At 45.8% G+C, this 72089-nt stretch overlaps 3 protein-coding genes across 7 annotated transcripts in view; 1 reads left to right on the top strand and 2 right to left on the bottom strand.

The window, feature by feature from the left end:
- Positions 1–952, bottom strand: part of osa (trithorax group protein osa) — a 199449-nt gene extending 198497 nt beyond the window's left edge. For 3 of the 4 annotated variants that reach the window (XM_084587837.1, XM_084587829.1, XM_084587843.1), the window contains exon 1: positions 1–951. This exon is cut by the window's left edge and continues 746 nt beyond it. In XM_084587837.1, the coding sequence (XP_084443963.1) occupies positions 1–136 (136 nt within the window). In that variant the 5' untranslated portion in view covers positions 137–951. The other variant, XM_084587821.1, reaches the window with a different exon arrangement.
- Positions 953–21790: 20838 nt separating this feature from the next.
- On the bottom strand, positions 21791–53174 carry hd (humpty dumpty). Its single transcript, XM_084587789.1, has 11 exons — positions 53023–53174; positions 52768–52854; positions 52148–52337; positions 45577–45667; positions 42864–42956; positions 40400–40573; positions 38286–38658; positions 32545–32644; positions 31758–31862; positions 27652–27841; positions 21791–23943 (listed from the first exon to the last, which is right to left on the bottom strand). Exons 2-11 carry the CDS (start codon positions 52775–52777, stop codon positions 23596–23598), a joined length of 1674 nt encoding a protein of 557 aa, XP_084443915.1. The 5' UTR covers positions 52778–52854; positions 53023–53174; the 3' UTR covers positions 21791–23595.
- Positions 53175–53288: 114 nt separating this feature from the next.
- LOC146207486 (serine/threonine-protein kinase 40-like) lies at positions 53289–69001 on the top strand. 2 transcript variants are annotated; one of them, XM_084587800.1, is made up of 8 exons: positions 53289–53675; positions 55279–55364; positions 55479–55613; positions 56937–57164; positions 59989–60157; positions 62324–62468; positions 63115–63234; positions 66013–69001. In XM_084587800.1, exons 1-8 carry the CDS (start codon positions 53564–53566, stop codon positions 66398–66400), a joined length of 1383 nt encoding a protein of 460 aa, XP_084443926.1. In that variant the 5' UTR covers positions 53289–53563; the 3' UTR covers positions 66401–69001. The 2 variants fall into 2 exon arrangements, with proteins under 2 accessions (XP_084443926.1, XP_084443934.1); XM_084587808.1 differs by lacking the exon at positions 55479–55613.
- Positions 69002–72089: the final 3088 nt, after the last annotated feature.

The raw sequence follows: 72089 nt of genomic DNA, 5'->3' as shown, positions 1-72089 counted from the left end.
CCGGAATTTCGTCCGCACTGAGCTCTTCGCCCGAAGCACCATTCTTGAGTCCTCCGCCGGATCCGGGAGGAGGCAGCTCCGCGCTGTCTGCCGTTTTTTGTTCACAATTCAGCAGGCTCTGCGCTGGCGCTGCCATACTGCCACTAAGCCCACACCCTGAACGGACGCATCCTCACGCGGCGCACGTAATCCGGCTTCCCGGAGGTCCGCCGCGCATCTCGGACCTCGATGATGTTCACAGTCACCACGTGTGTTGGCCAGCAAAGCCGCGAAACGATGCTACACGGGCATGGCCTTATCAACCGCACGCACACTATTATTCTGGCCACTTCGAAAGCGGGAACATCTGTGAGAAGGAAAGTAAGGATAACGGAATCCCTCCGCACACTCGTCTTGCCCTCACGGAGTCGCCGATCACCGTCGTTGTCCACTTGATCCAATAATCCACTTCAAATAGTTGGTCCGAGTGCCACACTTCACCGCGCCGAACCGCAACCGACATAAATTTTCGACGCGAGGGACTACTTTTTTGCAATTAACCGCGGCCGCGGAAGGAACACCTCGCGGGAGGCGCTGCGGTCTGGTATTTTCACTCGCTAGCGCGATATAAAATGCATTTCAGGCCGGAAAAAAAGCCGTAAATGTTCTAAAAATGCCTCCTGAGCTGTAGATTAGGTCTTCGGATGCCTCAGTGCTCTCCGTGCCGTTTAACGCACCAACACACTCGCGACAACATCGCGCAGTGACTCATGTAAGAATACTGCCGACGGTGGCTCTTTTTGTGAACTTTTTTCTCCATTCTGCCGTTTCTGGACAAATTTTCGCTTGCTGTCAGTGGTCAAACATGTCAAATCCAAACATTTTGCGTCACGATCACAGGCGGGACAACTCTGCCTTTTGGCACTGGTTGGCCCCGAAGTGGTGTAATGCCAGGAAACGCGTCACTCAGGAGGCGACGGTGTGACCTGCCGCCGCTGCGGGCCAAACACAGGCGGCGCCACCGTCCACGCAACGATCGGGCGCTCTCGGTCAATACGTCGGAAAGCCTTGTGCCGGCGAAATCCACGCACACATGAATCGCACTGGCCGATCTGCATCTCAAGTTGTTTTTCCCGCTAAATCGTTTATCGCCAGGGGAGGCGTGGTATTCGCCGACGGCTGCGCCGGTGCCCTCGTGATTGCGCGTCTGCTTTCCTTCTAGCCCCTGAAGGCACTATGCTGTCACGCGCTTCAATTGTGCTTTTTTTTTTTTTTTTTTCATTCCTTCTCTTTTTCGTTGTTTTGTGAGCGAGGAGAATTGAGCGCTACCTTCTTTTTTCTCTCCGCTACGGCGCTCTTAACTGTCATCGCGAAGAAGCAAAATATAAATGGACGCAATCCGCTCTGATTCTTGTTTCGATTGGCGCGCGCGGTAGGGTTCAAACCTTTCGAAACGCAAGGATCTGTGGGCGCACTGCTTCTCGCTTCCTTATTCGAGTCTCATCCTTTTATATAATCCTGGTTTTACGTGGCTGGTCTCGCTGAATAACAAGAACACGGCGTGCGTTTCGTGTAGTTAGTACCGCGAGGTTGCCAAGTCGGTGTTTTTGCTGAGCTTTTACAGAATGGGAGACAAGTTGCGTTTTTTCATGATGGCAGTCCACGGTCTGACTCTGCTGTATGTGAAAATGAATGAAAATTACGACAACGTGCACGTCAACAACTTTCGCGATGTCGCAGGCAAGCTTTGAGACTGAGAAAAAGTTTACACAATGAATTGCATATAATTACAAGATTTTGCATATTATTATAAAGCAGCCGCATATAAATAAAACACCTTTACATTAACCTGCATTACGCTAAACTTTAACACCTGTAAAGGATTTTTAAAAAATTGAGTGAAATTCGATTTTAACCAAAAATGTTGCGTTAAGAAACTGTATATCTAGGCGATACAGAAAGCTCAGTGGCTCACATAAAAAATATAAGCATCATTATTAAACTTCTTTACGTAGAGAGCAGAGCTTTGCAGTCATTTGTTGATTACAAATCTGCTTTTACACATGTCATTCATGTGTAAAAGCACTATATGTGGTACCAGTGTCATCATTCAATACAATGTTAAAAAACTTCAGCCTCAGGAATTTCCTTCTTTGGCAAAGTGGTTGCCATTAACTAAGTTTTAATCCCAGGCAGTACTGAAACATTAAGGCAATGTTACATTTTTGTACCAGTTGAATGTTATTTTGATGTTTTTAATATTCTAGCAGTGTTACATATAAAGGTTAGTATAGTATTTTAATAAACATTTAAACAACATATATTTCACATCAAACATTTAAACAACATATATTTCACATCTATGCAACATAAATGCATTCTTGAAGATGACAGAGCAACCTTGCACGAGCGTGTAGGCCCGCCGCTACAGTACAACTCCTACACTCGCCTCTGAATAAGCAGTGTATAGTCAACCTTTTATATCCATCGCCAAGTGGTGTCCCATGAGTGATATAGTGGCAAACGAATATATATATAATCACCAAACCTTCCTAACAAAAAAATAGTACTATGCATGCGCTCTTTAGCAGGCATCATCTCAAAGATTTAGTTGCAAACAACATTTTAAAACATGTTTTGTGGGAGAAATGTTTGGTGCTACCTGGGATATTTGGCATGTTTGAGTGAAAATTAAAATTGCTATTGATGAAATATGCAGCAAAATACAGAATGCCTACTAGTTCATTTATTAGGTTGTGCATATGGGGTCCCAGATAGGACGTACATATTGACATCATATATATTTGTCAGGTGGAACACTTCTATTTTGAAGTTTCATTTGAAGAACTATAGTGCAGTACCAGCTTTGTTGGTTAAGAAGTCTAAATGTTTGTCTCATGAACAGTTAGGTGGAAAGTAAATCTTTAAATACTTGATTATGAGCACAGTCAAGGAACTTGCTAGTAATATCATATTGCAACAAAAAAAGACTATGATGATGATGATGATTATGGTATTCCTGGGATTTGGAGGACCCACTTATACAAAAGCAGGGACTACACAGTTCATAAAAGATCGTTTACGGGCAGAGGTATAGATGAGCACAACATTCGTGGCAGTATTCATCGCTACATGCGCAACAGTCGCATAGCAGAGTGCAGCACTCAGGCTTTCACCTTTCATCACTTTAGTAGCCAAAGTATCCTCTGATTTTCACACTTGCCGTATCACAAATAAGATCTTATGAGTATGTGGGTAGCTTCTAGCAGTGAGACAAGATAAATTCGGTTCTCTATTTCACATCCACATCAGTGACTTGTGCAGGTGGCATACTTGTTTGTTTTCTTCTTTCAGTTGCGAGTCAGCATTGGCGGCGGTGTCTCCCTTCTTGTGCTTTGTGTTGACTAAGTGTGTACTGTTTATGACCATGAGTCTTGCCCATCAAGGTCTTATGGTATTAATATGACTGCAGCAACCCAACCGAAATGTCCATTTGTAAATGAAGATCTTTAGTTACTACAAAAATCTGTAAAGACACTTAAGACTGCTTACATGTGGGAATGCTAGCATTACTCCTCCAAATCTTTCAGCATGCATTAAAGTTCTTTGTAGGAATTTCTGTGGCTACATATTTTTCGCTCATCATACCAGCGATACTCGGACCTTCTCGCTGCAAGGCGACGGCTTCTGAGTCTACATGTTTGCTACTCCTGCCCCATGAATCTTTGGCAGTAGACGTAGACTGTTCATCGTCCACAGCTCACACATTCAATCAAAACAATTCGCTATAACTCTCTATAAGGAACTACTTGTGGCTCAAATGTGTTGCCCATGTTGGCAGCTCCTACGAATTCAGTGATGACGTGGTCTCATGTCGTCGCAGAAACTGTTGATCATTGATTATGATGACAATCAACTACCAATTTCCGCCTGCCAGAGGCTTGCTCATCGGGAAGACCATGATGTACGCGGCTCACGTTGCTAGGAGCGAGATAATTTAAAGTCCCGCTTTAACCAAGCCGTATGAATGTGCCTGCATGGCCTAGGATTAGCGTGTCTGTCTTGGGATTCAAGGGTCCCAGAAGGTTCAACTCAAATGTGCTGCTCATGTTGGCAGATCCTACAAATTCGTCCATGATATGTTGTCTCGTGACATCACAGAAACCACTGACGATCTGTGCCTGACCATGTAGCCTCCCACATTTGTGACTTTTTTAACAGGCCAGAAAATAAATTGTTCATTATAGTGCTTTAATATAATCAGTTTTATTACCTCTTTAATTCTGCACTTTTGGGGCACACTGGAATAGCTGAATTAAACACCAGACGACATAATCTATCCAAATAAACGATTAATCATGCAGGTGACGCTTGAGAGTGGTGAAAACGGCGCTTACCCTCTATCTCCACGTTACGCTCTTCGTTGTGAAACTGCGTAAAAACGCGGATTTTATCCAGTCTCCCGTGAATTTTTTTTTTTCGCTTTCTACGCAAGTGATCACGCTGTGCACGTCTTTGATTCTGCTAGTGCGTTTACTAGTTAGTGGCCGCCGGAGCACCTAATAAATGTGGAATTTCCAGGAAGCTAGCAAAACCCATTACATGAACATTTTAGTACAGTAATATTACTGACTAGAAATAATTCAAAATTGGCGCCTTATCACGAGCTGCGTTTTCTTAACCACGTAATAACATAAAAAGAGTGTATTCGTTGTAAAAACTTAATTAGTATAGAGGCCCCAGCCCAGGCTCGAACTCGGCTTGGGTCCACATACAAATACTCAGGCATGGTCCATGAAGGCCAGCACAAAATTTCTCCACCCATTCCGAAGCCGAACTCTATCCGAAGGCCCGAGCCCGCATAGTTCCATAGCCGGCGAGTTCCAGTTTTTACATCTCGACAATGTATCCCCAACTGGTGGGGCGGTTCCCGCCTCTTCCTTCTGCTCTGCTTCTTCATATGTGTCGCCTGAAGCTCCATTATTTGTGCATCCATGAAGGAAGCAGGTTAGAATAAATGGACCCTATTATGATCGGCCTTCTAGGTTCCCGCGGCTCCTGCAACGGTCGACGACTAGAGCCGAGCAGGTGCTGGCGAGCGCCTGATGCCCCTTTACAAGCCAAGATGCTGCGCCGCATGGCTTTGGCGCAATGAGGAGAAGCCTCACTGGCGGGCATGTCTCAACATGCTCCAGACAATCCAGCGCCTGGGACGGGCCCTCTTCTACCCCTTCGCGCCGCGTCCAGAGACTTGCGCTCGCTATTGGACCTCTTGGGCCGCCGCCAAATCCTGCCTCTGGAGTGGACAGTTCAACCGCTGCCGCTTGTCGAGGGAGACCGTCGTGAGTATCGTCAAGTGCAGTGCTACTCGACTGGAGCGGACGTGGCAGAGTCTCCCTGGCTGTCGCTGTGCGAAGACAGTCGCGAGTAGCCAGTAGCTTTCGGCTTGGCACCCTCCTCGCCAGTTATGTAACTGTTAGTTGGCCCCCTCATTCGGGCGTGGCCACAAGTTGGGGAAGAGGGCGTAACTATTGGACACATCCTCGACCGTAGACCCAGCCTACACTCTAAACAGAGATTAGCCTTTAATTGAGTAAGCGGCAGTAACACATCTTCTAGCGCACTCCCTTTTAGGGGCAGGTGTTACTGCGAAGCCCTGGGGTAGATTTTCGTCGCTAAGAATACTGCGAACTTAAGTTTGGAAACAGAGACAAATTTCCTTTTTTTTTTTTTTAAATTTGCGAAATTATTGCAGTAACTAAGACAATAACCAAGATTTCAATCTATACCTAACTTCAGTAACTTTTATAAGTATCCTGTCGTTTCGAACGCATCAATTAGTAATGATTGAGCTGGCAAAATTAGAGGGTCTATTAAATGTCTGTTAAGCCCCGCCGGGATGGCGCAGTGGTTGCGGCGCTCGACTACTGTGCCTAAGGATGCGGGATCGAATCCCGGCCTCGGCAGCCGCCTTTCGACGGAGGCGAAAAGCACGGCGCCCGTGTGCTGTGAGATGTCAGTCGAAATTTCCGGAGTCCTCCACTACGGCGTCTCTCATAGCCTGAGTCGCTTTGGAACGGTAAACCCTACAAACCAAACAATTAAATACTCAAAGCAATCAGGAAGGAGCTTGTTATCAAGCCCCTCCTTAAGAATCCCATTCACCACGAAGGCAGTTGACTAGCACGCGCACGTGCACTACACACCAAATACAATGGAAACCAGTCAGTTGCCTACGTAGATGCGGCCGAATATGAAGAGACGGACCGAGGTTTCGGGATTTGTGCTGTGACTGGGGCCCGTGAGTCCACGCCCTCCAAAATCTTAGCTTCAGCTACTGTATGCACCACAACTTCCGAGGCTGCAGAGGAGCAGCCATCGCGCTAGCTGTCGCTTCTACCGAAGCAGAGGTTATAGTCAGAGACTCCAAAACAGCCATACGGAATTTCGGGAGGGGCCGTCTGTCAGCTGCCGCCAGGAATATCCTTAAAAGCTAACGTTTGGTCCCTGGTAGGACGATAGAACTGGTATGGGTTCCGGCTCAATCGGGCAATTCCGGGAGCGAGAAGACTCACGAATATGCCCCAGGTTTCATCAGCCGGGCGGTGAGTACCTAGTCTCCCGCGGGTGCGAGGGAGGGCTTGCTCTCGTTCCATGCTATAACTCGCCATTTTAGCCTGGAAAGGCGCATATTTCCTCCCCCACATAATTCATTAAGCAAGGCTCAGGAGATACTCTGGCGCTAGCTACAAGCCCGCTCCTTCCTTGCCTAAAGTATATTCGTATATATTCAAAGAGCAGGTTGACCCCAAATGCAAACAGTGTGGCGTCGACGCCACATTAGACCACATTAATGGGGGCGCGCGGCCTATCCGCCACCCGCCTATTTTCTGCCAGCTCCATCTCTGGAGGAGTGGGAAGCCGTGCTGCGCTGCTCGGACCCGGACATCCAGGATCGGGTCACTGAGTGGGCCGAAGAGATCGTGGGTAGGACGAACTGGCGGCCATCCGGTGGTGGTGGTGGTGACAAACTTTATTAAGATGAGCCTTAGCTGTGACATCCTAGGGATGGAATGGCTCTTGGGTGCGTGTCGTGGCCGGAAGGTAACGTTTCCCGGCGACTTCCAAAGCCCAGTCCACCAGCTGCCGTTGGGCAACCGGCTCAGAACTGGACACCGCAGCCTCCCATCGCTCGAGGTTTGTGAGTTGCCATTCGGCAGGTGGAAGATGCTCAGGGCAAGAATAAACCGCCGCGGCCAACAATCTAACTGTACCATCATCTCTAAAAGCCGACGAAAATGTTTTCCTATCCATTCTTTGGACAGTACACCATCGCGCCTGTCGCGTAGCGTTCCTTGGCGCGTGTTCGTGTGAGATCGCAGATGACAGGAACGCTAGCTTACATCTTGCGGAGTATCACGGAATATGACACATATCGCGCACAGATCTTTCCACTTTCACTCCCACCTTCCTCTCTCCCTCAACGACGTGGCTCAGGTGTCCGCAGAACAAGTGTGACAGATACTGCGTCTTTCCTTTCCTATAGAACCAATTATTTTGTAGCGAGAGCATATTGGCCGCAAAGTCGCATTTTGTTGTTGTTTCGACTGTAGAAAGAAGGAAAAGAAAATGCACGGGTCTGCTACTGGCTCTGTAGCTGACGACTTACAGGCCCAACAAGCCTTGGGCGCGCCCAGGCGGCGGCAACCGCCACTGGGGTCCCAAACTATAGAGTAGTGCTTGTAAGGACCGGCCACTTATGGGCAGATCCAAACATACCTCCTGGCCCTTGTATAGCTAATAAATGTTCTTACCACCACCACCCAATCACCTCCGCTGCCTGATTGATTGATTTATAGAAAGGGAAAGGCGCGGTAACTGTCTCACTTGTTTTCTGTGGACACCTCAACCGCGCCGTAACGGAAGGGATGAAGGTGGGAGTGAAAGTGGAAAGGGAGAAAGAGGAGCCGTAGTGGAGGGCTATGGAGTAATTTCGACCACCTGGGGATCTTTAACGTGCGCTGACATCGCACAGCACACGGACGCCTCTTCGTTAAGTTAAATTGGTTCACAGGAAGGGAAAGGCGCAGTAACTGTCACACTTGCTCTGTGGACACCCGAACCGCGCCGTAAGGGAAGGGAGGAGGGTGGGAATGAAAGTGGAAAGAGAGAAAGAGGAGCCGTAGTGGAGGGCTACGGAGTAATTTCGACCACCTGGGGATCTTTAACGTGCGCTGACATCGCACAGCACACGACGCCTCTTCGTTTCGCCTCCATCGAAACGCAGCCGCCGCGGTCGGGTTCGAACCCGGGAACTCCGGCACAGTAGTCGGGCGTCTTACCACTGCACCACCCCGGCGGGGCCTCTCTTCGTTTCGCCTCCATCGAAACGCAGCCGCCGAGGTCAGGTTCGAACCCGGGTACTCCGGCACAGTAGTCGGGCGTCTTACCACTGCACCACCCCGGCGGGGCCCTCCACTGCCTCGTGCGGACAGAAAGGAAACTAGAGAAGAAAGAGAGAAAAAGAAGAGGGAGAGAAAGATGCGCGTCGCAACAGCCGTCGTCTACCACCGAAGCGGTGGCGGGTGCAATAACGGCCTACAACAGATACAAATCCGGTGGCAGGGCCAGGAGCAGCCACCCCTCCTGTCTCGCATTTTCTCTGTGGCGGTGGTCGCGCCATAGTAGGTGGTGTTGTCCATGGTCGCACCGCTCCTTGCGACGTAGGAGCAGCACGCGTGCCACTTTACGCCTTCCCCCGATCGCTTCTCCAGAGTGTCTCCTACGACTAGGAATGCACAACACTTTCGAGGAACTCTGTGAAGAAACAAAAACGGTACAGCTAACCAGACTCACACGAACCCCTGCGGTACGAGCTCTTCTGCAGTCGCTTCACCTATCACCCGTCGGTGGAATATCCGGCGCTGACCCAATCCCCACTCCCACACGAGATGCACTGCAGATACCCCCCCCCCCCCCCTCCCAAAACATGCATCCAGAACGCGATGAAAAACGCAGGAAGGTCCGGGTCTTAGCACAGCACAAACTGTATGGAGAGGATCCCAATGTTGTGTACACTGATGCCTCTCTATATACATCAAGCGCACAGGCAGCAATAGTGGCTGCTCGCAGCGACGGCTGCTCTGTCACAGCAGGAACCATTTCCACCTCATCTATAATCACGGCTGAGGAGGCGGCTATCGCTCTAGCCATCTCTTCCTCGGTCGCCACCAAAATTATATCCGACTCTCAAACAGCCATCCAAATTTTAGTTCTGGACGCATCTCCCGGCCAGCCAGCGCCATACTCAGGCGCTGGACCCCAACCAGAAAGGTAACGCTCATCTGGGCGCCAGGCCATGCGGGACTATACCAGAAACGCCCTCGCCCGATATCTTATACCCTCCGGGCGGAAGAGCACCACGTCGCCTCCGTCGATGGGAAACTTCAGATACATTCTTAAATATTATCGCTGCAATAGATATGATTGGGGCTGCATACTCTGTTGTGTACTTGAAAACGGTGGTCGCAGAGTCAGTATTGGCGTAGACGTCAGAGCTTGAATCGAGAGGCGAGAAAATTTTTAAACGCAATTTTGTCAGGTATTTGGCCCTGATTCACAGGACCCGCCGCGGTGGCGCAGTGACAAAAAATTAGTTTTAACTCTGGTTAACCCTGTTGAATTGCGACAGACACGGCGGAAAATTCTTTTGCCTGCTACATTGTTCCCCTATCACGCCCTATCAGTGCAAGGTGCTACATTATTGGGGACACTTAAGCTCATCCTTTAAGAGTATGATGCGCGAGCGTAAGTTACCAGTCTTCTTCTTCTTCTGCTCCTCCTCCTTCTCGGCTGTTCAAGGTCAAGCGTGGCCCGCCGGGGTGGTGCAGTGGTAAGACGCCCGACTACTGTGCCGGAGTACCCGGGTTCGAACCCGACCTCGGCGGCTGCGTTTCGATGGAGGCAAAACGAAGAGGTGTCCGTGTGCTGTGCGATGTCAGCGCACGTTAAAGATCCCCAGGTGGTCGAAATTACCCCGTAGCCCTCCACTACGGCTCCTCTTTCTCTCTTTCCACTTTCACTCCCATTTTCCTCCCTTCCCTTACGGCGCGGTTGCGGTGTCCACAAAAAACAAGTGAGCCAGTTACCTCGCCTTTCCCTTCCTATAAATAAATCGTTTTTTTTTTCCGCCGGGACCACGCGACGACTCGATACCTGGCACAGTATTGCTATCGCAATGATAAGAAATGGTTTACAGGAAAGGAAAGGCACAGTGACAGACTTGTCCTGTGGACACCTGAACCGCGCCGTAAGGGAAGGGAGGTAGGTGGGAGTGAAAGCGGAAAGAGAGAAATAGGTGCCGTAGTGGAGGGCTCCGGAGTAATTTCGACCACCTGTGGATCTTTGAGCTGACAGCGCACAGCACGCGGACGCCACTTTGTTTCGCCTCCATCGAAACGCAGCCGCCGGCGGTAGGGGTCGAGCACGGGCATTTCGGCACAGTAGTCTGGTTTCTTACCACTGCACCACCGCGGCGGGGCAATAATAATAATAATTGGTTCACAGGAAAGGAAAAACGCTGTATCTATCACACTTCTGTGAACACCTGAACCGCACTGTAAGGGAAAGAAGGTTGGAGTAGAAGTGGAAAGAGAATGAAGAGCCGCAGTGGAGGGCTATGGAGTAATTTCGACCACCTGGGGATCTTAACGTACACTGACTGACGGAGGAGGTGGTGAAGGGTAGCAGTTCCTGGCCCTGGGGCTGGGACGGTAGGTCAACGCCGCTTGCGTCGGGGGCTAGCCAGCCACCGAATTTTATCTGTTGTAGGTCGTCATTGCACCCGCCACTGCATCGGTAGTCGACGACGGCTGTTGTTGCAGCGCGCGTCTTTCTCTCCCTCTTCTTTTTCCTTTCTTCTCTATTTTCTCTTCTTCCAACAGCCACAACAACAATTGACTGACATCGCACAGCGGACGGACGCCTCTTCGTTTCCCCTCCATCGGAACACAGCCGCCGGTGGTCGGGATCGAATAAAAAAAATTACGAGGGACTTTAGCGACTAAAGTAGTGAAAGGCGAAAGCCTGAGAAGTCTCAGCCAGCCATGGACTGGAGGCAATCTAGAGCGGACCGTCTGCATCTGCATTTTGACGAATAAATGTTTTCCAATCCAATCATCTTATCTAGCGTTCGACATCTGCAATCCCACACTTGAACGCGCGCCAAGGAACGCCACGAGACAGCCGCCGCAAAAGCGAGACACACTTTGTCCACGACAGTATGAGCCATTAAAGGCTTTCGCTTTAACAATAATTGGTTCAAAGGAAGGGAAAGGCGCAGTATCTGTCACACTTGTTTCTGTGGACACCTGAATCACGCCGTAAGGAAGGGACGTGGGAGTGAAAGTGGGAAGAGAGAAAGGGGAGCCGTAGTGTAGGGCTACGAAGTAATTTCGACCTCCGCAGCCCTCCACTATGGCTATGTTTAGGTTTTGGGGAAAGGAAGGCACAGTATACTTCATGTGGACACCACGGAATCGTGAACATCCACACTTCATTAGGTCGTCACTTGAAGTTCAAATTTAGTGCAACGCGAAGACCGGCTCTACCTAGCGTAGGTAAATTTTAGCAATTGTAAATTAGTTTATAAGAAAAGGAAGGCGCAGTATCAGTCATTGTCACTTGAAAGTGAAAACCTCCGTGACGCTGACGGCTCGAAAAGCTGGCGTATTGAAGGCGTTGTTGCGACTTAGCCAGCCACCGAATTTTTATCTGTTGTAGGCCGTCATTGCACCCGCCTAACCGGCTGTCGCGGCGCGCGTCTTTCTCCCTCTTCTTCTTTCTTCTCTACTTTCTCTCTTCTGTCCGCACGAGGCAGCGGAGGTGGCTCAGCTACAGAGCCAGTAGCAGGCCGGTGCATTTTCTTTTCTTTCTTCCTACAGCCACAACTACAACAAGGAAGATGTGGCAGCTCAGAGGTTACAGCGCTCGACTGCTCAGCATAAGGACGCTGGTTAAACACCGGACGCATTTTTGCCGAGGCAGTATGCGAAAAACGCCATTGTACTGCGGGACAGATTAAAACCAGCGGACGGATCCAGATACAGGACAACACGGGTCGTTCTGTGTCCCTTTGGGCCCTTCCGCTGGTTCAAACTCTCGAAATTGGTACTATTCCATCGACTCATTATCATCCCTTACTATTATCAGTAAAAAAAAAAAAAAAAAAAAAAACTGGTTCTGTGGCTTTTTCGGGTGTTGTTGTTGTTGAAAACCTTTATTTCCATCGAGAAGCTCCGTTTCGGACTTTTCGGGTGCATTAAATAAAGTTTTCGTCACCCGAAACCCGTGACGCTTACATCGAAAACGTCTGGTTGCCACTGGTTGGGAGTGAACGGCCGCGTAGCATATGCTCTGAGATCCGCGAAAAAGTTTGGTGTCGGCGCATGCAGTAAACTTGTGAGAGGGACTGATAATGGAGACAATTACTGTGTATCTTTTCCGTTTTTCTTTTTTCTTTTGCCTAGCTTTTAAAAGCTCCGCTTTCGGTTAGAGTGATATATGTCGGTATAATGCCGTAGTCTATCGAATTAGGCCAACGTTTAGTTTGTCCTCGAAGATCATAGGACACTTAGAACCCTATCATTTTGTCAAAATTTATTATCTACTATTTTCTGGCTGCAGCTACGTTTCCCTGAAAGCAATAACAATGAACTTATCAGCGAGATAATTGGATTTGTAAATATTTGCACCATTCGATTCAAAATCACGATGTCAATCCTAAAAGAATGGGTTGCCATCACTTCGAAGTGAACGGTGTTGTATAGCATAATCCTTGGAATCCTTGCCCTAAAATCGGTGCCAATGCACATGTTTTGCTTGTGGAGTTGGCAGGTAGCGACGATACCGGTGCTGCGGTGCTGCCGCCAAGCTGTGCTGCAGTTTTCGGAGCATACAGAAGAATTTCTGGAGCACATTGGAGCAGCCATATTATTATACGCATTTCGGAAGATTTGCTCTACAGAAAGCTGCATGCTACTCAGAAAGTGGGCCCTATTAGCCAAATGCTAACTCCCTAAACGGAATAGCCATCATACCAACGTGTTATGGACAGCATGCAAAGCACCTACCAGAAGAAAGAGCCGGGCATTTCGAGGTCATTTTATGTAGATTGGGACAGAGGTTCAATGTAGTATAGACATATGCTTTAAGAGAGTTATAATGTGATCCTGAATCCGCTTTTGCGAGCAGCCAATGCGCACGCGTCAATTTATCCCGCGGTGGCAAGCGTGCACGCCGCGGGCCAGAATGTGGCCCAACGTAAGGCCTTCAAGGTTGGTTTGTGGGGTTTAACGTCCCAAAGAGACTCAGGCTACGAGAGACGCCGTAGTGGAGGATTCCAGAAATTTCGATCACCTGAGGTTCTTTAACGTGCACAGACATCGCACAGCACACGGGTGCCTTGCTTTTCCCCTCCATCGAAAAGCGGCCGCCGAGGCCGGGATTCGATCCCGCGCCCTTAAGAACAGTAGTCGAGCGCCGTAACCACTGCGCCGCCACGGCGGGTAAGTTCCTCAAGGCGATCTGCGCATGCGCTGCTAGTAAAGCTACTAGTAGCGATCTACTAAAATGGGCTTCCGAGCACTGTTGCTTGTCCGTTGCTGTGGACCGGTCCGATTTTGTCTTTCATAAAATTCCACGCAATACAAACTTGGCTTAACGTCGCAACTGCAGGAAAGTTCCTGAACGACACGGCACGAATACTCCCTGCGACCACTTGCGCAAGAGCATAATTTCGAACTGCTCTCACCCACCTGACAAGTTGCTACAGAGGTACTTGTGGTATGATTATCATCACTTACATCAACTTGACCACTATACTGTATAGGGGCTGCATGCGACTCAAGGTAAATTTCACGTGCTTAACCCTTCAAGGCCTACTAATCCGCCGCTTTTTCCGTGCTCCGAGAACTCACGGGTGGCGTGAATTTTGTTTGCTGCTTCTGATGCAGTTTCATTGATACAGCATGCAATACAAGCAGATACAACCGACAGTTCAAAAACGAAACTATGCCGCGACAAGCAGTGCTGTGTCAAGTGCAGCTGAACGACCTGCCCCGGAAACTTTTGTTACCATTACGCGCTCTTTATATATATATATATATATCCCCCATAGCTTAAAATGCGGTCTTTCTTGTTAATAATTGATGATAATTGCATAGAATGAATGCAGTCATCGTGGAAACGGTGCACAATGGTAAGCGGGCTGACACCACCCACTCTCTGGTGAGCGGTTCAGGTGGGGCTGCTTATCTCTCCCCCCTTCCCACTCCCTTCCCAAGGGTGCGTAGCGCCGAGCAAGATCAAATATCAGCACTCAGGGTCCAAAACGAGGTGCTGCTTAAGAAAATTAACGAATTGGAATCCAAAATTACCCAGACTTCTCCGCTCTCGCCTTCCGCGGCTGAGGTAATGGAGAGTGAGCTCGTGGTGCCGAAGGCGGTAACAAGCTTGGAGGCTCGAGGCCCGCTTCGGGGCCACAGAGGTCCGATTCGCCGCCATAGAAAATCAAATTTCAATGATGGTCAATGCCATCAAATTGCAAGAGGCGATCCCCGCGATGATTGCCCAACAAACTGCGCATTCCTTGCGCTCTTCGCGCAGGCCCGGCGGTCCCTTACCTGGCCGCCCTCACAAAATTTCTATAGACGCACCCCTGAGGTAGACGACGATGACTGCTCGCTCTCCGGTATGGAGGATGACCCCCTTCCCGCGAGTGTTGGCTCCGGAACAGCGTCACTACAACCCCTCCTCAACCTAAATGACCATGGCGAGCAGCCCTAAGATCAGGCGCTCCCCAAGAACCAATTCGGCCACCCCCGTCCAAATTGTCCAGTGGAACTGTCGGGGCTTCCGTTCCCGCGCAAAGCGGGCGGATCTCTGACTTTACCTATCAACTTTCCACTCCCTTCCCGCAGTGGTTGCCCTCCAGGAGCCAGGGAGCGGCGTCACCCTCAAATATTACATCACCTTTCAGCAGGACCTCTCTTCCCGAGTCTGCGTGCATAAAAATTATACGGCTAATCTAGCATCCGCCTCGCATTCGGGAGGTACGGGGTTCGATCCCCAGTACCGCCGGGTACCCACCGGTTTCCAATGGGTACAAGATTTCCTCCGGCCTGGTGCTCGGCTCTTCTGGGGTGAAATGCTTGGGAAAAGGGGCCATGAACCAAAAATGTTGGTTCAAGAAAAAAAAAAGGGCCACATAATGGGCTTTTGCCGCGCGAGGCGGGCTTATTGTTGTCCGATGGCGGAACGGATCACTGCCACATCGGCGCAACTATTTTCGTCAACATGCTAATCTAGTTGACTTGGAACTTCGCACTGAATATTCCTATGTGATGGTGACACTTCTTCCGCTCAAGAAACAAGATGCACCACGTACTCCACGTACTCAACATCTACTGTTCTCCCAGATTCAAAAATGTAACGCTCGTAGAACTCTTTAGTCGCACTCTAATGGCTGCGGGCAGGGACCCCCTGGTGATTGTGGGCGATTTCAACGCCCACAGTATACTCTAGTGATACGTGCGTGAAGAGAAGCGGGGTAGCAAGCTAGCGGAACTCGCGTACACGCTGGGCCTGACTCTTCACACTGACCCTGCATATCCAACGCGGATGGATAATTCAGTGACCCGGGATACATGTCCAGATCTCACCTTTACCAAAAGCATTGTACACGCAGAATGGACCAACACAGAGGAACCCCTCGGTAGTGACCACTGCCTTATCAATACCAACGGTAGGGACTAAACCATTGGCAAGACCCCACGCACAAGTTCGGCTCCCCGACTGGAATAAGTTCCGGCAAAGCCACATCAATTCGGCCTTTATCCACGAACAAGAATACCACACATGGGCATAAGGATTTGTTGCACACCTTCGTTGGTGGAAACACAAATTCAGCTCTCGGAGGCCCCTCCAGAGGTGGAAAACCACCTTCTGCTCCTCTGGGAGGCGCGGCACAGCCTCGTCCGCAGATGGCGCCGCCAAAAACGTAACAGAAAGCTCAAAATTCGTATCGCCGAGCTCACCCAGCGCGCGGACGCGGCCCAACTCACCGACTCGAACTGGGTAGACAGCTGCAACACGGCGGCCAGAGAAATGTCCAGCCGGAGCACGTGACGTCTTTTCCGCGCCCTAATTGACCCGACTCAAACCCGCGTCGAGACACAAAAACATATCCAACGAGCTATTCATAGCTTCGATGGAAATACATCAAAATTAACATGCAAACTGCGCGACCAGTATCTTTGCACTAAGAAGGACCCCGGAGGACCCGCATATTCGTATGTAGGTTCAGAGAACGCGGATCTGGATCAACCGTTCCAGTTGCACGACCTGAAGGCGGCCCTGGCTAAAATGAAACGAGGAACGGCACCGGGCCGGTACAAGATAACTGTGAAACTGCTTGCCAATCTTCTCGACCCGCCTACGAAACCCTCCTCGCTTTCACCAACTCGATCTGGCTTGGTGAGGAACCTCTACCAATGGAATGGAAGACCGCCCTGGTAACTTTCATTCCTAAAGACGGCAAAGCAATAAACACAGACAACCTCCGCATCATCTTACTCACGTCTTGTGCGGGAAAGCTGATGGAGACCATGGTGCGGGACAGGCTGTCTGGGTTTCTGGTAAATGAACATACATTCGCAGACACCATGTTCGGTTTCCGCCCGCAGAGGTCCGCTGAAAATGTTCTGCTTCGACTCGACCGTGAAATTCTCAACCCTGTCGAATATCCCTTCAACGATAAGGAGGTACTCGTCCTTGACTTGAAGGGGGCTTTCGAAAATGTCACACACGAAATCATCCTGCAACTTCTCTCCCAGACGAACTGTGGACATAACACATTTCAGTATATCAAGCAATTCTTCTCAGATCGACAATTTTTTTATCCAAATACAAGACGAAGAACGCGGCCCATATGAACGAGAGGAATCCTACAGGGCGCGGTCCTCTCGCCGTTACTTTTCAATCTGGCCATGATGAAACTCCCGGCTCGGCTGGCGAAGGTCGAAGGCATCCAGCACGCGCTGTACGCCGACGACATAACCATCTGGGTCAAACACGTACGGATCGGTTGGAGACCTGCAGCAAGCGGCGAAGATCGTGCACGTTTACGCCCGCCTCTGCGGCCTTCAATGCTCACCGTCCAAATCTGAATTTGTGCACATTCGTCCATCGCCTAAGCGCACCACTAAAATGGAACTATCCCTGGCCAGTGGCTCGATACCCGATCACGATGAGATTAGAGTACTTGGTCTCATCCACAACATCGACGTGCTGATACAAAACTAGCAAAACTGCGCAAGGTGGGGGACCAGGTGGGCCGGATGGTTCGCCGGGTTTCCAACAAACGCAGGGGGTTACGGTGCACAGACGCTTTGCGGTTGGTGCATGCATTCGTGACCAGTCGAGTCCTCTACTCGACTCCTATCTCCACCTGCACAGGTTTTACGAGAACGCCCTCCAAGTAATTCTCAGAAAGATGTATAATTAAGCGTGCCCTCGATTTCTCGATCAACACATCCAACCAGCGTCTCATGGGCCTGGGGATGGTTAACACATTCGCGGAGCTCCGGAAGGCGCACTTGACCAATCAATACACAAGGCTTTCAAAAACATCATCGGGACGACGCCTATTACCCTGACTACACATCCACCACCCAATACTTACGGAAGAGGGCGTACGCATTCCTGAAATCTGGAGATACATAAAGCCCCTCTATCTGAGATACACCCTGCACGTACGCCCTCTTCCGGCCAACATGACACGTGACGACCACAGTGGCAGGCGCCTTGCGTGGGCGGAGGCACTGGCCGTCACTATGGGAGAAAACACGGAGTCTGCTACGTGGACGCCTCCGGCCATCACCACGGGGGGTAGTACATGGCCGTAGTCGTCCACCAAAGTCTTGGTGAATGGTCTAACGTGCGGAAGAGGTTGCCATCGCGTTAGCCGCCGCAGACTCGCGAGTCATCGTCACCGACTCGAGAGGGGCCTGCAGAAATATTAAACAAAGATGCATTCATCTCTTTGCGCACCGCATCCTTCAAAACAGTGACTACCTCGGGACCCCCGCGTCTCGAACGATTGTATGGGCCCCAGCTCACATGGGCCTTGAAGGCAATGATTGGTTTGGTTTGGTTTGTGTGGTTTAACGTCCCAAAGCGACTCAGGCTATGAGAGACGCCGTAGAGGACTCTGGAATTTTGACCACCTGGGGTTATTTTACGTGCACTGACATCGCACAGCACACGGACGCCTTGCTCTGCGCCTCAATAGAAAAGCGGCCGCCGAGGCCGGGATTCGATCCCGCGCCCTTGGGAACAGTAGTCAAGCGCTGTCCACTTCGCCACCCCGGCGGGCAATGAAACGGCAGACGCCGCCGTTCGCGCGCTCACTCTCCGGGCAACGCCTTCAGACCCTTTTGATACGAATGCCGAAACCAATCCGGCCCTCACTTTTCGAGAAATTACCTATTCCAATTCGGCCATGCAATTTATCCCAAGCCTAGTAAGGGCCTTAAAAAGGTGGAGGAACGCACACTTCTCAGTTTTTAAACTAAAATGCTGCTGCGCCCGGCAGTTTTAAAACATTAAAAGCCTGTACAGGAAAATGCCCGCATTGTGCGGAGAGGTCTTCGGACATCTTCCACGTGGTATGGGCATGCCATCAACCCCGAACCTCGCCCCTAAACCCAACCCCACCCGGGAGGACTGGGAGGCAGCCCTGCTCGGCTGCTCCGATCCGCGGCGGTCGCCAATGGGCTTTTGTAATGAGAAGCCCACCTAGTGATTGCGAGAGGTTGCCCCGGCTACCTCAAACCTCAAGTTTCCTCCCTGCAATAAAGTTTTTCACACACACACACACACACACACACACACACACACACACACACACACACACACACACACACACACACACACACACACACACACACACTGTACACTTACTCTGGCTGCCTTTAGCCGATCCGTTGCTCCAACAGACGACCTATCTTCTGCACGTCATGAACAATTGTGAGGCAAATCGGCATTGGCAACTGCAAAACAATGGAAATTTTGACAAGCATGCTGTGCTTGTGAACTACACACCACGAATTGCCCTATAAGGGAGTAAGAAAGGAGTAGCATATCCTCTAGCACTCTCTTTATAGGGGGGCAAGGTGTTCTTCACCAGCCCTGATATAGTAGCCATGATGTAATTTCAACCACTGAATATAAGGAATGTTACACTGTTGACAACAGACGCATATCGCCACCACGAACCATATTAATTTGAAGTAATTAACAAAATGAAGTTATACTCCGAACAGGAATGCACCATTGTACATGTTGCTCAATTTTTTATCTCCTTACGTGGTTATTCGTGTTAAGAATGCAAGATGTACGCTTTATCTGCGCGTCAGGAATGGAATAAAATTGCCTGCGGTTCACTCCTGCCGCTTGCTTTATATTCCGGAATAAGCTTCCCAGCTGGTATTGCTTTGTTACTTAGTCGTGGGATCTACCTGGGTGTTCTACAGTAAATAGTTTAGTTTATGGGGTTTAACATCCCAAAGCGGCTCAGGCTATGGGAGATGCCGTAGAGGAGAGCTCCGGAAATTTTCATCAAGTGCCCTGGCATTGTACAACACAGGGGCGCCTTCTTTTCGCCTCCATCGAAAATCGACAGCTGCTGCCGAGATCCGATCTCGCATCCTTGGGCGCAACAGCCGAGCGCCCTAACCATTGCACCACTGCGGCGGGGCGGTTCTACAGCAAATATTGTGGTTACCACATGGAACAATTAGATTGGTTGGCAAAATAGCATAGCATAGAAATGGGCCGGGCATGTAGTGTGAAGAGAGGATAACCGATGAACGCGAAAGGTAACAAATTGGATTCCAAGAGGAGGAAAGCATAGTAGGGAAGTCGAGGTGGATGAGATTAAGAAGTTCGCAGGGTCAAGTGGATGCACCTAGCACAGGACGGGGTTAGGTGGAGTATCTTCTAGCCACCATAGCTGGAGTAATATGGGAGAAACCTTCGCCCTGCAGTGGGTACCATGTGGCTGATGATGATGAATAGGCTCACAGATATACACACACAGTAAAGCCCCGAAAATTGATATCGGTTCGCCTGAACTCAATCCATTCGATATTTGTTTTGCCGGTTCCAAAAATTACAGCGTTATTTTCACCGCGTAGTTTGAGTAGCCAGTGCATTTCTGACCAGAGTTTGCGACTTCCGAGAGACTGCGCTGGCTAAAAAGCTGCGTCGATTCAGCGCCGCTGCTCGCCTGAACTAGCCTTTTATCAAAACACGGGGTTACTTCACAAAACTTTGAATAGCATGTTGTCTACCGACTTCTTGGATGCTTCGCGCGGCGCGTCACACAAGTGACGGTGAGCTTTAGTGCTAGCTGTGCTTTTTCGACGAAACAGGTTTGCCGATCACAGTTAACCAACGGAGATATGCGTGCTCTGCAGATGTCGAGGCTAGAACCACCCTAAGCGAAAATCTGATGGCCTCATCGTACAGTTCAACGGGATGGTATATTGCAATATTAATTTTGACCCAATTGAAGAAATTTTGGCTATTTTGTTTTCTGGTATTTGCCAGGTGGTAAAAGCACTTTTTTTCAGTTAGAGTAGTCCATGATTAGAGTGCTATTTTATTGATGCAGGCCAACCTTTCTATAGTTCAAAAGACCACAGGTAGTTGCAATTAGTCCAATTATTTCTATAGAACCTTTGGAATTCTAAATTTGTCTTCTGGTAACCCAAAACACAATTAAAAACTGCCCTAGCATTTACTGCAGTGTTAAATATGTTTTGCCCATTACACATGTAGGTGTATGCAGGTGCACTTGTGCCTGAATCTCATTGGATTGGTGTTTTATGAAATGAAGGGTCACTAACTTTTCCTGTCCAATACCATACACTAAGGCCATCACTAGCCATTTCACACTCTGGATTAACTTCCAAGGAAGCAGATGAAAACAGAGATGAAAACACATTATGTTACAGAAATCTCTATCTGCCCTTGAAAAGAGCAAACTGTGAGGCATTAAGCCTTATAGCACGCAGCTAGACTGTCAAAAGCTTGAAGCCCAAGTGGTTTGCTTCTGAGTCACACTGTGTGGCGTGCAATGCATCCCCAGTGTTTAAAGTCTTGTGATGGTAAGAATATTTTAGGTCCCGTTCTCTAGGATGGGCAGGACTTCTCCAAATGCTGCAGGAGCCCCACTGCATAAAATCGGCAAAAACCGGCGAAAACTACCAAAACATTGCTCGCAGTAAACGCTGCAGGATCGCAGCGTTTTGACAAAGGATATACCCTAATACGTAAATGTGGAGACCATGAAAATGTGATGTTTTCGTATAAAAAGATAAGCCTGACAAAATTGTTTGGGCTAGATGGCACGCCGGTCTAGGGAGGGTACACTATGCATATCTGGGAAACATCCGCTTCCCCATCAGAAATAGCTGGTGTGTTTTGCCAAAGCGTGTGGTCTCCACTTTTGGGTACGGGTATGTAATACTGCAAGAATTGCTTTGCCCTAATATGGTAGTGCAACCTCAAAGCGAACTCGAAATGCAATAAGAGATAGCTAAACCGTTGTTGCTAGCACAGCATAAAAAGTTACACTAATCAAGCTTTTTTAAAGTAATTATAAAGCTCTCGTGGAATTACTAAGCTGAAAAGAAACTGGAATCTGGCATTGAAAATACAAATGTATCCCTCAAGAAAGGACCTCAAGGAGTAAAATAAATAGTTTATTCTTGAGCTGAAGATGAAAACAGTGATGCAATATACCCATTACGCCCTCTCCAATGCCCTAAATGTGTGTGCCCACACACAAATAAAACAAAATCGGACAGATTCAATTTTTTTTTCCAACTAAAAGCCCAAAAGACAACCATCAGTCCGCTGAAAGTTTGTTGCATCTGCATCAGAGGGCAGCCGCATCACCAAGCTACAGTAGCAGGTTTTCGCGGCTCCTCCTTCAGGGAGGCCAAGAGAACTGAATGCAGTCTTGTAAAGAGAGACTGCCATGAAAGATGGCAAAGCTATGCAAAAACATACAAAACACTTGCAACACAGCCAGGAGAATATAAAATGAGAATGCAGAAACTGGGGAGACTTGACTGATGAAATTAAAGCATGTACTTAGTTTGGCATCACGATAGAAAGGTGGTTCAAAACTGCATATAATTATTGGTGCACTGGTGCCTTTCACTGTTGTATAGTCTGTCTCAACTGTCTCCAAAGGCAAAGTAAAATATCTGCTAAAAATGCCCGTCCACAGTCTAGTAAGAGCCAGAACAACTCCAGGTAGCAAACATATAGAAGCAAGCAGGGCCGAGACCATCAGATCACATGACTGCATGCACACAAGTATGTGTATTTTATCTACAGACACATTAGGAAACAAAACAGCCAACTGCAGTAGTATTTTTATGTGCCATGCCCTTCAGTATGCATGATGTCTGGTTCTGCAAATTTTTGGTAGTATTGCACCCAGTAAGAAAACCTTTACCTTTTGCATTCCATCCTGTATTCCCCCGTTTGTGTTTTGTTCATCCAACACGGTAAGCCTCCACCAATGCTTTGTGCATGAATAAACAACACACATGAACTGCCATTATACAGGCTAAAATCACTATAAAACAAACAAAATATAATAGGTGACAGATATTTACAGTGCCAGCAAAGATCCCAATGAATGCCATATAGGAGATCCAGTTAATTGAGCAATGCTAGACCTCAGCTCAACTGTTCGTAATTTGCTGAAGGGGTGAAGCACGAGGCTATAAAATACAAGCATATCTGTAGCAGTTAGCTACATCTCCACAACTGTCGCTTTAAAGGCGTTTTAAGTCCATACTTCTCGGGCACAGGAACAGGTATAGGAAATTTTAAAGCGCTGCTGTTTGTACTTGTGACGAAGGCATGACGAAAGCAGCATCTTTTACATACACCTGACACTGACTTAAAACTTCAGTTACAACACCTAACTGAAATAGCCAGCCTAGCCTCCTTTCACAGATGGCCTTACTTTGAACAAAAAGTGTCAAAAACATTATGCCCAACTTAGTCTTTGGCCTGGACCTCCAATGTCTGTGCAAGCCTTCATGATGAGCGAAAAAGAAGAAAAAAAAAGAAGAGGGGCTCTCACAGACGAAGCATGACAAAGCGTCAAAAAAGACCTGCGCAAATATAATGTGCAGAGATGAATGGTGGAAATTAAAAACCAAATGAGTCATGGCAAGTGGCCGTCCTTGCTCCAGAAACTGACGGACCTGCAATAATAACGCAAAAGAGCACGCAAACAAAACCTGCAACAATGTGCAAATCTTCTCCATCCTGAGCAATGCAACATATGCAGATCATACACAGACGCCTAGCCTTTTTTTTTCTTTTTCACACATGCCTATGACACAGCATGGAGAAACCTGTATAGTCCACGTCCAATCTCAACTTCTCACAATCACACACCCACAGTGACAACAACACAAAAAGAGAAAAATGCCTTGCAGTCTAGCTATACAAGCCACTGAGTTACTAGGTGCACGCAGAGATGTCGTAGCCACTTTCTTCTGCCTGTACGGACACGAGCACTGGTGCTGGTCCCTGGGGCTTGGTGCACATCTGCTGCACAAAGTTGAGTGACAAGCCACAGTCCTTGAGTGCCTCCGTGGCAAAGGCGGCAGGTGCAGATGCCGGCTGGGGCTGGAAGGCATTGAAGGCCGCCGTGTGGCTTTCCGGTGCGGCAACAAATGAAAAGGCCCCTTTCTCTTGGCTACTGCCAAAGAGTGTGCACAGACCGTGCAGGGCACTGGGAAGGATGGGACCACTCATCTCCACCATGTGCATCTCTGTGCCGTTTTGCTTGACCCAGCCTTGTCGCACCTAGTGAGAGGATGATGGAGGGACAGTAAAGAAGTGTTTTTTTAACATGAGCTGGTGCTGATAAAGAGCAACAGGGAAAAAAAAAATTTACCACAGCAGTGCACACCCTCCCGTACCAAGCGAATTTTGAATACTAATGTGCAGCTGCACTGCTTTGCTGCCATCATCAAGCAGCCACATCGGATTAAGCGGGTATTAAGAAAGCTTGATTAAGGGGCACAACTCATCCTCTTCTTTCAGTAGAGGTCAGAGTCAACAAATAAAGACCTCACAAAATCCTTTGGCATCATAAAAACAAGTCTAGTGCATTCACAACAGTGATGAAAAACTATACTAACACAGTCTAGCCTGGTTATAACCAAGTCAGCAGGAACTAGAAATCGCTTCTTTGTCGTCTTCATCTTCTCGTAGCTACGCCTTTTCACGGCATAGCTGCGAGCCATCCGAGGTCTCGCTTTACCTGTCGGAATCCTGCTTTCGCAACAAAAAAGACAAATTTGAGCAAACCGATTTATTGCCACTGGAAAAGGTGGTCCAGCATTCCCTGAACACATTTTGTGAGTGTGGACCTTAGGATCGCGGCCTCCATACAGTCCAACTGCGAATCAAAGTTCTGCTCCGAACTCCCAAAGAACATCCGCAGAGTGTCAACAGCTGCAATGGCCGTTGCAGAGGTCAGCGGCTTAGAGGCACAACCAGCGTCCTCGCACTCTCGGAGGCACTGTCCACAGTGGTCTCTTCCGTGACGCTCCTGGCAACTTCATCAATCGAGTAGTCGTCCACGGCAAGTTCGGCAGCAGCGGAAATGAAGTCCGTGTGGGACAGACCTGGAGGCACAAGGTCCAACCCACTAGCGGACTCTCAGAGCTACTCCAAGTAGGCTGTCATGGCGGCACCTTCAGCTACTGTAGTGACGTCAACTGTGCCAGTTTTGTCCTTGGCAAGCAACATGTCCATGCTGCTGCTTCAGGAGAAGCCAGCTTTCTTGAGGCAGTGAGCGATGGTGAAGGGCTTCACATCCCTCTAGGCACCGCTTGTGGAAAAGATGGCCTTCACAAAAGCGACCTTTATCTTTGTCAAGTTGTCAGCAGAGCAAGCATCGATCAGAAGGCGCTAGGTCATTCGGCGCCGGTGGTAGACCCCTGGTCCATGGGTTGCACAGCTTGGTAGTAGCAGTTGGGAGCAGGAACAAAACCTCAACAGCGCTCAAGTGTGCTTTGACTTGATGCGCAATACAGTTGCCAAGCAACACCAGCACCTTGGCTTCCTTTGGACCATCTCTTTGTCAAAGTCTGTAAGCCACTTGCCAAAAATCTCTCATCATCCGTGGTTTCTTGTTGCTTGTCTAAGTCGCTAGCCTTGAGAGCACCTTGGCGAAGCTGCGCGGCTTCTTGGAGTTTCTAACGGCCAACAAGTCTCGCTTGTCCGAGCCATCCATATCACATCAGCACCGTAATCTGGCCTTTGCTGGCTTTTTCTCCCACGTATTTGTCCATCTTGGCCACGAGAGTCTTCGATGGTAGCAGCTGGAAGAATACCGCTTCGTCTGCATTGTAGACATTCTTGTAAGAAAACGAAAGAATCCGATCGCTGTGCTTGGTCACCTACTGCTGGAGCGATCCCTCATCAACGCATGCAGTCTCCTCAACAATCTTGTTACACATAATGGTGTGCCTTTCCTTGAACGCTGAGCCGCCCATTTCTCAGCTGAAAGTCAGCGTGACCGAGAGCGAAGCTCAAGTTCATGGCCTTCACTAGCATGATTGGTCCACTGAGCATGGGCTGTTCTTCGATTGGGCACCCAAGAAGCACTTGCAAAGTGCAGCTTCTACGTCGCCGTATGTGGTGCTTCAGTTACTCTTTCGGTCCCTGCTGCCAATGTCTGCGTCAAAAAGGGCGTCGATCTTGCTGCTGTTTATGATTATCGTTTAAAGTGGGTGGACTGTGCGATTTCATATTTCCGTGCAATATCACTTCACGTTTTGACGCACCTTGCCCAGAATGGCGCGCTTTGCCTTCAAAGACACCACCTCTCTCTTGCCTGTCGAGGTGCTGGGCTCGCGAGACTCAACATCCCCGAGAAATCGAAGATCAGCAGAGGATGGACAGGGTCGGTTCCAAGAAAGCAGATAACTAAGTAGATCCGCTGTCAAAAATTGTCCAGATGAAGTCAAAGGTCACGAGATATCAAAGCAGCACAAGATAGAAGCGTAATGGCGTCAATAAGAGAAGTGCAAACAAAGATCCATGAAAGCGGAGGAAAGGGGCAGGCAGCGCTTCCTTCCAAGCCCCATAACAGTGCAGCGAGTTCGCCCTCGACGCAGAACCGAGAGGAGAGAAATTCAAGGACAGCGATTGGCCAAGTTGACCGCTCCGTGACATCACCAAATTAGTCTTATATTTCAAAATAACAGCTTGATGGGCTAGTTGGTGCTGCATAATACCCAGAAATGTGGCGCAACAAACACAAACACAAGCGAAGAGACACAACACACGCGCATGTGTTATGTCTCTTCGCTTGTGTTTGTGTTTGTTGCGCCACATTTCTGGGTATTAGTCTTATATTCTTACTTTATTCCTTGGGTACAATCGGCTCGACGGCAGTACAGCACGAGTCATCATGAATGTGGCCAAGCAATGCAGTGAAGTAACCAGTTTTTTTCACGGAAGTGCAAATGACTCCATGAATGCAGCCAACAGCCGAGTTTATCCCTTGTTTTGACAAAATAAATAAATAATAATGATAAAAAAATATATATAAAGTAGAATCTCGATAAACGAAAATCGGTTAAACGGAACTACCGCTTAAACGGAACAAACGCCTCGCGATTGGTTGGTTTTGTATTAAGCCAATGTAAAAAAAAATCTCGTTAATCGGAACTCAAATTTTGCGACCACCGCGTTAACGGAACCGAAAAACTCGAAACCGCAACTAGTTGGACAAGCGCAGTGCCATCGCGGTACGCATCAATGCTCCCCTCCTCCTCCCCACGTCGCCACTCCGGTTTCCGTCTCCGGCGGTTTCCGGTTTGCTCGATGTGGCAACATGCCCAGAAAATACCGTGCACAGCATTATAGCTGATGTCTGCCCCCCTGATGAAAGTGAAGACGAGGAGGAAGAGCTTGAAAACGAGACCGCTGACTCTGATCCTGTGGTGACACCTGCGCAGGCGGAATTGGCAGTCCAAATGCTGAAGAGTTTCTTCCAACGAGAAGGTTCGGAAGTGTTTCTGCACAGCCTGTCAAGTATGGGTGATGCCATTAACAAAAAACAGCTGCGAGAGCTCAAACAAGCAAATATAAAATCCTTTTTCACTAGCCAATAAGTGGTAATTCCCACTTTTGACATTTTTTTTTTTAAATTTCAGTACTAGTACTACTGGAACAAAAATTCACTGCTTATTTTTCACTAATAAAGTTTGTTCTCATAGTATACCGTTCTCCTTATTACCTAGATTTCGCAAATTGAGATCTGCTGAGACTGCCAACTGCGCGCGCGCCAGCCGCGTAGGGTTCACGCGGAAGCGGGTTGCGCAATGCTGAACCTATTCTCTCTTTAAACGAAACTCCTGATAAACGGAACATATTTTCCCGGTCCCTTGAGGTTCCGTTTATCAAGATTCTACTGTGTATATATATATATATATATATATATGTAAAACCTGGTTTTTATGAGTAAAAGGTGGCACTCTGTCCATATCAACCCACCTTTAGCGAGCGCAGGCTGGCTCCGTGGAAGGCCACGGGTGCAAGCAGTGTGGGGGGCACCCCAGCAAGGGGTCCCGTAGGGCAGATGCAGACGCGGCTGTTGAGGAGGAAGTTGAACAGTGCTTGCGTTTCACCTCGCTCGACGAACACCAGTGACCGCGGCCGGCGGTCCTCTCGGCTCTCGTCTAGCCTGGTTGGTGGTAGCAGTCAAGGAGTGCATCACGTTATAGCAATACAAGCTGCAGTGCAGCCTTAATGCCATAATGATTTCTGATGTTACATTTTTTTTAATCACTAAATTTTTGCCTTCTGTACCCTTTGTTCCTTATCTGCACATCCACATCACTACATAATTGCTGAAACTAACAAAATCCAAAATAATTCCACACCACACTGAGATTGAAATATAGCGGAACAGAGTGTTCAAATACGAGGGTTGTCCATAAAATAAGGTTCCCAATAATTCATCACAATGAAAAACATCTTTAGTGGTATTGAATAATACATCTTCTATTTTGCGACAATCCCAAATCAGATTGATGCATTTCTGCAGGCGGTGCGTCATTTTCTTTATTCCAGATTCATAGAAATCTCCCACCGCGCCATGAAGGTAGCTTAAGGGGAGATGCGGGTCGAAAAATGCGGGTTTTTTCGAAAATGACTGATTTTTTGTTTTTACTTGTTTTGTCAAGTTTAGTATCTCTACTTTCATGAAAATAAAAATCAAAGCTGAGTTTAAACAGGAAATGGGCTGAAATTACGTTTAAAGAGCGCACGGTGGCAGTTAAATGACCGAAAGTATGCTATCTTCGAGCGTCCCGCGGTCGGCATAGCGCAGTTGATCGCCGTTGCGGATCACGTGAGGAGATCAGCCAAGCCGCATTCTCCCAATCACCACAGTTGCCCGGCGTCTAAAACGCAAGCAATAATAAAAAAAAAGCATGCCTACGTCGCGTTTTTCAAGCGCTGCGACTGGTTTTTAAATCACGTGGTACGAATCGAGCCTCGCCATTGGCCGCCGCGCGCGCGCATGTGGCGAAGCCCACTTGCTGGCTCCATGCTACGTCGAGGTGCGTTTCCGAGTGACGATCGTTCGGCAACTTTATCTTCGTCATGGATGAAGCACAATTGAACCAGCGCAGTCACCGAGGAGTGAAATACCGTTCTGTTCACAAATATAGAGGACGTTGGCGAAAATCGAAAGAGAAGGCTCGTCCAGTGACAACTCGACCTGTGGCAGTTAGGCCTAGTGGAACCGACGCCGATCCCTCCAGCGTTTCAGATGCCTCCGAGGAATTTGAAGCGGGGTAAGATTGTGTGAGTGCCTCGGAAAAAAAGATTGGGCATTTCTAAGGTGAGGAAATAGCCTGCGATGAGGTGTCATCTGTAGTTACTGACTTGGCAGCGGTGAACGTTCTTGTGGGTGGCGCGATTTGCCCAAGCCAGCGTTCAGGACTTCCATTATTCGGGAACCGGCCGCAAAGCGCAGACTCACTTCGTTTCTTGAACTACTCTGAGAACTCTGCCTGCCCGCAATGTGTGCTTTCCACAACATACTGATTGCGGCGAGTTATGGCGTGCAGGGATGCGAGCAGAGATTGACAGCGGGAGCTCGGATGAAAGCTTCGCCGTCAACGTCAAAGCTGCTGTGGCGGCCTGTTTTATAGGAATTGGATATGAGCAGCTAGTGCGATTTTCCTCAATTATTGGACTCCACAAGCCAATGCATCATAGCTTGGCACATCCAGAGAAATAACAATGCAGAAACAAATGTCCTTGAAGCTGACTGCGGAAGCGAACGCAAATCGCCGCACACTGAAGAAAAAAAGCGCATGTCGGAGTCCACTCGCAAGGGTCACGAGGGAGCGACATATGCTGCAGGAAGTTTCTAGTGCCAGTGGCTGCTTTATGGACAATTTTCTTCTTTTGTTCCAAAGTTTGATCGGAATTGAAGCTCTCTTTTTTAAATAAACATGCAATTTTAACTTCAAATGCATTTTTCTCAAAATGCAATTTTGGGCAATTTTCAGTATTTGCCCTTCATGTTTTTGGTACTTCTGATGCTCATATCTGAATGAAATTTTGCACACATTTTCTCTGAGGCATGAGGAGTGCCATTATCTCTTTCAAAAATAAATACTGATCAAATATTTACAAAAAAAAAAAAATAATTACCACATGGTGGTGTCTTGACAATGTAGACTTGCCAGGTTCAAATTTTTCATGTCATTAGCATACTTAATATGTACTTTATTATTAGTTTTTGGCACTCTACAGTTTATATAGATCAAAATGAGCCATCAACGATGTGTGTTTATGGAAGTTTAGTATGACAAAGAAGGGGGGCAAAAGAGTGTATATTTTACACACCGTCACTAAACAGAACAAAAACTATGCAACTTACAATAAACCTAATTGCAGATTTGAAATCAGCATAAAAAACTGAATTATTAACCAGAGTTTCATAGCTCTAAGTCAAATATTAAAGAAAAAGTGTCTTCGAGTAGCATCTCCCCTTAAAACCTCTTCTTTCAGCTGCTGTGTGGTTCTGAAATGCTTCCTACGCAGGCATTTCTTCAAATCAAGGAAGAGATGGTAGTAGCTTCAGGCTAGGCCTGGGCTGTAGGGCAGTGTGTGGCAGTATCCCACCCAAATTTGTTGATGAGATTGTTCGTAGCACTGACGATGTGGGGACGAGCATCATTCTAATGAAAATGCACTCCCTTCGTGAGCATGCCTCTTCTCGTTTTGAATCGTGCAACGAAGGCACTCTGTCTCATAGTAGCGGTGTGTATTGACTGTTGTACCGGCAGGTATGATTTAGCACAATAACCCCCCTCTGCCCGAAAAAACCCTTACCATCACTTTGCCGGCAGACAGTATTTTGAACTTCAGCGGCTTTGGCCACTCTAAATGTTTCCATTGAGGATATAGCCGTTTCGTTTCCGGTGTCATGTATTGGACCCAGGTCTCGTCCTCTGTGACAATATAGTCACACTTTGGAACCCACTTTGCACAAACTTTGGAAAGCCCAAAATGAACCGTCAAAATTTTGTCAATGCAGGCCTTGTTGACGTCAGGAATCATCTCGCAGAGATGTCGAAGCATCACCTTTCAATCTTTCAGCATTGTTTCTTCCACTTTTACAACTGTTTCGTCCGAAACCGATGGGCGTCCAGAACGCTGTTCGTCAGGGACGTCAGCACGTCTGTCTGAATTCTCGGCCCCATTTGCACATGTGTTGCGCATACACTTTTCTCCGTAGACTTTGCGCAGTTGAGAATCAATACCCACTGGCGCAGTGACATTGCACACAAAAAACGAATCACAGAGCGTAATTCGCACTTGGCAGGAGAAGCGAGTGGGAGCTCCATCTCTAACAGCTGCCAAGCAAAGACTCGGCTTCGCAGACGGCTCGCTGCGGAGAAGACAGGGAGAACCAAGCTACGCGCCAGTTTTGCCGGAGCCCACACAATAGCATTCCTTGCGACTGCAATGCCTTGGGAATCTTATTTTATGGACAACAACCCTCGTAGCTCGGCTATTGCTGTAACGCACTGGTACCTGCTTCTAGGATGCATAGAGGCATAACCACCTGGAATACTCTAATGTCTACGATGAATGTATGCAAGCAATGGTTTCACGACGGCAACGCAGGGTGCGGAAATAATCTAAGCTAAAAAAAGAGAGGCCCAACGGATGCTTCATGAAAGTCCACTGTCACAGTGACAGAAAAGGAAGAGTTAACAAGAAAGAAAAAAGTTCACCACACCGACAGCCGAGGAAGAGAATTTCGCTTCTTAGGTCAGACATGAAAGACTCCAGAACCTGGCAGAACCATTTAATTTCATCAAGATAGCAAAATTTCAATATGCAGCTCAGAAGAGTTGTTTGTGTTGTGTTGGGTTTAACGGCACATAAGCAAGCATCAGCGATGACGGCCACTGGGCAGCACTGGGAGAACATTCTGGAAATGACCAACAAATGGCTGGTCAGGTTTTACACTGCATTCAGTTCAGCTTGCATCTAGATACTATTCACGCGCTCAATGTGGGGAGGAAAAAAAAAAGGGGGAAAGCTCTTCCCTAGAAAACATCAAAGGATACATTTTGCTTTTTGTTGGGTTAAGCGAGGGGAAATCTGCTTGGCTGAGGCCCAAGCTCTCCAACCAGGTCACGGGCTCCTCCTCTTCAGCCGCATCCTCTTCTCGACTGCATGCGACAAGTGGATAAATGCACACAGCCATCTAGTGAAGAAACCTTTACTGAGTAACATGCACATTGCCCTGTTCACATGCATTGAACTAGCATGTTGCCCATGGCAGAATAAACTAGGACAAACCAAAAAGTCAGTACAATACGAAGTTCCGGTACAGGATGCTCATCAGCGGCTAAAAATCTAAACACGTCCACTGTATTTGCTAGCATAATTTGCCCCTCCCCCTTTTAAGTAAAAAAAATTCATGGAAGTATTCACTGCACGGGCTGACACATTTTCACAAATAAATTAAGCATGTTCATTGTGCAAGCGCGTCCAATATGCAAGTAAATACAGTTATTGCCTTTGGAAGACCGAGAGGCACCACACTATACTGACGACAGCAGATTCAAAAGAGACTGCAGAGCATGAGCTTCACAGCTGGTCTAGTTGGTGATTTTTGACAGCATGAGTCATGGTATCAGCTAAAAAAAAAAAAAGAATGAGGGAAGTAGACAAAAAAACAGAAAATGGCGGAAAAGAAGAAATGTACGGAGAAAGGGTCTTTCTTTTCCCCCTCATGCTGGAAACAGCAGCCACACAGATGAGCAAAGACCTTGTTTAACTGTGCTGATAGTACTGCGCTTATGCACTAGCATAAGTATAGTTGCTGTACTAGAGAGGCTGCTCACTCACCCGTCGGTCTTAGCTTCAGCAAGAGGTGACTGCGAGGTGCCGTCCAAGGTCTCGTCCATCTGCTCTTGGGTGACGCACAGGGGCATGGTGAAAGAAATGCCTGGAGAAGAAGTGTTTTACTATAAAATTGAGTACAGCAGGGATAAACAGGCACAAAATCTGAGTTTTGTGTCCCAGGTTTGACCAACATTGGTCCAGAAAACTACAGAACTCGCAACACCCATAATGCAAATAGTTGTGAGCCAAATGTTTTGACTGAAAGGCAAGCATCCCTTTAAAACATATATGGTGCCTAAGGCACTAAGGGGAGATGCTACTCGAAGACACTTTTTCTTTAATATTTGACTTAGAGCTATGAAACTCTGGTTAATAATTCAGTTTTTATGCCGATTTCAAATCTGCAATTAGTTTTATTGTAAGTTGCATAGATTTTGTTCTGTTCAGTGACAGTGTGTAAAATATACACTCTTTTGCCCCCCTTCTTTGTCATACTAAACTTCCATAAACACACATCGTTGATGGCTCATTTTGATCCATATAAACTGTAGAGTGCCAAAAACTAATAATAAAGTACATATAAAGTATGCTAATGACGTGAAAAATTTGAACCTGGCAAGTCTACATTGTCAAGACACCACCATGTGGTAATTTTTTTTTTTGTAAATATTTGATCAGTAGTTATTCTTGAAAGAGATAACGGCACTCCTCACACCTCAGAGAAAATGTGTGCAAAATTTCATTCAGATATGAGCATCAGAAGTACCAAAAACATGAAGGGCAAACGCTGAAAATTGCCCAAAATTGCATTTTGAGAAAAATGCACTTGAAGGTAAAATTGCATGTTTATTTAAAAAAGAGGGCTTCAATTCCCATCAAACGTTGGAACAAAAGAAGAAAATCGTCCGTAAAGCAGCCACTGGCACTAGAAACTTCCTGCAGCATATGTCGCTCTCTCATGACCCTTGCGAGTGGACTTCGAAATGCGGTTTTTTTTTCTTCAGTGTGCGGCGATTTGCGTTCACTTCCACAGTCAGCTTCAAGGACATTTGTTTCTGCATTGTTATTTCTCTGGATGTGCCAAGCTATGATGCATTGGCTTGTGGAATCCAATAATTGAGGAAAATCGCACTAGCTGCTCATATCCAATTCCTATAAAACAGGCCGCCACAGCAGCTTTGACGTTTAGGGCGAAGCTTTCATCCGAGCTCCCGCTGTCAATCTCAGCTCGCATCCTTGCTCGCATCCCTGCACGCCATAACTCGCTGCAATCAGTATGTTGTGGAAAGCACACATTGCGGGCAGGCAGAGTTCTCACAGAGTAGTTTTTGCGGCCGGTTCCCGAATACTGGAAGTCCTGAACGCTGGCTTGGGCAAATCGCGCCGCTCACAAGAACGTTCACCGCTGCCAAGGGATGACGCCTCATCGCAGGCTATTTCCTCACCTTAGAAATGCTCAATCTTTTTTTCCGAGGCACTCGCACAATCTAACGCCGCTTCAAATTCCTCGGAGGCATCTGAAACGCTGGAGGGATCGGCGTCGGTTCCACTAGGCCTAACTGCCACAGGTCGAGTTGTCACTGGACGAGCCTTCTCTTTCGATTTTCGCCAACGTCCTCTATATTTGTGAACAGAACAGTATTTCACTCCTCGGTGACTGCGCTGGTTCAATTGTGCTTCATCCATAACGAAGATAAAGTTGCTGAACGATCGTCACTCGGAAACGCACCTCGACGTAGCATGGAGCCAGCAAGTGGGCTTCGCCACATGCGCACACGCGGCGGCCAATGGCAAGGCTCGACTCGTACCACGCGATTTAAAAACCAGTCGCAGCGCTTGAAAAACGTGGCGTAGGTATGCTTTTTTTTTATTATTGCTTGCGTTTTAGACGCCGGGCAACTGTGGTGATTGGGAGAATGCGGCTTGGCTGATCTCCTCACGTGATCCGCAACGGCGATCAACTGCGCTATGCCGACCGCGGGACGCTCGAAGATAGCATACTTTCGGTCATTTAACCGCCATCGTGTGCTCTTTAAACGTAATTTCAGCCCATTTCCTGTTTAAACTCAGCTTTGATTTTTATTTTCATGAACGTAGAGATACTAAACTTGACAAAACAAGTAAAAACAAAAAATAAGTCATTTTCGAAAAAAAAAAACCCGCGTTTTTCGACCCGCATCTCCCCTTAAGCAGCCATTGACACCAGCCCTGACCCCTATCTCTTCCTCTTTCTCTGTGACACAGAGACTGAAAGTTGGGTCAGATATCTGTGGTCATGTACATAGGATCGACTAAAATGAGTTGTATTAGGTGCGGTGGCGTGTTTCTGGGCTTCCCTTTATGGCAGGTATTTCTTCCTCCCTTCATTTTCTGCCTTCGCTCGTACAGAGTGGCGTTGGTGACCACCACCGTATCCGTGGCTTGGAGACACATTGCGGCACAGAGATGAGACTTTTCCTTGTGGACGTCTCTCATAGCCAGAGTCGCTTTGGGACGTTAAACCCCACAAACCACCAACCGTACACATTTATGTATTTATATTGTCAAGTGCGACATAATGACATAGAAGGCTAAACTGTAATGAGTGACTGTTGCGGCGCGGCAGATGGGACCTTCTGGCTATCGGAGACTGTACAAGCAAAGTGGGTGGACGCTAAGAGGTCAGAGGCTAGCAGAAATGCTAGCAGAATTAGTTAGGCCTTTGCCTTCTGCTACACTTTAGGCCGGAGTCTCTTGAGACCTCCGTCAACCTAGCCTCCCTCCTCGGACTACCCATCCCAACTCGACCAAACCCAACCGTCCTCCGAGCCCCCCTATCCAAACCCTCGCTTCCTTCACGTTACCAAAATTTCCAGTCCAGTCCGTTGACCAATCGACTAGTCACTTTGTGGCCAATAGCACGCAATGTTTCAAAATGAGCTGGCCAATCACTGTGTCACATATACTCCTCTCCTACGCAAGTGAAACAAACAAAAAGCATGCACTAAGCAGCAAGTGGTTGGGCACGTAAATATACACATCTGTGATTTACACTCTCCAAAATCCTCCCATGCAAGAGGTGCCCAGCAGTCACAAAGACAAACAGCGCTGACAGTTGCGCTTTCAAAACACACAACACATAAACCTCAGGCCCGAATATTCCGATGCTGTCCTTGGACGGTATCACACGGGCGGCAGTTTCAAAGGGACGTATCTCCAGGCGTCTTCCCAAGACCACTATGACAACATGCTTTTTTTCATATGGCCTGTTAGTCCTCGTGAGGATCTACACTAGCAGTTAGCAGAAATTGTCGCCAACTGTTAATTATTCTGTAATCGGTGCGTTGCACTCATTCTAATGTTCTTTTGAGATGCAATGTCCCCGGCATAGTAAGCATGTTTCAATGTTCAGTAAGTCAGACATGCTTTAGTGCCGGTTTCTTTGTTATTAGTCAAAGCCAATTAAAATTGGTACGGCAGGGTAAGCTTGCATACCTATGTGTACCAAGCCATGCTGGTCTCTTGAGATGCTGGAGATCTATACTAAGGGGAGATGCGGGTCGAAAAACGCGGGTTTTTTCGAAAATGACTGATTTTTTGTTTTTACTTGTTTTGTCAAGTTTAGTATCTCTATTTTCATGAAAATAAAAATCAAAGCTGAGTTTAAACAGGAAATTGGCTGAAATTACGTTTAAAGAGCACACGGTGGCGGTTAAATGTCCGAAAGTATGCTATCTTCGAGCGTCCCGCGGTCGGCATAGCGCAGTTGATCGCCGTTGCGGATCACGTGAGGAGATCAGCCAAGCCGCATTCTCCCAATCACCACAGTTGCCCAGCATCTAAAATGCAAGCAATAATAAAAAAAGCATGCCTACGTCGCGTTTTTCGAGCGCTGCGACGGGTTTTTAAATCACGTGGTACGAATCAAGCCTCGCCATTGGCCGCCGCGCGCGCGCATGTGGCGAAGCCCACTTGCTGGCTCCATGCTACGTCGAGTTGAGTTTCCGAGTGACGATCGTTCGGCAACTTTATCTTTGTCATGGATGAAGCACAATTGAATCAGCGCAGTCACCGAGGAGTGAAATATCGTTCTGTTCACAAATATAGAGGACGTTGGCGAAAATCGAAAGAGAAGGCTCGTCCAGTGACAACTCGACCTGTGGCAGTTAGGCCTAATGGAACCGACGCCGAACCCTCCAGCGTTTCAGATGCCTCCGAGGAATTTGAAGCGGCGTTAGATTGTGTGAGTGCCTCGGAAAAAAGGATTGGGCATTTCTAAGGTGAGGAAATAGCCTGCGATGAGGCGTCATCTGTAGTAACTGACTTGGCAGCGGTGAACGTTCTTGTGGGCGGCGCGATTTGCCCAAGCCAGCGTTCAGGACTTCCAGTATTCGGGAACCGGCCGCAAAGCGCAGACTCGCTTCGTTTCTTGAACTACTCTGTGAGAACTCTGCCTGCCCGCAATGTGTGCTTTCCACAACATACTGATTGCGGCGAGTTATGGCGTGCAGGGATGCGAGCAAGGATGCGAGCAGAGATTGACAGCGGGAGCTCGGATGAAAGCTTCGCCGTCAACGTCAAAGCTGCTGTGGCAGCCTGTTTTATAGAAATTGGATATGAGCAGCTAGTGCGATTTTCCTCAATTATTGGATTCCACAAGCCAATGCATCATAGCTTGGCACATCCAGAGAAATAACAATGCAGAAACAAATGTCCTTGAAGCTGACTGTGGAAGTGAACGCAAATCGCCGCACACTGAAGAAAAAAAAACCGCATGTCGAAGTCCACTCGCAAGGGTCATGAGAGAGCGACATATGCTGCAGGAAGTTTCTAGTGCCAGTGGCTGCTTTACGGACGATTTTCTTCTTTTGTTCCAACGTTTGATGGGAATTGAAGCCCTCTTTTTTAAATAAACATGCAATTTTACCTTCAAGTGCATTTTTCTCAAAATGCAATTTTGGGCAATTTTCAGCGTTTGCCCTTCATGTTTTTGGTACTTCTGATGCTCATATCTGAATGAAATTTTGCACACATTTCCTCTGAGGCATGAGGAGTGCCGTTATCTTTTTTAAGAATAAATACTGATCAAATATTTACAAAAAAAAAATAATTACCACATGGTGGTGTCTTGACAATGTAGACTTGCCAGGTTCAATTTTTCACGTCATTAGCATACTTTATATGTACATTATTATTAGTTTTTGGCACTCTACATTTTATATGGATCAAAATGAGCCATCAACGATGTGTGTTTATGGAAGTTTAGTATGACAAAGAAGGGAGGCAAATGAGTGTATATTTTACACACTGTCACTGAACAGAACAAAAACTATGCAAATTACAATAAAACTAATTGCAGATTTGAAATCAGCATAAAAAACTGAATTATTAACCACAGTTTCATAGCTCTAAGTCAAATATTAAAGAAAAAGTGTCTTCGAGTAGCATCTCCCCTTAAGATTCACATGAATCTGTTATCCTCCTAAACACAATGCAGTTAGTGTATTTATTTTAATGTAGTGCAAATGTAAAGCGAGAGCTCTCACAATGTCATTGCAGCTCCAATGCAGGATGTGCTGTGCCAGTCATCTTGTTTGCATTTCAGTGGTTTGGAGGTGACTTTTTAAATTATTCATAAAAAAATCTTGTGTTCCAATTGGGAAATTTCTGGTCCCTGCTGCCAGGGTTGCTGAAAGCCTGATTAAACAAGCGGCATTGGTGGGCTCATTCTAGCCCTCAAAAACGTGGCGACAAAGGTCTCTCACCCTCGTCGCGCAGTGCCTGCCTTAGGCCCCGCGTGGTGGGTGTCAGCAGGGCATGCAGATCAGCCAGGCCGGCCACGCCCGCTGCCCGGAAGAGAGCCGTGAAGGAAGCGGCGCACACGTAGAAGTAAGGGCACTGTCGGGCGCGCAGCAGCTGGTACAGGGAACGGAAGCTGTGCGCCCAGTCCCCCTGCAGGGCAGACCGCGCGGGGCTGGCTGGATCAGCAAACAGGGAGGAGGCCTCCTTTCCCACAGATGATGTGTTGGTCAGTGTGCCATGGCGTGGGAACAGCCGCAGCCAGGGCAGGTGTGGATGCATCCATACCAGGCACTGCTGGTGGAAGCGTGCCTGTGGGCTGCTGTCCAGGCTGCCCCTCTGCACGAATGCACACCCAAGCAGGGGGAGGGAGGGAAGGTGGTACGGAGTCAGTTTATCAAAACTACAGAATGATCTACACACATCTATGTTTGGATCGTGCTTCACGCACAGACTGTTCATGCAAATAACTGGTAATAAAACCTGACCCGGAGAGGTGTGAGAATGACTGCCACAAAAGTACAGCACTTTAGAACACTGTACCGCGAATGCACAATGGACCACCGCACACTGTGCGTGACACTGCAATGTCTATGAGCTACTGTGATGACCTCGCACAATTGTCACTGACAGTACTGAGAAGACCATAGTAATTGATCGCAGAAGTCCTGCTCCACCCTCACTGAACCATGGGTAATATAGCAAACCGAGACAATAAAGAGTTTCAGGCCGATACTATTTTTGCCAGGGTCAAAGCGACTGCCGAGCACGCTGTACTGCTATTTGTCAATCTTCACAAAAATGGAAGCTGCGAAGACAAAAATTACATATCTTCCTTGGCTCGGAAACATTCAACCTTGATTTTCTTTTTTTTTTTTTAACTTCTGCAATGTTGCACATTGTAGCAAGGTTAAGCATAGCAGGAAGTTTTGTTTGTGAAGTGCACATCTCTGCACCTAATACGCCGGACAGATTAACAGAAATTTAAATGAAAAGATTTTGTTTCACAGCAGGTTGATAATGTATCTGGTTAAAACAACTCCTTCGACTCAGAGTGCTTAGTCTTAAACTGAACTCTTACTTCATGTGACACTAATGAAGGTTTCTACATAGAGTGTGGCGCATCGATGCTGCATGCCATGGCCAGCTGCATGCCATAATACTTGTTAGTGTTGCTCACACATCACCACTTGTGATGCGAGTCGCCATGCAGTGCTTGACAACGATGCCACTTCCTTACGCAACCTGGCCGTTTTTCAAAACCATATAAAAGACATCCTTGATAGGCCATCTATCTATTGCATAATTTAACATTATGTTGGCATCCAGAGTCCTTTCAATGGGGACTATGCAACTATGCTTTAAGATGAAGCACACCAAAACAATGCTTGATTTTTTTTTTTTTTTTGCAATTTCAGGTTGTCAATAAAGCATCTGCTATCCTTCAGCATTAAAGTGTTACACAGAGTTGCATAGGAGACTCCTTCCTCCCTTTTTTTGAGCTACCATGTTCAATTTTACCAACTGTGCACATTCTTTGATGCCTTATACTGGAAGCCATTATCACGAAGGCGTTTTTCCACTACTGCATCTGCAGTGAAGTGCCGATGATATGTATCTCGTGGGATCACTAAATGTATTTGGAAGAGCTGATACTATTACTTCTGGGCAACGACCAAAATCTGAATGTTCAAGCATGATAAACATTGAACTATGAACTCATATATGATTAGAAAAGTTTGTCTCCTTAGAAAAGACCACGGAGAAAGCTCGACGGTGTAATGCTGGGCTAATATGTTTTTGGAATTCATTGTGCTTGTGAAGCTGAACCTGTATGCATGTTTAACAGCAAGAATGCTTTTACTCAGAATTTGTGCGTGCATACAGCGTGACTGGAAGCTGCGGCCTCGGCAATGTGTGGGCAGCAAGCATGGCTGTGACAATGCCTACACATACTGGCCTTGTTTTTCAGCCCCACCATTACAATGGATAATAAAGAAGTGCAACATTTCCATTACCAGGAGGGCGCCAGAGACGTTGCTGCGTTTGCCAGCTTCGCGCAGCGGGAAGCACCCCTCACCTCAGTGGATGATGCCTCGCAGCCACCAGAGTGGATGCCCCTCACAAAGCCCGTTGTGCCACTGGCCTCCTCGCAGGTCTTGAGGCTGCCACTCCAGGGAAAGTTGCTCGCAGAGCAGAAGCGCACGCGAGTCTTCAGACTCCAGTCCAGAGGCAGACCCGGTTGCCTTGATGACTGTGCGTGCAAATAATGAAGGCACTCTTTCGGTCATCACAGGGGTCCACGAAATACAGCAGCGGACTGCCCTGTGCTCACCCCCAGCTCTGGAGGCGCCACAGACTTGGAACCAATTCACTGAGGTAAGCAACAGTCCTCCTCACTGCTGTCACAAAGCAGCAATTCAAACAGCATCAGCAGTAAGAAGTGCTGTGAAAAGCCTTAACTGGAACATAGTCTCTGTTGTTCCGTGGTATTTCTATCCTGGCAGTAAAGACAATAAGTGTGCAACCAGTGATCATCAGTGCTGCTTTTCATCTCTTCAATGAGCGGCACTCTCAGGGTTCGTGCTATGCAAGTTGACGATTGATTGCTTTCCACTGAACTCTAAGCTAGTGGAGAAGTGCACAAAAAGCATCGAAGAACAGCTTGTGCCTGTGAAACATTGCCAGCAGAAGGTTTTGCCTAATGCGATGCCCACACAATATAATTTTCTTTTTTTTTCTTCTTTTCTTTAACCGCATATTCTGGTTGCTCTATACAAAACATAGATCTAGTAAACTTGACAACAGCGTTATTTCTCACTAAGCCTCGCTGATGTTCAGATGGTCAAAATAAAAAAGCAAAGTTACCATCACTATGCTACGGTGATGGAGATCAACAACTGTTCAACACTTACAAACTGTGATGTAACCACTGCAGTTCACATCCCGGTTGTGACCCTCAGCTTTACTAGAATGAGCTCTTATGAACACTGGACGTAGTTCTCACCAAAATGCGTCCATCTCAAAGTTGCGTGCAGTGCTGCACAGCGTGGCTGCAGTCTCTACAGTGGACATGCAGCAGTTACTAGTTTAGGCTTTTATTGCAAAGCAGAAAGACGCAGTAAGAAGAGCAAGAGAGGCCGCACAAAACAACGGGACTGGCATCTCACAGCTTCACGACAAAAAAACAAATAAATCAGGACTTGTAGGTGCTCTACCTACCAGATAACTAAAACCTCTGTGCCTAAAAGTCAGACACAACATCAAGCTGTGCAGAAATGTACTTGTCGGGGGCTCGCACCGCATGCCCAGCCACAAAGTCTAATCAAACACTGCTCAGCCGAAATTGCTACAGCACCGAGATCCCGCCTATTGGGCAAAAGCAGAAGCTCGATTGCTCCTTACGCTATGTGACCTTTTCCACCATTTGCTACCAAGACACGTTTACTAGCACTTATCCGAGTGAATCTAGCCAAGCGCTTGCCTGCTTTCTTCTTTATGCTTGCGGAAAACTCATCTTGGCAGCTCGCTGTATACACACGTCATCAGTATACCAGTGCCCAGAGGCTAGCAATGGTACGCAGTGGCTTGACAAAAGCAAAGAGCAGCAGCTACAGAAACAACTGACATTGAGTATAGAAGTTCTACAAGTAGCCAACATCTATGCTACAGGTGATAACAAGTTAGAACAGAACAATTTACAGAAATGCAAGGAAGCATCAACTAGCACCCAATGTTTACTAGGTCAATATACACATGTTGCATAAAAATGCGAATTGCAGTTCTACTTTAGAATCGTGAAATATGTTACCCCAAGTTCGCTTAGAAAATAAGGTACAGTAGAATTATGCTTAAGTGAATCCGCTTGACACAAATCCGTAAACTCCTCTGGCTGGGACGCACTGCGCAGAAATTCTGAAGTCAACACTTTCTTGCAACCCCGAGCACAACATGCTGCCTGCACATTGCTGACCTCTTGATCACTAGTCGTACTGCATGCACAGGGAGCAGTTTACGGCAGCACACAGCCAGCGATCAGCATGAATACCGCGATCACCAGTGGCGCTGTATGTAACGAGAGTAGAGAGCTGTGGTCGTAACTAAAAAATAAACCTTCTCAGCTGTAAACAAATCTAAGTGAATACATTTCCTAAGCCTATGCTGCAACGTCTAGTTTCCACAAGGGGAAGAAGAAAACTAGCAAGCGACCAGCCATGCAGAATCTGGCGAGAATTCTATTTTATTTGTGCTCACGCGCTCCTCGAGCCGTGCCGAAACGAAATACGGCAATGCTGCCATCTGTCTACAACATTACATAGGAATTTTTTTAGATTTACATGAATTTTTCTGCAACCCCGTGAGATTCGTACTACCAGGATTTTACTGTACACATTTCCGAGCTCTAGAGGTCACTTAGCTACTGTTGGCATTGAACGCATTACATGCACACAGGTTACTTGGCAATACTTCAAAGAAATTAAACATCTGGCAGGCTTCTCCCACAACATACTTTCAAGACGAAATGAAACAAGAGGAGCACGCACCTGTCTAGGCTCTTCAACCTTTGCACCATCCGCTAGAGAGTGGCGCGTTTCATCATCGTAGGAGTCAACAGCAACTCTTGAAACAGTTAGTCTCTGCAAAAAAGAAAGTACAAAACTTTGCACACAGTACAATGCAACTCCTAGCAAGAAATAACTCTACAGCAAATTTTCTACCGCAACGAAGCATTTTTGTTTTCCTGTCAGCAAGCCATATAAGGCAACGCAGTTATGTACTCTCCCCCCCTCAGTGAACAATTTCAAGTGAGTTTTCACTCTAACTAGGTTTTGCAAGTACGCAGCCAATGTTTTTTCTTTCGGGTAGCCAAATATATCAGTCTCGCGTTCACCAAAAATGGCAGCTAAGTCAGTTCACGCTTTCAGTGGCACTGTTGAGAGCCTAATAAAGATGCGATTTGGTGAACAACTGCCAGTTGAGGTTTTGCTGATGGTCCACATTCCATGCATTCTTTTGGCTGTTGATGCAAAATGGCCTGCCCACTTCACTGACAAAGGCCCAATAGATATCAGTTATGCACTCATTTATGTCTAGGTATCCTCCAGGCAATGCTGTCTCAGTATGAAGTTTCACCGGAGAAGACCAGAGTTCTTTTATAATGCACGAAAAAAAAAAAAAAAATTACCTGTATATAAAATATACCCATCGAGGTTTCCAGAGTGCCCTAAAAATCGCCCTTTTGCACTAATTTCTAGGTAAAATAGTGAAGCTCATAGATTTTTGGAAATAATGTTTACAAACCATCTAATCTACCTATGTTTGGTTTGGTTTACAGGGTACAATGTTCTAAAGTGACTCAGGCTCTGAGGGATGCTACAGCAGAGGGCTCAGAAAATGTTGACAACCTGGGGTTCCTTAAATGCTTAGCTTCTACACTGCAATTTGACCATTTGCTGCACCATATAAAGACAAGTCTAAATTTCAACAAGACATAGAAAAACAAACCTTGCTTTATTTTGCTCACAATTACATAATCAAAACACTAAAAAATGCTGGCTAATATAAAATGCCTTAAAACGTATGGGTACGCAAAGCTTAAAGAGAGCTGCCTACATTTCATTGAACACCACCTCTCTTCATTATACTGTCACAATCCATTTTAGCTATTCCTCCACATAGAAAAGAGCATCCTTATCACCACAGATGTCGTTCTAGGCATCATTGTCGACCATAATTTCAAGAATTTGCCCCACTGTTAAAACAATTTCTTCGCTATGTGCATAAAACTTCAGCTATGTGGGTACCGCGCAGACTTTGTGCATAAAGAAAAAAAAAGTTTTACACAGGTTCAACGCTGCTGAACTGAGTATGGAGCGAAAGCTTTGGCCGTGGGCGACCGAGCGTTGCATCGAAAACAACCAGCGTTCTGTTGAACGTATCAAAGTTCACCGGCGTTTTAGGTGGTGGTGGTAAAGGCGTTTATTGCATCTAAATATGGGGGACACTTAAGCTCCGCTAAGGGTATGAAACGATAGCGTAGGCTACCAGCCCACATATAAAGCCCCACTTTAACCAGCCGTAAGAAGGTGCCTTAGTGGCCTATAGGGGTAATGTGAATACCAGGGTCCTGGCAGGCTGATTCTATTATAACCGTCCCAAGTGAAACGAGAGACCCAAGTCACGCCGACGGATTGAAAACCTACAGTAGTGTAGCTTTCACTACGAAGGAAACTACCCCCCCCACCCCCCATACACCGACAACTATGTCCACCTAGTAGAAAACACAGAGGAAAAAGTATACACATATGTACAAAGTATGTACAATTTAAATTTTGCTGCCATGAAACAATGTCAAGAACAGCCATTTTTCAAGCCTTCCGAGAGGCCAGCAGATCACCAGCCACGGAAGCCCAACAAGTTAACGTGCACAATATCGCTTAGTACACGGACGCCCTTTTGTGCCCTTGGGTTCAGAAGCTGAGCCCCCTAACCACAAAGCCACCACCACGGCAGCAAATCCGGCTATGTTCTGGTCTGAATTCCCAACAGCGAAGTTTGAGGCGAAATTTCTCCCGAGTCCTGTGACTATCACTGTAGTGGAGGCTGATTGTATAATTCTGTTTAACACAAAATGACAAAACATGTATTGTCTTGTCAAAACTAGGCACAATCAACAAAAAACAAAAAACAAGCATAGATTGACATCATTCCAAGTACAAAAGATTCATTCACAAATGTTACTCTAAAGAACTTTTTTTTTTTTTTCATTTTACCAAACATTTTCCCCCTGGCAAAACCAAAGTTGACTGTTTAAAAAAAAAAAAAAAAAAAAAAAAAAAAAAAAAAAAAAAAAAAAAAAGAAGAAGAAGAAGAAGAAGAAAGTGTTACGTGCACATAGGGGAAAAGCATTATTCTTGTATATTGAAAGAACTAAAAATATAGACAAAGCGTGTAGGTGGAGGATGAAATTTACAAATATATATTATAGTTTCTATTTCTACATATGGTGTGCTGCCTCTTTTACTTAAATTTTATTTGAACCGTATTGTATGTTTGGTGTGGAATACTGCTTCTATGCCTCTAGGGCACGTGAACAACAACAACAAAAACAAAGAAACTAAAAGAGAAATTACAGCAATAATTTCCCAACCAGCACTACGCTGACTTTTAGTTGGTCGTAAGACCAGAGGCCTAATCACTCTACTTTTACAGCGTTGCTTTGTGCAAGAGCCAAATCAGCCGGCCGGGCCTTCTAACCTGAAGCGAGACAACCGATGGAGCAGGCGCTGCTGTCCTGTGCAGCAATGGGTGGAAATCTTCAATCCGCGGCTTCTTCTGCACTGAGCACCTGCCAGAAAAAGCGAAAGACCATGACACACCACGTCCAATGCTACAAGCACCAACTAGTCTTGCCTCGTTAATACCACCCCCCGATGATGATGATGAAAAGATTTATTGACATTGGCTTAGATTAAGGGAAGGCTGGTCGGGTCCCTAGTCCGGGACACCGTTGGTAAAAGCCGCTTCCCGTGCTCTTTCGATGAGGGCTCGTTCCTCAAGGTCCGAGCTGGACAGGGCCGCCTCCCAGCCTTCCCACGTTGGCTGATTTATTATGTCAATACTGGTATTTTGTTGACAAGCCCATACCATATGGTATAAGTTTGCCTTCTGGCCACAAAGTTTGCACTGCGCCTAAAAGGATTCAGGCTCAATGACGTGAAGTGTTGCTGGATTATTAAATGACATAGTTTGTAACCTTCGAAGGTGACACTCTTCTGATTTACTAATACCCTTAGCGGGCTTCGGGAATGTCTGCCTTACAAGGCGCAAATGCTGTAATATCGCTGAATATGTTGTTAACAGAGAGGGAGAGCCTAAATCAGCAAGGGAGGACGTAGAAGGATTCCGGGGAAGAAAAGCTCGGGCCGAAGCGTGTGCGCACTCGTTTCTTTCAACTCTCTGGTGACCTGGTACCTATATTAGCTCTTTCTGTGCAGCTGAAGTCCTACATTGACTCACAATTTTGCAGGCTAGCAGCGTGATCCTGCCGCACATATAGTTTCTATAAGCTGCCTGGGAATCTGTAACTATGTATTTTGATGCGGAGTGCGTTGCGGCTAGGGCTATCGCCACTTCCTCCATAACATGCGTATCCCCGTTATGAACTGAAAGCCCGTCCACGACTTGCATTTGGTGCACCACTGATATTGTTGATACCATACAGCCCTACACTCGTCAAAATGCGCCACATTATTTCAGTCACCCTCCGATGATATGGACGACTCAAATTATGAAGTTTTTCTGGGGACCAAACTCTGTCAATGTATTTACGTCTTGTTAACATTGAAACTCGCTGTCTGTACAAAGGGAAAATGCAGAGCACCCATTGGGAACCATGCATTTTTTTTGCTTTAATGTGGGCAGTGATGAGAGCAAGATCTCTACTGACCCACATCAGATGTTTTGCTTTCACTTTGAGAGCAGGGTAATTCAACAATGCAATTAAAATAAACTAAATTACTTCAGTGATGAGCTTTTTCCTGTGTTTTCATGCTTTAGAGCGCGAAGTTGATAAGCCAATACAACTTAATGCTTTTCGTATTGTGTACGTTAATTGAAGAAAATACTCTCTGTAGCTTGTGCAAAGTAAAAAACCAAATTCAGTCGCTTTCAGCCGACTGAGCACTGATGTCATGTATGAGAACAGTTGTTGAAGTTCACTCACTAATTCATGATATGCCATTGAGCTACCATACAGCACTAGACTCGTCACAATGTCTGTGGTGGTGAGTTCCTATATGTAGTGCCAAAAATCATGCAATTTTAACTTCACTAGTCAGCTCTATGCCCCAAAGCTGCCCTTAATCACAGCGTGCTTTTAAAATATTTTCTTATCAATTCATTATTATGAGTGACTCGGTTTATGAACAGTCAAGCTCGGGAACCATGACTGTAGTCTGAGGTCAAAGTTGCCACCACCACACTGCAATGCACCAAACACCACAGTAATACTTTCCTGAATGTTGCAAATACTAAAGCTTCCTGTGGCTAACTGTGCACAGTCCCCCGTAGTAGAGAACGTTGAATTCTCCTTACTTTGTCCCAGCAATGACAGCAAATGTGACATGAGACAGCAGGTATCATGTTCCACTTTTGCACACAATGTCATCAACTCTAACACAAAGAGAAAATAGCACAAAGGTGATAATGCAAGCAACAGAGTGCTAAGCAGAGGAGCGAGAGAGAGAGACCCTCGACCTATTGCTATAGAGTGCAATGCTAACAGGTGCTCACAGTAACAAGAGCAGATGCGATGCAATAAACTGATTGAAAGAAACTTAAATAAAAAAAATTATACTGTATAAGTCACCCACCCGCAACAATATCAGTGATGCAAAATAGGCAGAATTCTCAATACCATATAGAACCAAAGTGTATACCTTTGCTCACAAAATGTAAGGCATGTTTTTGAGTCACAGCTATATACTTCCTTCCAATTTACTAAAAACAGAGAGAGGAAGTGGCATTGGCTGTGTGCACAATTATTCGAGCAAGAGAGAGACCCTCCTCGGCTCTGCTCTCTTTTTGCTCTGCTTTTCTTTCAAGTCAAAGTTAAGTATGCCAACTGTTCACACACACAGTAAATATCAAGCATAAAAGACACTACCAACAAAGGGTAACGAAAAATTATGTGCACTCTTGAGTACAAGTTCTTAAAGTTTAATTTCAATAAACACTCAATGATATGCAGGAGTATCTTGCCTTCTTACACTGTTTCATTGATAATTTCATGAATTTTAACGTGACAGTGTTAAAAGGCTCGTTTGCCAGAAAATCCAGCATTGGTGAGCGAAAAATAACGAGCATACAATGGCAGTAGATAGCTAGCAGCTGACATGGCTGCGCACTGATTGGATGTAAGGTTGCCCGACGTTCAGGCCTCTTCCCTCATACGGGAGGGTCATAGGGTCAGCCTGCCAGGATCCTTGCATTATAAGTCAGACACATTACCCTTAGGCCACACACGCATTCATACGAATTTGTTCAAGTGGTGCTTTAATATATCAAGCGGTAGCTTATGCTATTGAGTCATACCCTTAAAAGTGGAGCTTAAGTGTCCCCACAATTTTCTCTCCCAGAATAGCCATCACTGCAACATTTGGTTTCATTCACAATGAAACAAAAGCCTCTCTACATGAAAAATTATCCTCAAGAAGAGCCTGTACTGTCCACGAAAATGAAGAGTAGACAAGCATCGTTTTATCTTAAATGGAAAAGGACAGGATCCCATCCACGATGAAGACTGAATGCACATGGAATGTCATACAAGCCCACTGGCCAGCTCCAGTATACACAAGAGTGTGATTTTATAAAGTAAACAAGGCAGTTGTGTCAAACATATTCACAACTTGGGGAGCAGCGGAACTGGCCACATCCCTTCCTATGTACTCATACTAAATTGTGGAGGTTATTACCTACAATGTCTGAAATGACAACCGAGCAACAAAGCTATTTCCGGTAGCAGTACAAATCCAGGCAACTACTACTTAAGATCAAAGTTGCCCACCGGAAATAAATTGAACAGCGTAGAGAAAAACAGCGTGAAGATCATAAAAGGCCTATTTCCAGGTGTAGATATATATGGAAGAGAGGTGCGTATATTGATAAATATGCATAGAATTTTCTCTAAAATCCTATGCTATGGGCTTCTGTGGCTATGGGCTTGGTGCGCTGCAGTTTCAGCTGAGCATGTGGTGCCATCTGGAAGCTGCCACGTCAAACAAAAGCACTGATCCGCTCAAGAGCCTATAAACACAGCGCAGCACAGAGTACACAGCAGTGTACACGCTCCAGGAGCTCAGATAAAAAAGGTCCAGAAAAAGATAAGATACATTCCATAACAAGGATGCCAGTTGTCCCCAACACTATTCAAAATATTTACATCACACAGCTCCTCTAAGCGTTGGACAACGAGGGACCAGGCCTGCGAATCGGCGCAATAACTGCAGACAAGCAAGTGGAGTACACAAAAATTTCATGTCTGGCTTTTGCCGATGACATCATGCTACTAGCAGAATCAGCGGCCGACCTCCAACAACTGCTAAACATCTGTTCCAAAGTAGCATGAAATGACCAGTTCAAGTTGAATGCTGAAATAACTCAGTGGATGGGAATAAACACGAAGGACACCCGTGATAAATTCACTCTCCAAGGGAACCCCATCAAAAAAACAACGGAATATGAATACCTCGGCGTCACTCTCAGTGACCAACCAAACCTCCTGGAGCACCACCAAAACGCACTAGTAAAGAAATCCCTCAAAGACCACATCAGGCACCTGGCCAGCAATTATGCTGTTGGACATACGCTATGGAAGGCAATTGCCATGCCAGCGACTATGTATGCAGACGCGCTTGCCAACTCCAGTGAAACCACAAAATATCTGGAGGATCGTCAAAATGAACTACGCCGCTGGCTGCTTGGGACAGCATGGTAACTGCAAATGCTGCAATGAGCGGATAAATGAGCTGGTCCTCATACGAGGCAGGGGAGGCGAGCTCCAAATTACAGTACACCAGCAGACTCAAATTCACGTAGAACACAAACTACAGCCGCAGAATGTACAAAAGGAAAAGATGTCAAGACTGACTGGATTCACACATTCCTAATCATGAAATATAACCAAAATTCAAAACATCACGACACCAAGTCAGAGGCCAAGTGACACAAGGTGGTCTTCAAGGAAATTAATGACGCTGAAACAAATGTATGGCACATGGCAGTACCAAAAAAACAAAGCCTGGCACTATACTGCCAACGTAAACTGGAACCATCCCCACCACCATACTACCGAGAAGACAGAGGCAGCGCCCTTCTGTTTCAGGCCCGCACAGGCGCTCTGCTCACAAACTAACTCTTCAACATAGGCCTGATGCGTCGCCTGTGCGGTGCACCGAAGACCCCCCTACACATTCTACAGCAGTGCCCGGCTCTTCCCACGGACCCACGATCATGCACCTTGGCCAAAAGCCTAGCGCTGAAAGGAGACACTGAAAATGACTGAGAAGCACATGCCAAGGCCATGAAGGCATGGCTTGAGGAATGGGAACTACTGCAGGCGCACCAAATAACCAGCAGGGAACCTGGAACGAGTCCCCCCCCGCCAGAGCAGACCTGAACCACGTGCGAACTGCGTGGCTACAGAACAGTGCCAAGGTCAGTGCTACGACAGACGACCCCTGCAGCAGCTACAGCGGCAGATTCGTGACTGGCTGTGACTTGGTCCCAACGTGGCAAGCGGATTAGATTCGTGGGGCTTCTTGAGGCTGCTCAACCAAACTAGTTAAGCGGACTGCACGGTGCTACACAGTACCACGAAAGGCTGCCACAATGCTGCGCTGTGATCTGTTTTCTCCTTTTCTCTCTAAACTTTCCACTTCTCCTGTGGTGTTGACAAACACCTGCCCCGAGTCAAAAGGGATCAGAACCTCCCACTTGCTTACTAAATGGCAGAGGTTTAACTGTGGCCTCTGCAATAAGCTCCGGTGCAGTGGTGCACTTGATGGTTAAGGCCACAGGTTTAACCCTACTCGTGGCACCATATAAGAGCTGCCGCATCAAATGGCGGAGGTTTAACCTTACTTAAATCTGGTTATAACAAGCGAAAGCAACCGCCTCAGTGATTAAGATGCTCCGCTACTGAACATGAGCACCGGAGTTTGAATCCGACCGGTTCGAATCCACCACAATGTTTTCTCTTTTCTATTTTGAGAAGCACTACAAGAGGTCATGGTCAGTCATTAGTTCCATCCCTCTGGGAGATTGAATGTTGGAGCCACTGTACTGGACTCCGTCTGATTACCATGCGCAAGGCCACCTCACGAAACTGCATAGCCGATGAAAGCGATGGCACAAGCGTTAGAATATTTTGCTAGGCTCTGACCCTACAAATTAGTGCTTTCATACTAAATGAAAAACTGCACTGGCTCCCACTTTTGTCCCTGAAAACTGCTCAAGAAATGTACTGTGCCGATGAGACTGATGATATCACCCGATTCCTGCTCAACAGGTAATCAAGACGCGGTCTGAATGAGACTTCCACATGACATTAGTGCATTTCTCTACAAGTTTTGTGCACACGCGAGCCAGCCCTGCCACCAGTGCCCTCTCCTCTAACAGTTGCCAACAAATCTGTCCCTGCCTATTCTCCATACACTAACTGCAATGGCTTACATTACAAATACTGAATTCGCCAGCACACGAGGGTGAAATGAGTAGCCATTTCCTTTGTCCTCCTCTACAGAGACATGAAGGTCTTAATGCTTCCCCCCATAACCTCATCAAATATGTTGTGCTGCTTAACAGTTAGCAACACAATCACAGTAGACCACATATCGATGGTGCTATGTTGAAAACATTAGCATATTTCTGCCAAGACACAATACACTGCGGCTGTCATGTTTTAAATTATTCTGACGTGTGCTTTAGACCTCCAAGTATGTTGCATCCAACAAAGTAATAATACTGACCTCAACGGTTATAAAGATTGCGTGTCTGAGACAACAGCAATTTTTCTGTCACAAGAAAACAAAACATGGGCTATGTTTAGGCACACTGCTATTCAGACAGAAGCCTGAAAAAAAGTTTATCTGCTACAACATTGGTCATATTTATAATAAGCAGAAGCTTTTGCTTCAAGCAACATTTCATCCCATCCAGCCAGTGCGTTTCTCCTGGCTGCTTGGGTGTAGGCACAGAAATCATAAAAAAAAAGAAAAAAAGAAAATGTTCTAGCACTTGCAGACACTTTTCAAATGCGGCACTTTACCGGAAAGGGTTGAGGCTGAAGTCTCGTTTTTGAGCAGCGGCACTTGTGTTGTTGATTGCATTCACGCTAACGGGTTGCAGGGCTCTGGGTTGCAGCCGGCGCTTTACGGCCTTACGAAGCTTGAGGACGTCGTTAGGTTTCAACCAAACCCCCGGTCTAGAGGTGACATTTTCGGCGTCGCCCTGAATGGCTGAAAAATGAAAAAAAAAAACGGAAAGGAAATTGCGAGGCAATGTCGAAGAGCAACGGAGTTGACATGAGCAATGAGGTATGCAGAAGCTTTAATTAGCAATTTCCTCAGCTGAAGCCGTAGTCACAGCGTTTCGGCTGAACTTGCCAGTTGGTGACAGCATGCAAAAAGGTGGGGAAACAACCACAGTGATAAGACACCTGCGAATGTATACATTCAGCTAGCAAAAAGATGCGGACCGACGCATCGACAAAGCTAACAGCTAAAAGAAAAACAAAAGGCGATCTTCGCGAAGTTTACGGCAAAAATATAAACACATTAGTCAAAACAGCATGAGAATAATATAAGGCGTAGCTCTTTGAGACTGGTATGGTGCTGGACATAAACTGAATTTATGCTCGCCAAATTTGAATTGCGTCGGGTCACTTACCGGATTCCATGGTGCTTCGGTTGTAGACTGTTCTTGTGTCAGCGGTTTTAAGATTCTGTTGACCTTTCACACCTCACGACGTCACTTCTGCGTTTTAAAAGCATAGAAAGCGTCGCACAATGATGCAGACGTGCTAAACAATGATGAGCCCCTTCCCACCTTCATCCCAAGCCCGAGCATAACAGATTATTCCTACAGAAGAATGGCTAATGCAATGCAGGGCTTCAGGCGGTTCAATGAGCAGAAGATACTCACGCAAGTGTAGTGTCATGCGAGGCTGACCCATGAATACCTTAAAATTTACAGTGGCAAAAACATTACAACAGCCGTTACCACACAAATCATACCGCCACAACTAGCGAGCGTCCTTGCAAGATGCCACTAGTGCAGGACCGCAGAAAACAATAGAAAAATGTTATCATCACTAAACTACTGCATCACAATAAAATATATTTTTTATCAAAAAATAAATCAGGGTACATTTTTACACAAATTTAAAGGTAAGGTGTTTCGAGTTCTTCGGGTTTCTGCGGAACTAACGGCAATGACGGCGTTGTGATGTCTGCTGTTTGGTTTGTTTCGAACTTCGAGCTTATTTCGATCTTGGTTTGTTGCGTCTTCACTTTCTTCGTTCTGAGGGTTCACTAGCGGACAATGTTTTGGCCAAACGGAAGATAACGAACGTTAGTCAGATATGGATTTGCGTATTTTATTTCATGGTTGTGTCTGTGTGTCATGACGCATTAGACTGCAATCAAATGGTTTCCTCGAATTGCGGATCCTCAAGCACACAAGTATGAAGCGGGCCAGGTACGATGAACCGCAGCCCTCGACGAGCACGGAGTGCCCGAAGGAAGGCACACCTGTCAAGATGAATACAGTGAGGAAAGCCGGTCCGTACTTGCTCGGTAAGTGGTCTTGATCGTGCTTGCACCTGAAATCGTTTCGCGGCCACGGCTGCCTAAAATCACTAGCGCTCACTCAGGCTCACTTCCAAAATTTTGATTCACTCAGTCAGACTCACACACGTTTTGGCTCGCCGATCTCATGAAATCACATTCATTTAGTCCAAGCTCACTCGGAATTAATCACGCCGATGTCGACCCACAACTCGTCCAGAGTCAACCACTTGTTGCGGCTCACGGATCATTTGGACTAATTTCGACTCACAGCTCACTTCGATCCCGACTTCTTTGGGCTCACTCACTCATTTCGACTTGAGGGTCATTCTGACTCCCTCACTCACTGATCCATGCAGTTTCTTTAGCCCAAGGGCCATTATCAAGGTAATTACGTTTTGGCAGATGGCTTCGTTCTTTGTACTTTAGATCTTTCTTCTTGTGATCGAAGCGCCACATTTGGTTTTTACTTTGTTCCCAAAGACACTCGGTTTAATACTATAAGTTGTCAGCAGGAATAAACAAAATGTGCAAAAGGGCTTAATTAGGCCTTCGGTGGCAACATTCGTCGTGTGCAAAATTCGCAAGTGAGAGCATGCAGGAAGACGTTTCGGTCACTGAGAGACGTTGTCAAGCCCCGTCAAGCCACTGTGCTCACAAGCATCTTTTGCCGTGGCAATAAATTGTTTCTCCCCTCCGCTCTGAGTAATAATAATAAAAAAAAAAACACGCACAATTGTCACAAAAACAGAGATCATGATCTGAGCCTGAGCTCAGACTCGCGACTCAGTCCATGACATGAATCCGAGTCCGGCCTGCCTCACAACTTACGATCATGACCTGAATTTGAGTCCGTGCTCACTCACGGCTCAGATCACATCTGAACTTGAGTCTGGACTCACGACTCAATCATGATCTGAACATGAGTCCATATTCAGAACTCAGATGATGATCTGAACAGGAGTCTGGACTCAAAATTCTGGTCACGACCTGAATGTGAGTCCGGACGCAGGCATGACTCATGTGATGATCTGAATGCCAGTCTACTCACTCGTAACTCAGATCATGATCTGATATGAGCATGAGTGAGCCCAGGTGAGCGATTCTGCCAACCTGTGTTTTGAGCACAACATTTTTACTCGAAGTGGGAGTAAGGTAATTCAACTGCATAGCACCATTGTTGAAAAGCTAAATGATGATATTAATGATACATCCCACATTTTCCTTATTTGTGGATGCCCATGTACTGAGATATCCATATGCCTAAACAAACGCTAAGTGGTCATAATGAGACCAGAGCTGTCCACCGCAGCCTTGACATTTAACAATTTGTTCGTAATAAATTTGTTGTATTTTGGTTCAAGCTCTTGTGTACACACTGACGGGATGGTCGATCGTGGCTTGAGTACATAGTTCCCTTCTTTTATGCGGTTTTAAGGCAACCATGATGATGTAAGTTTTACAACGGCATGTATTGTATGTATTTTACCTTTCAGTTTCCATATTTGCTAATCGTGGCTGCAAAATTTCTTTTTTGCCTACATTATGTTTTATCCAATCTATGCACAGCTTGCTCAGATTTCCTGCTGTGAGTGTTCTCTAATTCTTTCAGGACCAAAGCTAGGAACGTCACCAGTCTGCAGCATCACGCAGTGCCTGGCGAAAAAAGAAGGCACAGATGAATTTTACACCATTAAGGTAACCACAGTATACATCTTAAGTAGTCTGCATATAGTGAGGCACACACTTACTGCACTGCAGTTTGGCATCAGCCGTGCTTGTAACCATCAGTGCTCAAATTGTTTATCTCAGGTGCTCATCATAAAAAGTCCAGAGGAGGAAACCCAAGAGGACCGACAGGGCAAAATGTTGCTGCACACCGAGTATTCACTGCTCTCCATGCTGCATGATCAGGATGGTGTTGTGCATCACCATGGAATATTCAAGGCAAGCTGAGCAGCTGCTTATGGGGAAGGAAGAAAAATCTCTAATTTATCTGATTGATAGCAGTTTTGGCAGCCATATTGAGCAGTGTCCGTTGGTGGCTCCTCCTCTTCCTTTTCTGCCCACTCATGCTGGGCGGCCTTATTGGTTTAAATATTGAGAAGTTTTGTGCAGAGCACATCTTGTAGCAAGTTTTATGCATGCTTGTGCAACTACAGGCTCAAAGGATTGATGGATGCGTTACGGATGTCAGGATCATGAGTGGGCCAACAATATTGTATTGTGAATTTATTTGCATATGATTACAGCAACTTATGTGGCAAAAGTTGCCATTGTTGTCTTCGACTTCTTCCTGCTGTACAGTTTGTTGCTGTCATACCACTAGTGGGGCTTTTGTGTATATGAATAAAAAAAAGTATAACACCTATAATGGCTACAAAAATACTATAATGTCATTAACACATGACGCATATTTGGATACTTTCAACTTGCGAGCAAGGCACATACACATACTGCTTCTACACAGCTAGATCACATTTTATTAGGTTAAATCAAATCGCCAATTCAGACGGTAGCCCCCTTGAAAGAAAAGAGCACCACTTAAATGAGCATGTTTAATCATTCTTATTTGTGTTGGTATGTGATGTGTCATCACAGAAATGGTAGTGGTTGAGAAGCCATGGCATCTTGCACCCTTTCAACAAGAGGTAGTGATTTTCACACCTATCTACAGTAACTGGGCATTACACTTCCAGACGTGCAGTGCAAATTTACTTCTGGCCACTGTGGTGGCAGAAGTAATGGAGGCGAAAAGCAAGGTGCCCGTGCGCTGTGCGATGTCAGTGCACGGTAAAGAACCCCAGGTGGTCGAAATTTCCGGAGCCCCCCATTACAGCGTCTCTCATAGGCTGAGTCACTTCGGGACGTTAAACCCCACAAACCAAACCAAAATTACTTCTATGTTAAAACCTCATTCATACTTTTTCAAGTTACACTGAAGAAAAATCGTAGTTGAACTGCACTGACAGATTACAGTGCTTGAATTACCACGATACCACTCTCATAGAAAACATCGCTTTTATAGAGAAAAGAGAAAAAAATGAAATGCAGGTGTTGCCATCGCTGACTGATTTCATAAGTAAACTGTGGGCATTTTGGGTGTGTATCCCAGAGCCTAGGCTATACTGGCATTCACTTCAAAATGCTAATGTTTGATCACAAAGGTACAAGCCCAAGAGACATATAAAAAATGGGGCTCTCCCTTTTGCAAAGGACGCTCTCTCTCACCACTTTGCTGCTAAAAGAGTACCTTGTGTGATGCCCCAGGACCGTGCATGGGAGATGCGCGAGACCTCAGAGGGGCTGGTGTACACGGGTAAGCAGCAGCAGCGCCTCTGCCTGGTGCTGGACTGCCTCTGCCGGCATGACTTTGGCACCGATACGGCCGACCTGGTCAACCTGCAGCACTACGTCATCCGGGAGAAACGCCTGCAGGAGCGGGAGGCGCTGTTCATCTTCCAAGACATTGTGCGCATTGTCAGCGCCCTGCACAGGGTCAGTCACGCCTCAGGCCCTTTGCACTTGCATTATTTTTTCGAAGATCAAGGCAGCTTTTCTATGATGTAAATTTATTTATTTAAATAAGTTTGCATCTTGTGGATGGAGTCAACAAGTGCGAGGCTGCGCTTCTGTTGAGTAAACATTACGTGCCCTTCCCAAGTACATTTCTTCCTCTCACTTTCAGCATAGGTGTTATCAGTGCGAATCTGTTCGTTAAGAGGACAAATTAAATTAGCTCATATCAGTAGGCGTTCCAATGACAAACATGCTACTTCCTCTGAAAACGCAGTTTTTATAAGCTAGAGAAACAGAAAACCAGAGTGCATGCTTTGCCATCACTGGCTGATTTTGCAGGTAAACTATGATTGGCACATTTTTTAATGCAACAGCATTAGAAGCCTCATCACGGAAAGAATTCTGGCTTGGTTAGTCGCAACTTTCCTTGACATGTTGAGACAGGGATGATGTCACGGAATTCATTGATTAGTCAAGGCAGTGCCACGTTTAAATAAATAACACACTTCATGACCACAAGTGAGAATCGAATCAGTGGTGGCGCAAGGAGGTCAGCCTTGCTGCCCGCTTAATGTGATGTAGCCACAGCTTAAAAACCCCGCATGTTAAGCTGCCAGTCTCTCTCTATGGTGCTTTGCATGCCATCATCTTTATCGACTTTCTGTACGTAAACTGGCCCAAATGCAGGATCACATGGGAATTTGCTGTTGTTGCATGCACAGGAAGTGCAACAACATGCTACTGCATGATGCTGATGTAGCTTTACCACTGAGCGCTGAACAATGCCAAGGAGTGCCTGCCAACACCATATTGGGGCAGGAAGGTGTGTAAGTGCTCACTGATCTCAGTAATGAAGAAGGTTATGAAGATGCACTGTAGTACTGTGGAAAATCTAGATAAAAGCTTGTATGTATAATGTGTACATTTTGCTCGTAGCTGTTCGTCAAAGTGTATGCATGTTTCTGTTTGTATTAAAGCCTTGCAATATGCTAGCAACTGAAGCACTGCATAGTACTAGAGGTGTACGAATATTAAAAACTTTGATTACTTTTCAAATCGTATTTGCAACTGGATTCAGTTCGCACTGCAACTTTGCTATATAAACGTTCTGAAAATTAAAGAGATTACAAATTTATAGCTCACCCAAACAGGCGGCAAAACATTACGACGTTCCAGATGGCAGTATCTTGCACTTATAGAAGGAGTTGAACTGCTCATTCCTTGTAGAAGCGACTGTCAGCAAGTGGTATGGCAATGTGGCGTCAGCTATCGAAAACCGCTGCTTCGTTGTGCCTGTATGCTTGTGGGTCAGAAAACAAAGTGCAACATTACATATTACATCAGTGTGTTCAGCCACGATGTAGCAAACAAATGTCTGCGAGTGTGACTGGTAGCAGTCCTTTTGTTCTAGATCCCCATATGCGCAGAAATTGTCCGGCTTGTGGAGGAGAGCATAAGGGATGAAACTGATAAAAAAGGCGCTAGCCTACAAAATAGCTCCGCTATTTTTTCAGTGCTTGTGTTGTGTGTCTTTTTGGTTGTGCCACGTCTTTCCGCACTCTTAAACCATGAGCAAGTATCAACTTACCCAAATTGCAGTCTTAACTAGCTTATTATTATTACTACTACATGATTCCTGCTTCCTTATTTAATGCATGATAGGCCTTAAAGGTACGACATATGATTGTGATGGTGAGTGAAAACAAATTTTGGCTGCAACATTTCTGTTCCTTTTCGAACTGTTTTTTTTGGAAAAACATTCCTCTTTATTTTCAGCAATATGTACTAAATTTCAAAAATATTAAATTCTGTGACCAGTTTTCATTATTCGTATCCACTTCACATCCAAAAATTTCGTAATCTCATGTTTCTAAGACTATTTTTTTTTGTTTTTTTTTTTTTTTTTTTTTTGTAAAGTAATTTTTTTTTTTTTTTGTAATTTAACTTGGCAATATTCGAAAAATATTTGATTCACACTCAGTTTCTAATACTAGAATTTACTTCACACTCAAAATTTTTCTATTTGTTTGAAGCTGGGATCACATGTGCCTCAATGTTTTCATGTCGTAGATGGGAGCAGAAGAACTGACCAGTTCTCTTCTCTGTACTGAAGGGCCAGTACAGTGGAATTTCACATAGCATAGAAAGAGTACTTCCATCTGGTGCATAGTTAAAGAAAGTGCTGGCTGCAAAACGCTTTGCTTGAAACACAGCTTGACGTATTGAAAATGTGGCCAGGAGTTGGTCTTCTGCTTCTGAAATTGATAATAGGGCAACCTTAAGTTTTACCAGTCGATAGTATAGACATAGAACTCGGCCAAGCTTGGGTACACATCACAAATAATGAAGAAGGTGCTGAATCTTTTTTGACTTGATTGAAAGTCCAAAGGGGTGCTTTTAACTACACCATTATGGTTCCAGTATTTTTAACTACATATGTTTATTGAAATGGGTTAAATTGCTTGATAAGTAGACGAGGCTAGTTGTAACCACAGTTTACTCGTTCTGTTAGCCATAGCTTTTTGATAAATGCTTCAAAATGCTTTTAGGAGATTGGCTGTCAAACTGAAAATCTAACAATGCTGACATAGGGGCTAGTTGGTTGATTATATTTGGAGACTACTCACTGGGACGGATGAAACACGACACATGACACGACACGACACCTTGTACTTGTGTCGTGTGTTGTGTTTCATCCATCCCCTTGTGTACCTAGTAACAGATGTCTCCAAAATATGAAAATGTACACTTGCAATATTCTAATTAATGGAGGACCTGCTTTTCCTCTTCTGTATATGTACAGCTGAACATAGTGCATCGTGACTTGAAGCTGGGCAACATGGTGTTCGACAAACGCAAGCGCAAGGTCACCATCACCAACTTCTGCCTGGGGAAGCACTTGATCAACGAGAACGACCTCCTCAAGGATCAGCGCGGGAGTCCCGCCTACATCAGCCCAGATGTGCTCAGTGGTGCGTTGTGCTGTGTGAAAGTGGTGCATGTGCTTGAACCAGCGGCACTGTTGCCAGATGGAGAAAAATGGCAAACAAACATCAGCATACCCAGGGAGATCCATTCAATTGACTTTTATTAGTAACGCAAATCGAATGATGTTGCCTTTGTCTCCCTTCTAAACAGGTGTTAACTAAAACTACGTTTAGCTGTACCATTTCCGCTTGTATGAAATAGTGCCTGGGATGCACCGTTCGATGAGGTGATTAAGGGAAGATGCGGGTTGAAAAATGGTGATTTTCATTTAAAAAGTCGTTTTTATGCTTCTGGCTGTTTGAACAACCCTGATCCTTCCTCGTTTGCGTATAAATCGAAGTCAGAAATGACTGGAAAACTATTAAAAGACCATGGTTAAACATTTGTGGTGGCCAAGAAAGGTGCAGATCTGACCCATTTTCAAGCACGTAATGTGTGAAATCGTGGCACCGTACGCCGTTGGGCTTGTGAAAACTGTTAGGCCTATGCTTTTTCTCCTCATATCTGACTTTGCTGCCTTCAACTCCCGCAAAGTAGTAGTAATAAAAATAAAAACTTTTCATCGCCGATACCAAGCTCTTTTATTGGACCTTTTTTTAACTTTCAGTTTCGTCTTCCCGAAATTTTTATTGCCTAACAAAGCTTTTGTGCACATCGTTTTATGTACCGCGTTTACACGAATATAACGAGATATTTTGTTTCCTCAGATCATCAATTTCAGAATGCACCTTAGATTATAAATGGACCTAGGGGATGAATTAATGCAATTTTTTCTCGGTGCTAAAGATAGCTATAGCATATTTCACCACCAGGCTTGTAAGATGCTCTGAAGCCAGTTTTATTTTTTACAGCATTTGAGTGCTGTTTTATGCACAGGTAAAAAATGAGGGTGCCGATGAATGTGGAAAGCAAGCGGTATGGCTTGTGGAGAAAAAGAAGAGAGAGCAGTGAAAGATTGGTTTGGTTTGGTTCATAGTGTTCAGCATCCCAAAGCAACGTCTGCTATGAGGGACACTGTAGTGGAAAGCTCCGGATATTTCGGCCACTTGAGTTTTTAGTGTGCACTGGCATCGCACAGTACATGGGTGCCTTGCATTTTGTGTCTGTTGAAATGCGGCCATCATGGCCGGGATCGAAGCCACCCCTCGGCATCAGCGATTGATTGCCTTAACCACTAAGCCACCGCAGTGGCGGCAGTGAAATAGGTGAGTCGACTAGGGAAAAGCAAAAATGGGGACAGCACAAAACGAATAGTAGTGGTGGGATTACGGCAGTGACAGTAGCTGCTGCTGTGCTAATGGCTGCGCGCACTAACGTGTCGGAGCCTTTGCTGTGTTTTATTATGCCGAGCACAAAAGAAAATTTATAGTGTTGCTTCTTAAATAACATCAGCATGTCCGTAGCTTAACATATTTTTGTGTGCCTTTTCCATTTCTTCCAAGGCCTCGGCTGTGGGCTCGGTGGGCTGAGACTGCATTATAATTCTAATGTTTTGTTGTTTTCATGAAGTGTCAGACTTCTCTCAAGCATTGTATCCTTAGTTGCAATATATACATGTAAATACAGCACTTATTGTTGGCAAACCAAGGCAATATTTGGTTTGCATAGTGTGTTGAATGCAGCTATCCATGTTAGCAATAAAATTTTTCAAAATCTTCTGGCACTAATCAGTGAATATGAAGCACCAGACATAAAATTATCTCAAGATATTTACATTATTTTGCTAATTTTCACTCTGTGCAGTGCTAGGGACAAGAAAAACCATTTTTCTCTGTTCTGTCCTGCTTACTGCTATCTCCAGCAGCTGTACATAGTTTTTTCACATATGCGTTGCACTTAGAACATAAGGCATTGAACTATTTCAAACTAAAAACTGATTCGAAAAGTGGAGATCGAGCTCTATAAAGTTGAGAATTGTCGTCCACCTAAGTTTAATCTAAAGGAAAAATTAATTTGACAAGCATCTTTCTTTGGACAGACCACATGGAATGCAGTCCTTTGCTTTTTTCATCATGTTACATTGTTTGAGCATTGTAAATATAGCTCAGGTTCCTACAAAAACGTTTTGCAAGCACATAGTATTCTTTAACCACTGGCATTACTACTACTAGGTGGGGTGCATTGATGCTGCGCCCATATCTGCCTTGCAGGGAAGCCCTACCTGGGCAAGCCGAGTGACATGTGGGCGCTGGGTGTGGTGCTATTCACCATGCTTTACGGACAGTTCCCCTTCTATGACTCCAACCCTCAGGAACTGTTTAGGAAAATCAAGGCTGCTGAATTCACCCTGCCCAAGTGAGTGCTGAGCGGCCTTGTTTGGTGCCTACATGGCATGCACGGATGGGTGGAGCTGTGTGTGCTTGTGTGTTTGTTCTCTCTGTGTATTGCAGTCCATTTGTGCCCGCAGTAAATTCGTACCAACCATTCAAGCTTTCTGGCTTTGCTTATGCAATCATCCGAGATGCTGAGGTCAAGTGTCTTTGAATGTGTGCGTTTAACCTACCTCATGCTGAATTTTGCTTTTTTTCTTTCTTCGTATCTGTGTGTTGACGAGCTCTGTGCACACCTTATAACACTTAGCGTGCGTAATGTGCACACTAGTAGTTTGTTTGTGCTAACCGACCATATTAATTAGAGGCAGGCTTCAATTTAATCTATGGTCTATAAGTGTCCAGTGTTGCCGTGTGGAGATTGGTAATATATGCGTAAAAAGAAGGTAGATGCTAATAATAATCATAAGGTGGTCATGTTAGCTATAGTTTGCTTGGAAATGATGCATCTCTTACCATCTCTCTGCTCATCACAGTCGCAATAAACTTGTTGTAAAACAGCCTCATTTCATCCATGCCAAGCACGAATCTGATGGTCACCCTGCTCTATTGCCTCGTCTAATGACAGTGCAGCATTCAGCCCTCCCCTCCTTTCATTTCTGTGTACGCAGGGAATCGCCCCTGTCGGAGAACACGCGGATGGTGATCCACAAGCTGCTGGTGCTCAACCCCAAGCAGAGGATGAAGGCCGACGAGGTGCTAGAGTCTGTGGGAAGCACATTGGCCATGTGGTATGTACGCAAAAGTAGATGGAAGAAGGGGCCCGGCACCTAAATATCTAACTCATAGCACTGTGGTTTTTACTTCACCATGTTCACTGTGCCTATGTCTTCATTATTTCACTGTGAGAGTGGATTTTATCCAATGGCAGTAGTGCTGAGGGTTGCAGGGGGTGCACACCTAGTTTCAGTTATATTGCAAGTAGGTGCAAGCACTAGCTTGCTAGTTTTCTGCTCAGAAAAAAAATGGGTTATTTACCCAAGTGCCTTGTTTAACACCTAGAATACAAGGCCGGCATCCTAAAATTTCTTGTACTCTCATCTGGTTTCGCTCGGTCTCGTAGGCTGCCTGCCATCATTTTGCGTATGTGTGCATATGGGTGCTCATAGGTTGCTCGAAAAGTGTTATGCACAGTGCGCTGAAACTGGATGCATATGCTACAGCATTCATAATTTCGTAATTTGTTGAATTTGCTTGTGCACAGGAATGCACGATACGCAGGCTGATGTGGGAGGCGTGTACTGCAGCACAGTCAAACTCGAGCTCTATGATGTTTGCTCTCACATCCTTCCGGTCGGGAAATGTTTCTTGCTTGGTTCAGGAAGCTCTTCTATTCGTACTAAGGATGCACATTTTGCACCGAGGCACATTTTTCACTTCTTTTTCTTGACTTCAGCAACACGTTATGCATAAATGTTGTACTGCTGTAGCTGAATGTGAAAACAAGGCTAATGGCAAATTGTTTCGCAGGCTTGGTGTGCAATTTTTTTTTTACATCTGAAGACGCACAGACCACTGATTTGTTGATTGCAAAAACTACAGTCTTGGTGGGTCATGCTTAATAAGAAGAAAAAAAAGCGCGTGTGAAAGAGCATGCAAGCCCAAACATCATTCTTGCAAATTACGAGCGCTGCGACGGAGAACAACAACGAGCGAGTAATGACAAGGACAGGCGCTGTCCTTGTCATTACTCGCTCGTTGTTGTTCTCCGTCGCAGCGCTCGTAATTTGCAATCACGTACCAACTAGCTCAACTTTCCGTATTACTGCAACATCATTCTGTGCTTTGACTTGTGACAGAACTGGGCATAATGGCAAATTGCTCTGCTTGTTTGCTGGAAACAACAGCCGAGCAATACTCACAGGTGTGGGGTACCTAGTCGGCGTATCATACCTGATGGAAAAACACTGAATGTGAAATATGAAAGCGTGCGAGCATGAAACAGCATGCTGTCCGAAACGCATCCAGGGCTGTGTCGCGTAGCTGCATCATGACGTGGCTGGTGGCTTAACGCATGATACGCAGGCCTGGTGTTTTAGGAGTTGTTGCCCTTGCCATCGCCACTGGGCAGCTTCATGCTTTGCAGCAGTGTTTCTTTGGAGTACAGCACAGCTTCTCATTAGGAATATGCAAATATTCAAAGCTTCAAATATTTGTAAATAGTATCTGCTGCCAAGTCCAATTTGAACCATGTTTTACAACTCAAACCTCCTAAACAGTCATCTATACTCATTTCAAAACAGCGTGTCATTGCTAAATCACAGTATCTTGTACTTATCACGAGTTAACTTGCCATTTGCTCATAAAATGCCAGCACGCAAAAAGAAAAAAGTCATCAAATTCTAATGCTAGAATTTGTATAAAATCGGTGCACTCGCACGTCGGAAAAAACGAAGTGCGGCACAGCTGGTTGAAACACTGGTAACAATTCTTTCATTTTAAATCACTACGATGAGAGATGTGCCGCTCACGGAAGTTGCGTGGCTTGTTGAGGATAGTGGAATGGGTGAAGTTGTGGCCCACGTGCTACTGTTTTGCAGCGACCACCATGACTTCTTTGATATTTATCGATTCTAATCGAGGCACTATGACTTAGGCCACAGAAGTGAGGAAATGAGCGTACAACAGAAACATTCTCCTCGAATCCGGCCTGCATGCTGAGCTATTTAATGGCCTGGTTTCGTTTCTGTGTCTCCTGCTCGAGGCAGTGTCTATAATCCTTATGGGGCTTGCACCTTAGGTTGCTGCTCGTTTTCATTTCATGATTGTGTCTTGTTTTATTTTGCCACCAGTGCCCTAGTCCTTGTCCCTCTGAGAGATTGATTGCTGACCTCCAAGGAGATGCTTGGTCATCTTACAATGCTTCACAACACCATTCATTTGATTCCTTGTCATGTGAACATTATGCCAGGCTGCGATATTAGGCCTTTTATAGCTGGATTAATGCAACTGTTTCCAAAGGATTATAGACAAGGATTGTAAAAGTACATTGCTACTATATATGATTTTCTCTCACGTTGAATGCCTGGCAGGGCCCACAGTTGTAGTAAGCTATGCTTACAGTGAATGAAAACAAGTTTTGCAATATCTGCGCTTTTCTTTTTTTGTGGAAAGGCACTTTAGCTTGAGCTACTTGTGCAGATATACTAAAAAATTATTAAAAAATGTTTGATCAATTTGCAACTAGCTTTTGTTTGTATTTTCTTTGAAGTCGGAAATTTGATATTTGTGTACGTCTACTGTTAATGCCTGAAAGCCCAACTAGAAACTTAAGTTTCTTGCTGTTCCACTTCATGAGAGTTGCTTTGGCATAGCTACAGGCTTCTTGTGTGTGCTGTAGTGGCATTTTGTAAGTCCATCGGTGAAGAGCCAAGGCTAGGTTGTTTGGGCGTAAAGTGCATTGCATTTGGCGCACTGAAAGCATAGCCTTATATTTTCACATTGCCTCGCACACACAGGTTTAATGTAGTTATCTCTCCTCTTTCTTCCACTGCTGTTGTGTTTGGCAGGAATACTCTGGCCACCAGTGGGAAACCCCTTCAAGTTGTACCTGACGTTGACGACAGCAATGGTCGCGATGAAGAGACGGCAACTAGCAAGCGCCTCGAACACCATGCTTCGGGATCTGCATCCTCTTCCTCCAGCGAACTGAATGAACTGCAGCAGCCCCTGAGAGGCAATGTGGGAGACTTTATCTTTGGTACCCGTCTGGGCATCGGCTATGTGCCGGACGCACGCAAGCCGGTTGTCGTCGGTGCGGCCCCCAAGCGGAGGCAGCCCGGTGTGCTGTCCATCCAGCGAGTGCACGAAGATGCGCGGCCTTTGACCGCCATTGAGAGCATGCACTTCCAGAACATGCTGCGCCACACCTCTTCGTCCAGCTCTTCACTGTCCTGAGGCATGCTGTGTGCTCTCTGGGCATACTGTCTCGTGAGGACTTACAATGCAGGAAGACCTTCCTCTTAGAGCTTCTTCACTGTCCTCAGGCATGCTGTGTGCTCTTCTCTGGGCATACTGTCTCGTGAGGACCTACAATGCAGGAAGATCTTCCTCTTGGAGCTTCTTCACTGTCCTGAGGCATGCTGTGTGCTCTTCCCTGGGCATACTGTCTTGTGAGGACCTACAATGCAGGAAGGTCTTCCTCTTAGGGCTCTGGGGCAGAGTGACAGCAGATTGCACTATTTCCACATTGTTCAGTGCCATTCATCTTAGGAGCGCACTGTGGCATGCAATTAAATATTGTATGCGATATTTAGTGTAATAGCAAGTAACATAGTAATTCGTTTGTCTTAAACATGGAGCAAGAAAAAAAAAAGAGGACCTCATGTGTGGCTGAAGTCTCAGTCTCATGTTATTGGAGTTTATCCTGTGGCATAACATTTTCACCAAACCAATATTTTGAGGTATAGTCTTTGTCAAAAGTTCGCAGACCAAAGGGTTTGCTTCTGAATCACACTGTGTGGCTCGTAATGCATCCCCACTGTTCTGAACCTCCTGAAAGTAAGAATATTTTTGGTCCTGCTGCCTCCAACGTGTAGGACATTTGGGAATGCAGGGACTGGACTACACATCTTGGAAGCAAACTTCTGTGCTGTAAACTTTTGACAAAAGCTGTACCTATGCAAGTGCTAGGTGATGATTTACAATCGAAGCCACTGCACACAGTTTTGTTTGACTCTGTGCTAAATTTGTTTTATTTTGCACCTTATGTGTCCTGCGCTATTGGTCTGTCATCAGTTGTTGCCACAGCAGGCATCCATACTGGTGCAATAGATGTGGTTCGGTGCAAGTTGTGCTGCCATGCTAAAAAATGCCCTTTGTTGATGGCTTCGGCATTGGTCTTTATTTTTATTTTTCTCATGAAAATCGACCATGGTACACAATGGTTTCAGGTGGACTAATTTTCAAGTTCAGCAAAACATCAAATGAGAGTTGCCACGTGCAAAAGCAGAGCATGTTCCAGGGGATGTGTTGAGGCCTAAAGGCAAACTGTTGTCATTGCGGGAGTGAATTTTTGTGATTTAATAGCAGTAAAAGAATGTAGCGGATGAGAAATAGAAGGCAACAAGACACATGCCTCTCTGGTACCTATCATTTTGTTGCAAAACAATGCATATTTTATTTTGAAAAAGAAGCCTCGGTGTGTTCCACTGAAACATGGGCATCTGCTGAGCAATGTCGGCAGACGTTAAAGAGCCCCTTGTGGCAATCTTAATTAATCCGGTTCCCTCCACTGTCGTGTCCCTTATAATCAGCGTGTTACTTTGGGCCTTAAGCCATATGATTTACCTTTTTTTTTTAATATCAGTGCTTCTCGGCGATTAGTGCAGCCGCTATATTGTACGATCCAGACTGGACGGGTGTACTATGGCTGAAAGGGTTGTGTGTGTTCCCCTTTTTGAGGTGTCGTTCACGAATGCTCCACGTCTTATCTACGCATGATAGCGTGAAAATGAACCTTAGCATGTTTTATCATAATTTTTAATGTACTTCATATAATTTTCAAGGTGCTAAGACAAAGTTCAAGAGTGCCACTAATGCTTGCATTAAATGGACATTGAAGACAAGTTGAGGTTGGCCGGTATTAACATAGTGGCTGCAATAACGAGCTACTTTTGCTGAAAACAAACCTTTTCTAAGCTGGAAAAAAAAAACAGGAAATGAAGTGCAGGTATTGCTATCAACCTGCCTTTCACAATTGAACCCTGGTGCATCAACACCAGTTTTTTGACACGAATCCCAAAGGCACCAGTACATCAAAACAGTGTTCACAGGGCCTGGGAACAGTGACTAGATGCAAGTTTTCCTCAGCTTCCCTTTACGCTTTCCCCAAGGCTCTTGTGATCAGAGAGTTCCTTCTTTAGTGGCTTTTGTTCATGTGGTTTTATCCTTTTTTATTTTTAACATTTAATGTGTATATCATGCGGGTGCAGCTATTTTTGAAAGCGATCTTATTTTTTTCTTTACTTTTAAGGCACTTTTAGAACTTTTAGTGCCTTTTTCATGTCATGCTGTATATATATATATACTTCATAAGCTGTTCACCCCATTTCATGCCTAATTTCATGCCCAGCAAGGCAAGAATGGGGGCTAGTTGGTGCTGCAGTTTTTTTTTTATGCAATATGTTCACAATGCCCTTAAACAAACCCTTTTCATGCCTAGTGAAATTTGAGGATGCATCCCTGTGTGTTCCTGGCAAAAACGGCAGGGCAATCATACACCATGACTACAGTTACTGCTACAGTGGTTGTTATGCACTGTTCTCATGTATACTAAACTTCTGCGGTACTGGGTATCCATGCCAATGAGGATGTTTTTGTTATATTTATGTTATCGCATTGCTGGCTGTTTGGGTGCTTATCACACACGAAACTTTGTAGCGAAAGCTACACTGCGGTAGGCTTTCAAGCCGTCGGCGTGGCACCATGTTACCGCAAAGAAGAAGAAAAAAAAAAGCTAAAGAAGCAGATGAAGAAATGAAAAAAAAGACAGATAACTCCACTATAAGCTGAACCTTAGTGTAGCCAGGAGGCCTTAGCTTTCACTACACCATTAGGCTTAACCATAGTTAAACCACAGCTAATTTTTGCCATACAACGTGTGTGCACAAAACATGCCTTGTATTTGCCACTTTCTAAGTGTTCCTGCTGAGAGTGCCACAGACTCTGGGCTGCATTTATCAGTCTTTCTCCTATGTATAAATGTTAGCTAGGGTGCTCGATTATTGACATCAAGGATACGAGTTTGATCCTAGCTGTGGCATGGAGTCAGAAAGCATGGTGCCCGGTGTGATGTGTGATGTCATAAAGAGTGGTTGAAATTTCCGGAGCCCTCCACTACGGCATCCTTGTAGCCCAAATTGCTTTCGGACATTAGCCCTTATAAACCAAGCCAGAATTTTCTGATTTCCTTTTAAGTAGAAGATTTTGGAAGTAAGCAGTAAACAGTGGCGAGTGAACTGTTGAGGTCCTCAAATTGCTTATATATATATATATATATACGAATATGATGCCAGGCCTGAAAACAATAATTAGGGAAACTTGAGTTAAATGCTATATTGGATGGGACAGCCGGTAATTACAGGTAATCAGGCACTGGAAGTTGTAAGAGTACACATTTGTCTCGGCCAATAGAGGCTTTACAAAAGTTAGCGCCATCTAGTGAAAGAAACAGAAACTGTGCGCGGCGGCCATGTTTTGCTCAGTCCGCCCGCGCCTCCCATCGAGTACGCTGTCAACGTGCGCCTTCGTAGAACCCGTGCATGCACCGAAAGGTGCATTAGTATGCTCACAAGCGATTGTTTCATTTTTTAACATCACAGCAGTCGCTGTTAGCTCCAAGCTCTATTCGGAATAATGCCAGCATGTTGTTGCGTGCCCTTCTGCAGCCAGCGCACCGTCATAGACGCGCACGGAATCAAGGTATATACGCGTGTATGCGACCGTTCGTTTGCAATCCTAATCGGCTTTACAAGGGTCACTTGCATCATGTAAAGCATTACTGCACGTCCCTCTGACTGGGAGCTAGCTCACAGAATGTGCTACTACCTAAAACAGCAAGGTTAATTGTTTTGCGCGCTATGGAGCCTTGTGAACTTGAAGGATAAACTTATGCTGCGATGGAGGACACGGGAGAAGGAGCAATGCATGTGTAACGAATGCTATTGTGCAAATACGTTATTTGAAACATTTTGTACGTAGGTTACATTTATCATTGTGTATTTGATTTAAGACACGGGCATGATTACCGAAACTACTTTTTACAGTCGTACGAAATGGTAGTGCTTGGTGCAGAGAGCAATACGGTTGTCTAGTGCGCCCGAGGTGCGTGTTTCACGCTGCAAAAGCAAGCGGCTGCCAAACCCGCGGCGTCTAGAAAAGCAGGAAAAGGTGACATCCCACTAGTGTGTTGTAACATGCTCACGTACAGCCCGTTTCGACCGGTCCACGTCCAGAGCGCGCAGCTCAGGTTTTATACCTGCCAGCGCGGCCGATAAAATAACGAAGCGTGCGCTTCACTTTTGTGTTTTTTCGAGTCACCCGATGGATCGCTAATTCACAGCTACCTGAAATTCACTGGAATTTTTAAATATGTCGATTTCTTGTTTATTCCCTCTGTCAGAAAGTAAACATTTGAAGCCGTAATCTCATATGAAAGCGCTGACATTGGAAGCTTCGAGGAACTCGGGGGAGGAAGAACTCGGCTGAAACGAAAAGAAATTTGAAAAGTCAACTCACATTACTGCGAAGTGTTTGTGCTTTGTGCAACTGGCTGTGTTCATAAAATCAGATTTATATTATATCATATCGTTATAGAAAAATTAGGCGGTCACTTAAGCTCCGCCGTTAAAGGTATAACGCGATAGTGTCTCTCTCTCATACATACACACACACGCACGATGTTTTTTTTTCTTCGCGTGATATATTTTAGCTCTTTTATTTATTTATTTATTTATTTTATTTACCAAATACTGCAGGCCCTAACTGGGCCCTAGCAGGAGGGGCGAAAAGAATGCAATGCAGTGAAATATGAATTCATCAAAAGTAACCTACCACACACAAGTGTAGTAGGTTACATGTTGTTATGTATGTTATATTTCTATGTTATGTATGCTATGTTATATTTCTATCATTTGTTTATTTATTTTTATTTTATTTGACGTTTTATATTTTTATACACCAATACGCATGCATCAGCAACAATCGGCTTTCCATTCTGAGCAATTTGACACTTTTGAACACACTCTTCAATTATTTCAATTAATCAATTACACATTCTAAATTTTCTTCCGTAGCATCACCAAGCACTGGTTTTTAATTCTGGCGCCTTTAAACCCTTACTTTCCAATTTTTCCTTTTTTTCGTTTTTTTATTTCATCAATTGATCAATTAATTACAAAGATTTTATTAACTCGTCATCGCCCATCGCACACCAATCAATATTCAATCACTGGAAGCACAAATTACCATGGCACTTTTTTTTTTACGCAGCCCCCGATTATTTCCGAGACTAATGCAAACTACTGCGTCGACGGCATGGGAAGGAAAGTGCTAAGCGCCAGTCCAACTTACGTCAAATTACGCATGATCCTTTTATCATAAAATAAAATGCATCCTCGCTCATTTCACCTACCAAGTATCTTCCAGTGGGATGAGCGACGGTGATTGCGCAAACCAAGGAAACTCGCGATGATCTCTCATAGGCATTTAAGTAAACAGCAAAGGCGCACAGACAAAAAAAAATCCACATTGCAGAACTCTGGATACTGTACCTGATAGGGATGACGCTGCGGATTGCCGAGGGAGGAGCGGGGGTGGGGGGTGGGGGGGGGGGGGGCATGCACGACTCGTAGAGCAATTTGTAACTGCGCTCGGCAGCGCAGCCGGTGGGCCCCGCCACGTCTCGGCTGTCAAAATACGCTTCTAGGCGTCTTTAACAGAAACCGCCAGGGACCGAACAGAGGTCCAAGCACAGCACACTAGGTTAAAACGTGAAAAGCGCGAACAGAACGGCGAGCGCTGACGGACGGACACGAAGCGAACGGATGGAGCGAACAAAATATGGCGGCCAGCGCGGGATCAGGGG

This window comes from Amblyomma maculatum, chromosome 1 (genome assembly GCF_055883805.1).
Source record: "Amblyomma maculatum isolate TAMU_Amacu chromosome 1, ASM5588380v1, whole genome shotgun sequence".
NCBI lineage: Eukaryota > Metazoa > Arthropoda > Arachnida > Ixodida > Ixodidae > Amblyomma > Amblyomma maculatum.
This window is presented reverse-complemented; position numbering and strand designations above follow the sequence as displayed.

Bases quoted from the DNA above. Each gene is read 5' to 3' on its own strand.
- hd (XM_084587789.1), bottom strand. The intron at 45,668-52,147 runs GTAAAGTGCCGC...TTTTTCTGGCAG, and splicing joins TTCAGCCTCAACCCTTTCCG to GTGCTCAGTGCAGAAGAAGC. The intron at 23,944-27,651 runs GTGGGTTGATAT...TCCTCTCACTAG, and splicing joins CCAGCCTGCGCTCGCTAAAG to GTGCGACAAGGCTGGGTCAA.
- LOC146207486 (XM_084587800.1), top strand. From the start codon at position 53,564: ATGAAGCGGGCCAGGTACGATGAACCGCAGCCCTCGACGAGCACGGAG. The intron at 60,158-62,323 runs GTGCGTTGTGCT...TCTGCCTTGCAG, and splicing joins CAGCCCAGATGTGCTCAGTG to GGAAGCCCTACCTGGGCAAG. The intron at 62,469-63,114 runs GTGAGTGCTGAG...CTGTGTACGCAG, and splicing joins GCTGAATTCACCCTGCCCAA to GGAATCGCCCCTGTCGGAGA.